Source organism: Haliotis asinina, chromosome 1, assembly GCF_037392515.1.
Source record: "Haliotis asinina isolate JCU_RB_2024 chromosome 1, JCU_Hal_asi_v2, whole genome shotgun sequence".
Lineage (NCBI taxonomy): Eukaryota > Metazoa > Mollusca > Gastropoda > Lepetellida > Haliotidae > Haliotis > Haliotis asinina.
In genome coordinates, this window is record NC_090280.1 from 22,615,968 (window position 1) to 22,676,915 (window position 60,948).

Sequence of the window (60,948 nt, forward strand, 5' to 3'; positions counted from 1 at the left end):
ACAATCAGCTGTCCTGAGACACAAAATTTTGCAAAAGGACAAAATAGTTGTTACAGTTATATGCATGAATGTGTTCACAAAATGGGTAAGCAAGTTATCAGTATTTGAAGCTCTTCTAACGTTTGCCTGAAAGAACGAACTCTTTTTGACACCAACAGCTCATTAGCGATGTGCCATTAATTCTGCTTGGGCTTATGCCTCACATATACTGCTACTGATAAGTGAAATAGAGCTAATCAAATCACTGTATTTGTGATTAAGTGTTTCCACAATAGCAGCTACTACATAATTTTAAGTCAGCTGTTTACACATTTGGCCTTACTCACCGATTATATGTGCATCCTCTACCTGAAACAAATAATTTTGTGTAAATAATGACATATCCACAATGTTAGATGCAAAATAGAAGATAAACGAATTTCCGGTATAATTATACATCTTTGAAGTGGAAATAACTATCTTGCTATTTGTAGAACGACATGTTTATAGAACGACATGTTTGTACAACGACATGTTTGTAGAACAAACGCAACCTGAGTAACACCAGTGTCTTGAGGCATGAATGTCGATTAAAACTAGTGTCCTGGAGCCAATGTAAACATAAACTTGGAAACTGAAGTCCATTAAACATGTAAATTTGTGCACACTGTTGATATATATCCTCTTCAAGCATCATCTTGAAGGTTCCATACAGAATTACTTTAGAAACGCGAGTATCATATTATCATTCATTATGGAGGATGCAAAACGAACAGAAACTGTGCTCAAATTAATCTGACTTTCACAGATGAACTTGACGCATACCAAGAAATGCCCACGTGACCCACCATTTGCTGGAAATCAACATTTCACCTGCAAAATCCGTGAAAATGCATAAACGTGGCGTTTTCACAACACATTGTCAGATCAGTCAACTGTGTACCAAAATCACACCGAAATTTTGAACTGCACCAAATTGTTGACTTGGGCACAACATGCGATCGAGCACATCCTTGCCAACCATGTGTCTAGCCCGAGATCGCCGCATACAAGTTCAAGCCAGCCTCCAGAACAGATATTACCATTCATGGAAGAAGGGATATCGTCAGTCTCCAGACGGTACGATAGCGATTACGTCAGCAAGGGCTGCGTGCGCATAAGTATTCTATTCACTGACGAGTCCTCATTTCATCTCAGTCATGCGTATACAAGGATCAGAGTGACGTGGACAGCGTAACGCTGATTGTTGAGTTCAGCAGCGTTGAGGGAAGCGTATTACTAATGATTTGTTGAGAGACTGATAGTCATGACAGGACACGTGTGGACGTCTGCCGTAGTCGAGTTACAGCTCAAAATGATACTTACTGAGAACAAGAGTCGTTCCTGCTCCCAGCATGGCGCCAGATCAACGTCTTCACATTTTGCAGGAGGATTATGCAAATGACGGTCATAACCGTTACTGACATTGGCTCTGTGAAAGTTTTGAGCGCGTTTGGAAATAAATTTGATCCCTTCAACGTTATCGTTAATTCAACTTTGCACTGACTACTTTTGTTTTTTCTTGTGTTTCAACCCTGATTGACAATTTCAGTGTCAAGAGGGACAAGTTCTTTTCTTCGTTTAAAACGGAGATTCAACGTCTTATCCCAATGGTGCGTTTCTAAAGTAGTTCAGTATACTTCACAGTCTCCTCTCACAATCTGTCCTCTTTCAAACTCTTCCTTAAAGTCGGTCTCAGATTCCATTTCCCCACAACAGACATGGCCTTCTTCCTTGATGAATATTCACCATCAAGGACACTTTTACATTTAATCAAGATACACCACAGACACGTCACAAATCACACCTAGAGAGAATCAGTTAATATAGGTAGGACAAAAATCATCATTTCCTTGAAAATGTATCACATGTCAGTATGAAGTGAAATAATTATCAGCCAGCTTTCTACTGAGTATGGGTGGAAATAGACATCAGACGCTACATACCAAAGTATTGTTACATGTTTTGCAGACAAAGAAGAGGCATCAAATCAATACTTCATTAGTACTGCTTAACATTTCTATAGGAGTATATATGTATATGAGTTGTGGGGTAAAACTGTTTAAAGTACTACTCTGGTAACTATCTGATCCCCCATCCCCACCTTCCTAACCAGCGCGTCGTTTTCCCAGACTGTCATACATTATTCACTACATATAAGAAAGTGCAAAGGGATAACTTACTGACGATGCACTGAACACATACACACGCACACACGCACACACGCACACACGCACTCACGCACACGCACACGCACACGCACAAGCATCCACTCAACACGCTATTAAGTGAGATCGGTATATGTAATTACTGAACCAAAGTGTTTGTGAGTTCTAGTCATTCACTGTCACATCACACCGTTTTACCTCCACGTCTCTGTTTTCTACAAACAACAACCATGACGACGACAGTGATGATCACGATCAGGATGGAGCAGACAGCAGTCACTGGGACGATGGAAACGACACCGGATTCATTAAGCTCACGTGCTGAAACATTTAATATGGACAATATTCAGTTTAGTATTGTATAATCCTGTTTACTTTTCAGAAACAAACAACATCCAAGATATGTTGCTTTATTTAAGGTACATGATGTGAGTGAGTAAATGAGTGGAGTTTTATATCACTTATAACCCAGAAACATCACCCCTCTCAAGAAGATTTTATTTAGGTTCATGGCATGTCAACCGGGTTGACCCTTCCGATGTTCATCTAAAATGACACTTTCCAACTGCAATACAACCAGTTGCGTTCTCAATACAACACCCATCGATCCATCTTCATAGAGGGATCCAATAATAATGGTCAAGTTGCCAGTGCTACTGTCATTGCATCCATTTGAAGGGAGTAAAAACTTTATTACATATCTCATGCAAACATAATCTTGAATTTTACATATTCTGTCACAAAGCATGTTTCCGGAATCTGTGGAGGCCTTACTGAAGACCTCTAGTGTCAGGTTGCGTGATGCACTCCCATGGCTGTTGTTGACGTGACACGTGTACTGTCCAGACACAGACACATATATAGCTGGTATAGACAACACAGCCTTCCTGTGTCCTGTAATCACCATCTGTCTGGATGTGTCCCACCAGGTTACAGTGCAGGCAGGGTTACAGTCAGCAGAACATCTCACTGTTACAGGTTTCCCTTCTTCTACCTCCAGATTGTCCCTTGTGCCGTGAAACTGTATCTGGTCAGGTCCATCTGCAAAGCATGTGATATAATCAGAAATAATAATTTGATAACTTGATATTTTCTTCTATCATACCAATACCACTGTATATCAATTTCACTTGAATTAATTTTTCATCAACTTTCGGTTTAGACTTTTGAAGTTGGTTAGGTTTTATTTTTTACTCAATGCCTATTCTACTTTTAGTGTTGATCACATCTACATCTGCTAGCCTTGTCGAGTCTAGGCTCACCAATATAAGACTCCCAGTTTCAAAGATCTTACTGTTGTCACGAAAATATTACATTCAAATGCAAACGACGACACATTACGCACATTCTGTTTTTGTTCCTCTAAGTCATACGTGTACGTATCAGTCAGGTATTCCGACTGGATGGTCGAACGCGACCGCAGCAGGGGAAACGTCCAATGTTTTCTTTGTACGAGCTGGATAGCCGCTCAACTGTGATTTTGTTAACAGTGAGAATCTACAGTCAACTGTATTTTGTATGTACACGTCCGATATTGTCATTTGTATGCTCCGCCTGACCAACGTTGACAGTTCGATTCATGTATTATCTTGACGTTCCTGTATATCTCATCTGATGCCCTTACGATTATATCTCTAATGCTCAGTGCCTGTACCAGATATTGTCAACGTTTCATGCATTTTACCGTATTCTTAATTGTAAACCCAATATTGTCACGATTTTAAAAAGAAGCGTTTTTGAGGACAAAAGCCCCTTGAGTGAGTGAGTGAGTGAGTAGGTTGAGTTTTACGCCGCACTCAGCAATATTCCAGCCATATAGCAGCGGCCTATAAAAAAATCGAGTCTGGACCAGACAATCCAGTGATCAATAACATGACCATCGATCTGCGCAAATGGGAACCGATGACATGTGTCAACCAAGTCAGCGAGCCTGACCACCCCATTCCGCTAGTCGCGTCCTACGACAAGCAGAGTCGCTTTTTATGGCAAGCATAGGTTGCTGAAGGCCTATTCTACCCCGGGACCTTTACGGGTACTCGTCGATAAATCACGGTAGATTATTTTTCCGATAATTTTCTTGCATCTGTGCATGGTCAGAGTTTTCAGGGTCAAATCACACACTCCTGACTGAAAATTGTAAACATGAAATTTTCATGCCATACTTTCAATCGCTTTGATCTGATTCAGTACATATTATGTATTGTTAGTTTTGTGTTGATCTTGTGTATTTCAGCTGAGTGGTCCGTGCCCGTTTTTTTTCCTCATTTAAAATATATGTCCAGGTGAGAAACAATGACATGACATAATTTTAAAGTGTTCGTGTATATTGGACATAACACCTGACACCGCTTGCCTTTGAAGCTGAAAGCCTTCACCACAGATTCTGGCTGTGTTCTCTTCCGAAAGTTCTATATCAACGGACACCAGTAATGCCCTTTTGTTAGCGCTATGAGTATACCTGGTGTGGAGTTTGGAGCTATATAAATGGACACAATATTATGTAGCCGTCATTAACTCCTATCAGAACCACAAAAGTACTATCATAATAATGATTCAGGACATAAAGGTTCCATGTAAGTTGCATACTAAGTTGCATAGATATGCGAGGTTCCTGTACCGTAAACAAAGGTACGTTCTTACTCACAGAGGACATCCAGTATATGTCCGTGACTCCAGTCAGACACCAGACCCTCCTCCACAGCCTGGCAACTGTAGGTGTCTCCCTGGTTCTCTCTGCTGACGTGGGTTATTGTCAGGTCATCTCCACTTGTAGGAGACTCATCACCAGATTCTAGCAGGGTCATGCCCCTCCTCCAGATGTAGGTCATGGTCAGTGGGGGATGGTCCGGGGATAGACTCCTGGAGGAGGAGGAACATGTGAGGGTAACATTCTCACCTGATACAGGTGAGGCAGGTCCGGTGATAGTAGGTGTGGCTGGCTTCTCTGTGAAAAATGTAACAGATGATCCGAGACTTTAACACCAATGCCAATAAACATGGTTTTACTAAATGTGTGGTTGGCCTCTCTGTAAAAAATGTTTTACAATATGAATCCACTGAGACATAATAAACTGAATAAAGTAAATGCTCTGACACTTTTATTTATTAAGTATTTGCCTTTATTGTCAATTAAATAAGCGCCAGCGACTCGCTAATACTCCTAACCGGTTTGTTGATTAAAAGTACATGTACGACACAACTACATTCCCCTTGGTCAAATGAATAAATCTTTTGCCCGGAGAGAGGGGGTTGGCTGGATTGATCCCAAGGTGCGTCGCAAAAAAAGACGTTAGATATGCTGGATGTTGTTACAGACAGATAGTTTATTTGACATATCACAGGATCTGAAAGTATAAAACTAGCACGCTCCTGGCGTTCACAGAAGTTGTCTAGTGCATCACAGCGTTCCATTAGCTCACGTCTGATATCATCATATAGCGGACATCTTAAAAGGACATGACATTCGTCTTCGACTTCGTCTTCATCTGTACAAATAGAGCATGTTACACTTTCGGGATTAATAAAATTCGGATATACTGCGAGTAAGTTCTTGGTTGGACTGTTGTTTTAACACCGCACTTAACAACCTTCCATATATATGGGGGCGATCTGTAAATAATCGAGTCTGGACCAGACAACCCGGTGATCAACATCATGAGCATACATCTATGCAATTGGGATACGATGACATGTGTCAACCAAGTCAGCGGATCTGACTACCCGATCCCGTTAGTCGCCTCTTACGACAAGCAAGGGGTAATGAAGACCAATTCTACCCCGGATCTGTGAGTAGGCTTGCAAGCGCACGCATGCACACGTCTTTATATATCCTTAATTACGTTTTAATGTAGGCGCATTCTTTTACTTATCTACCGTTCTGTTAACTCCACTCAGTACTTACGCACTACAACGAGGACCTGTCTACATCCAGTAACTTCCTCTCCATTGGTTCCCTGACAGTAGTAAGTACCAGCGTCCTGTACAGTAACATTGTAGATGGTAAACCTCAACAGTCCGGTCTGTGATGGTGAGTCCTCCCCGGTGTATCTGATCCTGGTCCTGTGACCGGTGTGACTGTTGTTGAGTACCATTACACGGTGTGACTTGGGCTGGACCACTAACAGCCTCTCAACTACCGAACCATTCACCCATACACAATAGATGAAGCTGACATTGTCTGGGTTCATGGCCATGGTAACGTCTTCACCAACACGTGTAACAGTGTATTCATTTGTCATGGAGACTAGAGCTGTATACGAAAAGGTAATTAAAATCAGAACTCAGTAACACTAGATACGTTGACACGCTAGACGTTGCGAAAGATTAAACTGAAAAGCAACTTAATCAGAGATTCAATATATATTTCAGTTTTCGAAGACAGATACATACCAAACCCATATAGAGCTACAGACGCAGTGACACCCAGAAACATAGTCACTGCTGTGAGCAGAAACTGACAGATGCAGTGTCTGATATAATGCGTCGCATAATGTAGTTTCACTGGACAATATTTCCTTATAAACATTTCCCGGTGAACCTTACGTTGTGCCACGATATTGCCCTGTGAATAATATATGTTTTCTTGTGAATATGTCCTCCATCAACGCCCATATGGGTACAATGTGTGAAGCCCATTTCTGGTGATCACCCACTCATTCAGTCACTGACCTACTGGTTCACTCATTCACCCACTCACTCACCATTCATCCACTACCTCATCCACCTATTCACTCACTCAACCACTCATTTACTCAACACCCACTCACTCACTCACCCACTCATTTACTCAACACCCACTCACTCACTCATTCACTCACCCACCCAGTCACTCACCGACTTACCTATTCGCACCCTTCTTCGCTCACTGATTCAGCCTTTCAAAAATTAATTCACAAATTCACTCACTGATTCACCAATCACCTATCATTTTCACTGATTGTGCTGAAAAGTACTGTGTTTGACTCGGGCTATCGCTACAAGTGATACCTATTTAAAACATTGATAATCTGTCTACAAATCTGACATGACAAACAAATGAGTATTAAATGCTAAAATCTCAGTGCTTACAAAAACATTTTCGCCTCCTCCACAGCATGACTGCTTAATTTGAATACACCTCTCCACCCACACACCACTGCAACCCAACCACTCACACCGAGATTCACCCTCTCGTGAACTGTCAACAGTAATATTCCCTCTATCAAACATTTACTGTTTGACCAGCTACGTCTTTCTCCTCTCTCACATACACACATACAAAATATAATGCAGTACGAATATGGCAGATGGCGTTTTGATGTGAAGAATGAAACACCACTCCGAAATTTTGATAGCAAGTGTAAACCAGCGGGGGAGGGAAAATCCCAGGGATATAGAAACGAGTTCCGTACCTCCGTAAACTTTCTGCGAAGCAGATCTCCTGAACTATTTGTGATAGCTTTTTACACATGTCAAACATGATCCCAAGATGTGTGTTTTCGGGTTAGACCCAGATATGGTTCCATATGGTTTCCCCGTTTGGAAATGACTTAGCCTGTGATTAAAGGGATGTCAACTTGTTCAGAGCAGATCAGAGACACATGCCAAGCATAACTGATCCCTTTCGGGGATTAGACCCGGACATGAATCTTTTTAGGTTTCCATGTCCTTAGCAGATCACCCAAACGTTTGCTTTATCAAACGTGGTACACATGTTCGCTATGTCCACCATGATTCCTAGATGTTCCTTTCGGGTGTTGCACCAGTGTGTGAAATTTGTTTGTTATTTTTTCTTTGTTTGTTTGTTTCGTTGGTTGGGTTTTTTTTCTTTGCTTCCATGACAAGACGTTTGACATTGAAATTGGAACAGAACCTTAAAACTGTTCACCATTGTTTCTCTAAACTTTGCAAATGGATAGGCCTGGTGGTATAGTGACGCCTTCTTTTAGGTTTGGATTTCTGAATAAAAATAAAATATTTTTGGCGTTTATATGGCAACAACTTCGACCTCGGCTGACTTTGGTGATAGTGTTCTTTCTAGGAGCAAAACTGTAAAACCTTACAAGCCTTTCACTCTGCCGTATGCACACCAAAACACTGACATACAGTTGCGGGGGATATTGATGACTTTTGTCTTAATTGATCGTTCCTATTGACAGCAGGGAAATTATTTAGAGAGATATTCAATCTACACAACTGAAGGAATATACAAATGTTCCTTATAAACCTCGATGCAAAATGCCTGCGATACTTGTGATCAAATTCCGTCCTTCACTTGATGAAGGGGAAGGAAGTAGTCCAGAAAAGTCGTGTTGTAAATAATAAAGAAGTTGTAAATCTGTACACGATGGAGTGGTTTCTCAGAAAGCTTCTCCACAGTGACCGACTCTTGATAGACTTGGTGAAGGATTTCACTTGATGTACATCACTGTACTGTCGAGAAGTACATCACCATCAACAAAACCTTCTAACTTCAAACCTTGGCACACAGAGACTAGCTGTGGAATTCCTTGTTTTCGTCATGAGTCTTGACATGCATCATCAGAGGATCATCACATAAATAAATATGTCAAAAAGTATACAATAAGATTCTGCCATGAAGAGCCTCCACATTAATCAAAACCCGGCCTACCGAATTGATTGGCATACACAAAGGATTAAGAAATTTAGAAGCGTCAGAATGGAAAATTTTAAAACAGTGAATCATCATATTTGAAAGGTATTTGTGACTAATAAGAATGAAGAAAGCAGCTATTTGTGCTGCATTGCAACATGGCCGTTACAGACAATAAAATCGGTGATTTATGGATTAAGCATGAGCCAAAGTGAATCAATGTTTTGCAATATGGAAAGAACTAGATGACATTGAAAACTCTGTATCTGAAAAAGTTAATACAGCTTCTACAGGTACAGTTAAGTTCTATCTGAAGTGTTCCCAGAACGTTAGTGAAAAGACACTGAGAGAGCTTTGAAATGAAAAGTCAAGGGCTGTTTGAGTATAGGTAGGTTCGATTCTCCTTCTATGAAAACTTGCTGAAGTATGTTGCATTTTTGGCATTCATGCCAAAAATGGTACATTATGTGACTAGTTTATATGCTTTGCTTATAATAGTCGCAGTGCTGTAGCCTTTGTTAGGTTCTTCCTCCCTTTTCCCCTTCATCATACACTTTAACTCATGTCACTTGCTCGTGTCATGCACAGTCAAGCTCCCCGCATCGCTCTTTGAAACACATTCACCCATAACAGCAATACACATGATGCTAAACCGGACAAATGGACAAAATACATGTGGAACGATGGTGAAAATAGTGAATTCTTTACAAACTTTAGGTTACACTTTCACACTGGTAACACTTTTTCAGGAAGCAGCTGATCACACAAAAACATACATGATGGTACATTTGCTTTAACAAATGAGAACAGAACCGCTGTGGTGGGATTAGGAATTCAAAATATAAAGCATGAGAAATATGCGGCACTCAGAGCTCAAAGAGATCACAATGAAGAAAGACAGTTACGAACACTCTTCTAATATACTTTCAAATCCAAAACACATTCACAAGCTCCAACCCTAAATTATTTTGGGGAAACATTTTCAACTAATATCACAGTTGCTACGGTTGATAAATTGCCATTAAAATAGGTATAAGAAATATCCATCGAAATATCAAAATATTACACAGACAAGTCTAAAATACTGCGAGTGAGTAGTTGGTTGCATGGCTGTTAACACTTAACAACATTCCATATATATGGCGACGATCTGTGAGTAAATAATCGAGTCTTGACCAGACAGTCCGGTGATCAGTATCATGAGCATACATACACGTATTTGGGATACGATGACATGTGTCAACCAAGTCAGAGAGCTACCCGATCCCGGTAGTCGTCTCGTACGACCAGCAATCGGTAATGAAGACCAATTCCCGCCCTGATCTTCACATGTATACTGCCATCTTTAACTCCACAAAAGCACACGCATGAACACGCATTTATATATGATTAATTACGTTTTAGTTTAGGCGCATTCATTTACTTATCTACCGTTCTGTTAACTCCACTCACGTGCTACAACGAGGGCCTGTCTACATCCAGTAACTTCCTGTCCAATGCTTCTGTCAACGGGTGGGTGAGATCGACGTGATTACTTACATGCAATACTTTGACGAAATGAAGGCATAGTTTAGTTGTTCAAACTTCTTTAGATGGTTTCACAAGATATGACAAACAAGTATACATGAATGAGGTGAGCGGACTTCCAGCTCAACCCCAGGGCCTTTCCTGCGAGCGGCATAATCCTGCTCACTGTCGTCCCTACACAGACAGTCGGAACACCGGTCTCCACACTCACATCTCACTTCTCACGTACAGTATAGATGTGAGCATGCATATATATATAGTTTTTAACAACAATAGACAGGCAAAAATTCAACAAAGGACAGATAGAGAAACAATAGCACTTCTTTCTACAGTTGATGCGATGACAGACACAGCCAAGGGGGATGACCAATAAAGGCCATAAATGTCATATACAGTAATTAATGGAAGTGACAAAGAGGAACAAGGTAACTGACAAAACAATGTACTCTGCGGTAGTGATAAAGATCAAGATTGTAGATCGAATAATAATAACTAAATATCATATAGCCTGGCCACATTGTTTTTGGTCTGTAGAAATATTTGGGCATGACTGTCCTGAAGTAGACACTATAACATTTCTTTGACAGTAGTAAGTACCAGCGTCCTGTACAGTGACATTGTAGATGGTAAACCTCAGCTGTCTGGAGTATCTGATCCTGGTCCTGTAGCCGATATGGCTGTTGCTGAGTCCCTCTAGTCGGTGTGAGCTAGGGATGACTACTAACAGTTTCTAAGATACCGAACCATTCATAAACACGGAGTATACTGAGCTAACATTCTCCTGGTTCATGATCATGGTAACATCTTCACCAACACGTGTAACAGTGTATGGGTATCCAGTTGTCATGGAGGCAAGACCTGCACTCAAAACAAATATTACTCATGAAAACAAGGCTAACAGTTGACATGAATATTCAAACACATTATTTAAGCTCGCTCAATATATTACAACTTGACAGATACATACCACATATACAGGCACGCAAACGAAATGTAAACCAGAAATTAACGTGTCAAAATATCGAGTTTCTCTCAAAACTATTTTCTTAGACAAAACTGGTTACTTATAAAAAGTCATGTAAAGCTCATTTAATGGTTTTTTTCAGCTGACGGGTACATACCGCACACAAGTAAGCCCCAAAACAGAATGTGAGTCACAAACATGGCTACTAGCGTGGTAAATTCATACTGACACATCACGCACCTTCACAATTGTTTTCAAGAGATGAAATATTTAGTTTCACTGAATAATATTTCCCTAGAAAAAATGGGTAACTTCCCGTTGCATTTAAACACATGCCTACGAGGTCTTAGCCTTTAATAATCAGCAACTGGTTCCTTACATTCATATGGACAGACAAGTAACGTTGATGACAGACAAATCACAAACCTACCTTTGGTAGGTAATGTTGCAGTTATATCGCAGAGCTCTGTATATAATCGAGCCTGGACCAGAGAATCCAGTGATCAATAGCATGAGTCTCCCGATTCCGTTAAGACATTAACTCGCAAGGTTCCCCCGAAGAAGGAAAGAGTTCACTGACTGTAATGCGAAATTAAAGGGATTCCACAGGAGGACAGACGGGGACTACAGAGGTCTAGAGGTCATACAATAAAAGTACAGTTTTAGTTGTTCTGTCGCCTTGATTCGGCGACCGGGTTATATATCCTTAGCCCAAATCTATTCAGTTTCTAAATAGCATGTAAACTGAATACACATGGAAACCTAATATCTAGTTTCGTAAAGGATGATTGAACTGTTTTCATTATGGTTTGCCGAAAGGGATACGCATTTTAAATGGGATAAGACTGAAGTGGGTGTTTTAAAAAGTGGTGGTATTCTCTCGGGTTGATATAATTGGTAGGAAATCTTTCGAGAGCATGCCATTGTATACGTATTTGGGTATTAATTGCTTCTAATATATCATTCGTGGAATAAGCATATTATATGTGTTGTTGAAAACTGGAGAAACCTAACTGACCATGCTTCTCAATCTTAAACATGTCAAAGTTCACACTGGTAACGAGTATCCGTGTCTCTAAAGCTAATATGACCAAGGCGTTGTGCATTTTTCTGTATTGAATGTATATAACCCAGGGTCAAATCCCCTACCACATATGCCTTCGTGGAATACTTGCGACTGGCCATCGATGCTTCGTCCCAACTATATGACATAATCTCAATTTCACAACAAAACAACGTCATCGTAAGTTGGGGTTTTTTTTGTCTGTAAACGCGACTATCTGTGATAGCTAGAATAGAATAGAATATGGATTACAGTCACAAGTCAGGGAGTCTAGTAAATTCAGTCAAGTATATAACCTTACTTTCTTCTAGTCCGAGAAGTCTTTACTATTGCTATTCTATGTTAACTGTAATCTAATGGGCATCTCTTTACTGTTTGTTTCAGGTTGATGTGCAACGGTTCAGTCTTTATCTTATGGTTCATATATTCTGCAGTAATGTTAAAATTGATTATATAAGACTGTAAACACTGCGTTGTTTTGTGAAAATGTAGACTGTGTGAATGTCCACAGTGGTGACGTGTAGAGTATTATTTGAACAATTATCCTGACCATTCTAGTATCTGTAACAAATCTACGTGTAATGTTTAGGTCCTTTAATCGCTGATTGCTTTGTGAACATGTTGTAATAATTAACTGTAAACATTTCTGTTAAAGCCTAACCAACACACCGTCTCTTCAATGACCTCACTGTTAACGTCAAAATGGTGGCCAGATCTTGACTCATCTGTCAAGGACATATAATCGGTTGGAAAATTCCTTTTTACATCTCACAACAGAATCATAAGATGGACTATTTCCAGATTTCATTTCCTCTTAATTCTGTCGGGAAGTGCAACCATTGAATTGCAAAAAGTTGATGCATGACTCAGTCTTCTGGAAACATGGGGTTACTGAAATACCAGAAGAATGAATAAAGTGAAGCAGATAGTTTCTGGTCCATTAACTAGGTAAGGATTACTCATATTGCCACATCAGTTTCAACATAATTTACAATAAATTCATGGCGATAATTAGAACATTCTTATTTCCCTTTACTAATATGTTGTGTATGGGTTGGTATGGTCAGACCTCTTACCAAGCGGACTGATTCCCTCTCTCGGACTGTACTATGACAAATATTACATAGATTTATACCAATTCCGTTTGAATTATTCTTCATGATATTTGACACTAAAATTATTCCTATTTTACTGAATGAGTCTGAGGTTTGCTGAGTTAGAGAGCGTAACAAATATACAAACCATTTGAAAACTGTCTCGTGCCTTTGTCCGATCTGAAACCACGTACAGTTAAAATCGTTTTCTGTGCCACAGTACAGAAATACACGGCTGTATCGTTTTCGAAGGGTGTTATTTCACATTCCATCTGTAACTTCAGCATTTATCATCCAAAACTGTGTTCCACGGGAGATATCGCTTGTGTGAGATCAGACGACATCTCTGAGGAGATATCATTTTGATGGTAGATTTTCCACAAAGTCCTGACAATGCTATGACGTCATGAACTCGATAACGTCACAATGTTATGACATCGATGCACCGGAAGTCTGATGGCAGTGCTGTCGTCAGACATGTACAGTTTTCACTGAAAACTAATCAAGAATGATTTTGGATGATAAACAGAATCTCACTCTCGTGTTTTCTGATATCAGTTATATCAATACCCGTTGGTAAAGGTGAGAATATCCTTGCCAAGCCTCGGATATTTGTTACTTTACCAACTTGTGTTGATATATTTGATATCAGTAGACATTTCGATGAGATTCTCTATTTTTTTACACGAGTGGTTGACTGATATCTGAATGAAACGGGTTGTTAACAGTTGTTCAAATGTCAGCTGGTGTTAAGCTACAGATCACGATACGTCAGTCCTAAGACAAATACTTCCTGAGGAATACATTCTAGGCCGAGTGATACCAATACAGAAGTAGGATAGCAGTAATGTGAATTCCTGTATAATGTGGGACATCTGTTTGAAGTAATCTGTTTGGTCAAATTTGCAGCATTTAAAACTAAAGTAAAACTTTTAAAGCATTTATAGAAGACATAAAAACAACGATTTAACGATTTTTAACGATTCTTATTGAATCGTGTGTGAGAGTGTTAGTCCGTGCGTGCGTGCGTGTGTGTCCACGCGCGCGTGTGCATATATGTTGAAAATGGGTATTATATTTATGTAGAGTTTTACTTGAGGTGCTGACAATCAAAAGATCACAATCGGAAACCGATCTGTTACTGATGACTTATGGAATTAAGAAATTGTGGAGCCTTAGCCGACAAGCCCATCCATTTAGCTCATGTGCAAATTACCATGTGCAATCCTATTATGTGTGTAGTGTTTGACATACAGAGAAAACTAAACTATGTCCCATGTAATACCTTATTTATCAAACGAGTGAATGGTTTGGTATCTAAATCGCTTTCGCTCGTTAGATACCGATACAATTCACTAGCTTCATAAACATTGTGTTACAAGGGACACAGTTTCGTATTTTATTTATTACTCACCCAGCATTAGTAAAATAATATCGAGCAAAGTACTTCTTTACTAGCAATTCAACGAGCATGATGACACTAAGCTTTCCGAGAGTCAAGCAAGGTCTAATGCTATTGTGACCGAGGTATTAGCATTTTGACGTCATAACAATAGAACACTTTGACGTCATACGTACGCCATCACGTGATGTTATTACACAATGTGTAATAACTTTCTAAAATTATCTAACAGTGATATCTACAACGGATGAGTAATAAAGTATTGATCGGCGTGGTGAGAAAGCATATGAGTTAAATCTTTCTGATAAAACAGGTTAAGGCTATATTGATTGAAAAATTGTGTTTTCACATTATCGCTGTTGATGAAATATAACATAAGTTTCATGAAACGAAAATAAAAGGTTACAGCTTTATTAATTGAATAAAGAATGTTTATGCTAAATCAGTGTTGTTCATATACTTTGATATACATCAGTTAAGCTCAAAGATCGATACCAGTACAATCCTCTGTTAAAAATGGCATCGTGGAAAACATTTCCTGTTGTTGGGTGATTAGTAAATGAAGTACTCTTGTTTTGGCAGCTGAAACGTTAGCTTGTTGAGATGTTAAACTGTATAGGCTGTGTTGAAAAGTGGAGACACGTGCAGATGTGGAACTGTACCTTCAGTTTGGGTTTCACCTGGTACTGTGGTCCTCTGTTGAGGAAGATGAAGGATGGAAAGACGTGCAGATGTGGAACTGTACCGTCAGTTTAGGTTTCACCTGGTACTGTGGTCCTCTGTTGAGGAAGATGAAGGATGGAAAGACGTGTAGATGTGGAACTGTACCGTCAGTTTAGGTTTCACCTGGTACTGTGGTCCTCTGTTGAGGAAGATGAAGGATGGAAAGACGGGTAGATGTGGAACTGTACCGTCAGTTTAGGTTTCACCTGGTACTGTGGTCCTCTGTTGAGGAAGATGAAGGATGGAAAGACGGGTAGATGTGGAACTGTACCGTCAGTTTAGGTTTCACCTGGTACCGAGGTCCTCTGTTGAGGAAGATGAAGGATGGAAAGACGGGTAGATGTGGAACTGTACCGTCAGTTTTGTTTTCACCTGGTACTGTGGTCCTCTGTTGAGGAAGATGAAGGATGGAAAGACGGGTAGATGTGGAACTGTACCGTCAGTTTAGGTTTCACCTGGTACCGAGGTCCTCTGTTGAGGAAGATGAAGGATGGAAAGACGTGTAGATGTGGAACTGTACCGTCAGTTTAGGTTTCTCCTGGTACCGAGGTCATTTGTTGAGGAAGATGAAGGATGGAGAGACGTGTAGGTGTGGAACTGATCCCGCAGGAGTCGTTCGTAATCGTATAGGGGTAACACAGCGTTGTTGGAAGCACGAGGTACATCACTGAAGTCACGGGATAATCTCTCTGCCATCACAGTGAGATATTCACCAAATCTGTAATCACAACATTACACTTATGTTACACTTGCCCACTTCAACTATGGTCATAGATTTCCAACACTTTTTTAGCAAATTGTGCATCAGTTACATAGATACATTTGCTACTTTCTCTGTCATTTCCACAGGTAATCGATGCCGGCGTTTATCTAAGATTTCTAAAGGTACGTTGACTAAATGGTCTTTGACACAGAAGACAGCAACCGTTCATATGAAGATTTGTTCACTAGTTATTACGATGACTGACTCCAGCACTTAAGATAAAAACATGAAAACGTGTACCTGTTGTCCTGGTTCTCTGCAAGTAAAACAAAAGACTTGTACATTTCTAAACGGATCGATTCATCCAACACTGAGTAACAGTAAAGAATTAGTCGCTCTCAGACTAGTCCATCAACATGACCAAAACCAGAACACTATAAATATGGCTATACTCATATGGGGAATCGAACCTGCGTCTGTGGCGTGAACACCTTTTCCACTGGCCTACCAACCACTCCATTACTGAATAAAAGAATCAAAACAACTTCACAAACTAAAATGAGAACAAAATATTGCAGCACGTCAAGGTAAACCACGGATATGCCCGTATACTGTTCGACGCTGCATTCAACAATATCCCAGCTAGACTACGCTTGTCTGATACATGCCAGACTTGCCGAGAACACCCAGTGGTTGATATAAAGAGCGTCGATATACGCAACTGGGATACGTCGGAAAAACATGCATAATCAACCAGTGTTTCTCACATGTTGCAACATTGGTTGCTAAAGACAAGTTCTGACCAGGCCCTCACGTTGGGGTAATTTTTTGTTGGTTGTGGTGTGTTGGGGATTGGAGGGGTGGGGGTTGAAAGTTACATTGCATGCAAAAATATTCGTGCATTCGTTGTACCTTTCGCGTTCTTGCAGACAAGAACAGTGACTGCTGCCACCACAACTGCCACAACAGTCAGCATAATGGAGTAGATAGCTACGATGGGGACGATGTCGTCCACGTTTGCATCACCTTCTGATACAAGACAAAGATGACACATATCTGTATAAAGTATGATAATTCATGTGACAATATAGCGACGTATTTCACCAAGGTGTATTTTCTAGTTCCTGTTAAAGCACTGATTAACTTTATGACATAAATAATGTCAACTGACCAAATAGTATTTTGCTCTACAAGAACTATGACACAATAAAGTAAACAAGCGATGAGTAAGGAAGAATCATTCACCGGGATGACCATAACAGTTCTCCAGACTAGTGGATCCTTTTCCACAATACGACCCATCACCAATATCTGGTAGTGCTTTCTGAACATTGAGAAATGTCATAACTATTCGGACATCTAGAATATCCGACTCTATTTACAATATTATAGCTATTCTATTATGGCTATTTCAGACTAAATAATCGGGGGGGGGGGGGGGGGGGGGGGGGGGGGGGGGTCGGTCTCTTTGGTTGGTTTGAGACACGACAACTGTTCCAGGCTTCAGACACTAGACAGTTCGAGCTATATTTCATCATAAAATGCACGGCGCGGCAGTTCGAGTTTCACAGCCGTTCCACTGTCTGTAATCGAGTATGGATGAGACAATCCAAATACCAACAGCATGACCATCGATCTGCGCAAATGGGAACAAATGATATGTGTCAAACATGTCAGCGAGAACGACGTGCCGATCTTTTTAGTTGCCTCTTACGACAAGCATAGTCGACGTTTATGGCAAGCATGGGTTGCTGAAGACTATCTACCATGGACGTGTAAGAGTCCTTCAGACAGGAGATAATTCGAGCTACGTTTACTCGACATATCAGTACCCTATACGGCAGTTCGAGTTTCACAGTCGTTACACATCATGCTAGTTGTTAACCTTCAGACACCAACCTTCTATTTCCTGGTAGCTCCCATCGTTTTCGTCTTCCCTGTGATACGACACCAGACTGATAAAAGAGAACATTGAACGTGAGCATAATGAGAGGAAATTATTAACCTGTGACACACTCTCAGTTCATATCGCGCTCCAAGTCGTGTACAGTTTTGCCTGGTTGTTTTGTTGTTTCACGCCGCACTCAGCAATATCACAGGTATATGTCGACGGTCTGTAAATAAATGGTTCTGGACCAGATAATCCAGTGTTCAACAGCATAAGCGTCGATCCCGTTCATCAGCTTTTACGACAAGCATGGGTTGATGAAAACCAATTCTAGCCTGGATCTTCACGGGTAATTACACCAATGTGGTGATGAAATATTTATTCACTTTACATGAAGATTAATGAACATACTCACCGATGACGAGCACATCCTCTATCTGTAAGTTTAAAGTGTGTGGGAACAATTATACATAAAAACTTAAAGTATATATTTATTTCTTACACACTGATATTACCATTTTTTCTCCATTTAGAAGTTTAAGAGTTTAAGAGATACTTTACCTCATACGGTACGAGTTTCAGGAAAAGGTCAATCAGTGCTAATAGTTGTCAGAATTTTAAAATGTTGATATACCTTTAGTTTTGGATGTTGACAGCTTACCAAAAGTCCAAGACTGCTTTTCAGACATTCTACATAACACTACCCTTTTAAAAATTCGTATGACCTGTTTAATGTCATCTGAATCAACTGACATGGCGTACTAGAATGACGTCCAGCACCAACCTGCTATCTCCTCGTAGCCTCCGTCTGTGTCTGCGTCACGGGTGTATGTGACACCGCTGGGGGAAGGAAATGTAGAAAGTGGTCGGAATCAAGGATATTTAGAAAAACAATCCGCTTTCCTCAGACACAGAATCTTGCAAAGGACAAAATAGCTGTTACAGTTATATGCATGAATGTGTTCACAAAAAGGATAAGCACGTTCTGCCTTATCGGTAGTTCACGCTCTTCTAACATTTGCCTGAAAGAACGAAATCTTTGTGACAAGAACAGCTCATTAACGATGTGCCATTAATTCTGCTTGGGCTTATGCTCCACATATACTGCTACTGATAAGTGAAATATCGCTAATCAAATCACTGTATTTGTGATTAAGTGTTTCCACAATACCCTTGAAAAATAGCAGCTACTGCAAAATTTTAAGTCAGCTGTTGACACATTTTGCCATACTCACCGATTATATGTGCATCCTCTTCCTAAAACAAATAATTTTGTGTAAATAATGACATATGCACAATGTTAGATGAAAAATATAAGATAAACGATCCACCATTTGCTGGAAAACACCTTTTCACCTTCAAATCGCGTAAAAATGCATAAAACGTGGCGTTTTCACAACACATTGTCAGATCAGTCAACTGTGTACCAAAATCACACCGAAAGTTTGAACTGCACCAAATTGTTGACTTGGGCACAACACGTGATCGAGCACATCTTTGACAACCATGTGTCCCGCCCGAGATCGCCACATCGTCTTCACTCATTTAAGGAACAGGTTCTCACTCATTTAAGGAACAGGTTCAAGTCAGTCTCCAGAAGAGACATTACCATTCATGGAAGAAGAGAAATCGTCCTCCCACAGACGGTACGACAGTGATTACGTCAGCTGGGACTGCGTGCGCATAGGTATCCTATTTACTTGACGAGTCCTGATTTCATCTCAGTCATGCGTATACAAGGATCAGAGTGACGTGGACAACGTAACGCTGATTGTTGAGTTCAGCAGGGTTCGTGGAAGCGTAATGATTTGTAGCGAGATTGGTAGTGATGGCAGGACACATGTGCACGTCTGTCATGGTCGAGTTACAGCTCAAACGAATACGTACTGAGAACAGCAGTTGTTCCTGTTCCCAACATGGCGGCGGATCAACGCCTTCACATTTTGCAGCAGGATTATGCAAGTGACGGCCATACCCGTTACTGACATTGACTGTGAAACTTTTGAGGGCGTTTGGAAATGAGTTTGACCCCCTTCAACGTTATCGTTAATTCACGTTTGCACTAAAGTGAGAATGACTACTTTTGATTTTACGTGTGTTTCAATCTTGTTTGACGACTTCGGTTTCAACTGGGACAAGTTCTTTTCTTCGTTTATCACGGATATTCAACGTTTTATCCCAGTGATGCGTTTCTAAAGTAGTTCAGTATACTTTCACCGCCTTCTCTTACAATCTGTCCTCCCTCTCAAACCCTTCCTTAAAGCCGGTCTCAGATTCCATCTCTCCACGAGAGACTTGGTCTTCTTCCTTGATGAATAGTCACCATCAAGGACACTTTTACATTTAATCAAGATACACCACAGACACGTTACAAATCACACCTAGAGAGAATCAATAATATAAGTAGGACAAAATCATCATTTCCTTGAAAATGTATCACATGTCAGTAGGAAGTGAAATAATTACCAGCTAGCTTTCTACTGAGTATGGGTGGAAATAGACATCAGACGCTACATACCAAAGTATTGTAATATGTTTTGCAGACAAAGAAGAGGCATCAAATCAATACTTATTAGTATTGTTTAACATTTCTGTAGGTGTATATATGTATGTGAGTTGTGGGGTAAAACTGTTTAAAGTACTCTGGTAACTATCTGACGTTCCCTACCCTCTCCCCCACTCTAGTGACGATGCACTCAACACACACACACACGGACATACACACGGACACACACACGGACACACACACGCACGCACGCACGCACGCACGCACACACACACACGCACACAGGCCACACACGCACACACGCTATTACGTGAGATGAGTATCTGTAATGTCTGAACCAAAGTGCCAAGGAAGTGTTTGTGAGAGAGGCCACTTTACGTCCCTCTCGAGTTCTAGTCATTCACTGTCACATCACACCGTTTTACCTCCACGTCTCTGTTTTCTACAAACAACAACCATGACGACGACAGTGATGATCACGATCAGGATGGAGCAGACAGCAGCCACGGGGACGATGGAAACGACACCAGATTCATTAAGCTCACGTGCTGAAACATTTAATATGGACAATATTCAGTTTAGCATTGTATAATCCTGTTTACCTTTCAGAAAAAAATAACGTCCAAGACATGTTGCTTTATTTAAGGTACATGATGTGATTACAAAATACCACAGATATAATTTATATCAGGATTACAAATATAATCTGCGCCCCGAATCTGTGAATTTGAGTGGGTGGGTATGGGTGAGGGGGTGAGCAGGTAAATTGGTGGGTATGGGTGAGTGAGTAAATGAGTGGAGTTTTATATCACTTATAACCCAGAAACATCACCCCTCTTAAGAAGATTTTATTTAGGTTCATGACATGTCAGCTGGGTTGACCCTTCCGATGTTCATCTGAAATAACACTTTCAAACAGCAATACAACCAGTTGCGTTCTCGATGCAACACCCATCGAACCATTTTCACATACGGATCCAATAATAATGGTCAAGTTGCCAGTCAACCAGCCAGTGAGCCAGTCAGTCAGTCAGAGCCAGTCAGTCAGTCAGTCAGTCAGTTATGCGACTTTAGGAACAATACCCCAGTAACATCACTTCACTTCAGGAGACTTTAATAGTCATATTAAATGGGTTGCCCCTGCCATGTTCATCTGAAATAATCTTTCAGTGGTGCACTGCACATTCACAACAACAACAACATCACTGTCTACGTCATGGGGATCAGCTCAACAAGAGACCATGCAACGTCGGAAACATCAGCGTTCTCATTTGTGCAGGCGAAGTTGTAAAGAAACGGAAACATGCGAAAAGTGTCGAATTTTATGTCACATATCAAAAGACAACTAGGATTCCGTGTCATCTGTGCCGCTTGGTTTCTTTTTAAATTTCCGAATTAACAGAAACATTTGGAGAAACATTTTTTGGAGAATCTGACCCTCTTATCAACGTTACGGGCTCCAAGTACAAATAGTCTTGGAGTTCATTTCATATCTGCTAATAATGAAGCTAAATAAAGTTCGCAATAATAACAAAGTAAAGCTAGTAGAGATTGAAATTACCAGTCTTCGATAAATAGTCCATTAAACATTAACATCATGTATTGTGTCATAAAATGGAAACTTAGTCATAAACCCCTGATTATGGTTATCTGTTAGTGGTTGAATCTTTGGGTGCCATTACTGTTGGTGTTCCAGCGGGTGTTCCATAAGGTTAAGGTGAACAGAAAGGCAGACGTCATCCATGTTATGTTATAGATTTCATTATTGAAGTGTTGACTTACAGAAGACCTCCAGTGTCAGGTTCCGTGATGAACTTCCAAGGCTGTTGTTGACGTGACACGTGTACTGTCCAGACACAGACACATCTACAGCTGGTATGTACAACACAGCCTCCCTGTGTCCTGTCATGACCACCTGTCTGGATGTGTCCCACCAGGTTACAGTGCAGGCAGGGTTACAGTCAGCGGAACAGCTCACTGTTACAGGTTTCCCTTCTTCTACCTCCAGCTTGTCCCTTGCTCCTTCAAAGTGTACCTGGTCAGGTCCATCTGTAATGCATGTGAGATGGTCAGTTAACATCGGAAATCTATTTCTGAGATCTAAGCTAAATGTAAACAATAAATACTAGCTGCTTGGTTTGGCCTGTGGGATTCACACTAATCACAAACCTCCATGTCTCGTATCAAGTTGTGTTTTCCTCCCACAATAAGTACAAGCTACGGCTGGGACACCGTTGTGACTCACTCACCCACTGGGTTGCTATGTGTAACTCTTGACAACATATCCGGGTGACCTTACAGTGACGTCATACCACGACCCCGTTCCTCAAAGCGATCTTAGCGCTACGACGATTGTTACTCCCATATTTTAACATAGACGATTGTTACTCTCACACTTTACCATAGACGATTGTTACTTACATACGTTAACATAGACGATTGTTACTCCCATACTTTAACATAGACGATTGTTACTCCCACACTTTACCATAGACGATTGTTACTCGCATACTTTACCATAGACGATTGTTACTCCCATACTTTCACATAGACGATTGCTACTCCCATACTTTACCATAGACGACTGTTACTCCCATACTTTACCATAGACGACTGTTACTCCCATACTTTAACATAGACGATTGTTACTCACATACGTTAACATAGACGATTGTTACTCCCATACTTTCACACAGACGATTGTTACACCCATATTTTAACATAGACGATTGTTACTCACATACGTTAACATAGACGATTGTTACTCCCATACATTACCATAGAAGTACGACAGGTCGCTTTGAGGAACGGGGCCCAGCTGCAGTTTTCTGACACTTTCAACGGATCATTGCCACTAATTCCTATCCGAACGTACACAATATTAATTTCTGTTCTGTTTACACAACTTCAACAAAGACAAGTTGTCACAAAACTGTAACTTAAAAACAGAGTTTCAAGGAGAAGTAATGTTTCTGTTACCTAAAACAAGGTAGGTTCCTACTCACAGAGGACATCCAGTACATGTCCGTCACTCCAGTCAGACACCAGCCCCTCCTCCACAGCCTGGCAGCTGTAGGTGTCTCCCTGGTTCTCTCTGCTGACGTGGGTTATTGCCAGGTCATCTCCACCTGGAGGAGACTCATCACCAGATTCTAGCAGGGCCCCATCCCTCCTCCAGATGTAGGTCATGATCAGTGAGGGGTGGTCCGGAGGTAGACTCCTGGAGGAGGAGAAACATGTGAGGGTGACATTCTCACCTGATACAGGTGAGGCAGGTCTGGTGATGGTAGGTGTGACTGGCTTCTCTGTGTAAAATGTAACAGCTGTGCTGTAACCTTAACACGGGTCTTATTGTACAAGATTTCCCTAACCCCTTTATACTTGTATTTATATGCTATTCATCATTATTATCCATCAAATGTTAAACAGTTAAAGTGTTCACTCGTCACGCCAAAGATCCTCCTTCTCCCTCCCTTCCTCACTCACTCACTCACTCACTCACTCACTCAGTGTTCCACAGTTACAGCAGGGAATACGTGTTGGCTGGATCGTAAAACTCCAAACCGTTTTGTTGATTAAATATGATAATTACCACACAACAACTGGCTGAATCGAGTTAAACGTATTTTCGAGAGACAGGCGTTAAACGATTGTGAGACTGATGGACACGGATACACTTATCCATGTTAACCTGCGATAAAGCTTCTTGTCGGTAAGTATAGAAGAACCAGCATTTCTTTGGAATAGTTGACATACACACCATACACACAATACACACAGGCACACACGCACATTAACACGCAATACACATAAGCACACACAAAATACACACATGCAGTCACACAATACACACACGCACAAACAGTACACATAAGCACACGCACAATACACACATGCACACACACGCGCACGCGCACGCGCACGCGCACGCGCACGCGCACGCGCACGCGCACGCGCACACTAACACACACACATCTGGATCTATGTCGCCATGTACCAGGCCAGTGTCCAATAATGTCCAATGTCCAGTTATTCATTCATGTTGGCGATGCATTACAACAGTCAACCTTTATTCTTCATATACTACTCACGTGCTACAACGAGGACCTGTCTACATCCAGCAATATTTTCTCCATTGCTTCCCTGACAGTAGTAAGTACCAGCGTCCTGTACTGTAACATTGTAGATGGTAAACCTCAACAGTCCGGTCTGTGATGGTGAGTCCTCCCCGGTGTATCTGATCCTGGTCCTGTGACCGGTGTGACTGCTGTTGAGTACCACTACACGGTGTGACTTGGGCTGGACCACTAACAGCCTCTCAACTACCGAACCATTCACCCATACACAATATATGAAGCTGACATTGTCTGGGTTCACGGTCATGGTCACATCTTCCCCAACACGTGTAACAGTGTAAGGGTATCCTGTTGTCATGGAGGCAAGAGCTGTATACGAAATGGTGATTAGAATCAGAACTCAATAACACGTTAGACGTTGCGAAAGATTAAATTGAAATGCAACTTAATAAGAGATTCAATATAGTACCCATGGGTACCACTACATGGGGTGACATTTGCTTGACCAGTAACAGTCTCTCAGCAACCGAACCATTCACCCATACAAAATATAGAAAGCTGACATTGTCGGGGTTCAAGGTTATATTAACATCCTCGCCAACACGTTTAACAGTGTATGGGTATCCAGTTGTCATGGAGACTAGAACTGCACTCAAAACAAATATTACTCATGAAAACAAGGCTAACAGTTGACATATGTATTCAACACAGTATTTAAGCTCGTTCAATATAATACAAGTTCACAGATACATGCCACATATACAGGCACGCAAACGAAATGTAAACCAGAAATTAACGCGTCAAAATATCTAGTTTCGCTCAAAACTATTTTCTTAGACAACACTGGTTACTTATAAAAAGTCATGTAAAGCTCAGTTAATGGGTTTTTATTCAGATGACAGGTACATACCACACACATGTAAGCCCCAAAACAGAATGTGAGTCACAGACATGGCTACTAGCGTGGTAAATTCATACTGACACATCACGCACTTTCACAATTGCTTTCAAGCGTTGAAATATTTAGTTTCGCAGGATAATATTTCCCTAGAAAAAGTGAATAACTTCCCGTTGAATTTTAACATATGTTTACGTGCACGTAACCTTTAATAGTTACTAATTAGCAGTTTACATTCACATCGACAGAAAAGTAACGTTGATGACTGATGACTCACAAATCTGGTTTTGGTGGATAATATTACAGTTATATGGCAGAGGTCTGTATGTAACAGAGTCTGGACCAGACAATCTAGTGATTAATAGCCTGAGCATCAGTCTGCTCAGTCGGGATACCATATATTTATCAACTAAATCAGCGAGTCACCTACTCCCGTTATTCAGACAGATAGTAACACAGTTTACAAATCATCTAACTCTGGTCAAAATATCAGTATACGAAAACTGATCTCAGTTTGAAGATCTTGTGAAGGAATAATGCTGTTTTATGTTATTTTCTGACAAATGTGAAAAATAGAGTTTTCAAAATCAGTTTGTCGACCATCACAGTGTGGATGGTGCAATTCTGTTATTGGTGTATCATCGTTATTCCTATATATGTTGACTTTGAAATGGTTGTAGGATACCAGATATTTACAAAATGTCTGGATCAAATGATGCCTGAACGTAATAATGTTCATTCATTAACAACAACTTGAAACAGAACTTAATCACTTTTATTTGGGTACGTACATACATGGGATACATATATAGTTCACCGAGGGAGGCTTTGTTTGATTCATATCTCCCAATTTTTATAGAAATGTTTTAAAAAACTTCTCATAGATAATCTCTATTTCCTTTGAATAAGTCTCCAAATTCCGGACCCATAGTGCAATCTAGGTGCTAATTGCTTTTCGATGATGATCCAGGCGATTGTATAAGAGAATTCCTTGTTCTTGTTGAAAAGTCTAAATACAACCAAGTAGGCTCAAAACGCCTTTGTGCAAACCAGTCTCGATGAAAATACTATACTATGGTGTTTATAGTATGTCTTTTCCGTTAGCGGTTGAATGAAGAAAACCCGCCTCTCACAATGATGACGCCCCTATGGAACACAACAATACTTGATTTGTTGAGATTCGGTTCCAGATCCGATTTGAAGAAAAGCGATTCCAGAAAGTTCTATTCTCTTGACGCAGCTACAGAATAGAACAATATCGTCTGCATACATTAGCAATAGTAGATCTTGGATGTCTTGTGTAACGAACATTCCAGTATTACACAATTTATTAAGCTCATATGCATGCACATTAATGAAGAGCATAGGACTGAGGATGCATCCTTGTCTCACTTACAGGGAAATGTCGGACGTCTTTTAGCGTTAATTGTTTACTTTAACACTTGCCTTTATAGATGCGTACATGTGCTTTGTAATGATTAACTTTCCATGGTATCCATATTTAATCACTATGTAAAGCAATTTGTTCTGGCAACAATTTGAACAATTTTTTGCAGTCTGAGAATCCATAGTAAAATCGACCCTTTGTCTTTCACGGGTACTTGAAAAGTAAGGCCTGTAACGTGAATATGTGGCTTGCTTGACTTTCATTCATATCAAGCCTTTTCTCACATGTCTATCCAAAAGAGGAGTGAAGATTTTACCCACAATGTTAAACAGAGAGATTCCGCGGTAGTTGCCAGGGTCCAGCTTGTCATATGTTTTATATCGGGAAGAATTAATATAATAATATTCCACTGACTCGGGGTCTTTCTCGTTGGTTGCCTTTTACTACAAGTAAAGCCGTCAGAGACTTTGGTAATTACACGCATTCCATTTCTTCTTGTGAGTCGAAGCGTCAGTATAAGAACCTCTGTTGTGTCAGCAACTTATGGCGACAGTCGAGGCATCTCAGTCGAGGCATTGGGCATACTAACGTAGGACTTCACATTTGAGACGAGTAACTGTTCATCGAACCTCACAGGCGTTAGGCTAGCAAATGATATTATCCTTGTGAAATCCAGATAGCTCAGAAATCCACTCCATCGTAGCACTATTCTCTGCGTTTTCTCTGCAGCCTGTATTTTATTTTCCCAAACCTTCCTGGATCTAGAGGTGAATCTAGAGGTCAGATGATGAAAGTACAGTTTTAGTTCTGTGGTCACAAATGCACCCCATACCATGACGCCTCTTCCCTTAAACGAATGAACCTCCGCTACGTCGAAATACTGCCGTCGTCTCTGAACAGACTGATCCAAACATTCATCTATAAAGAGCACCCAATCACGTCCCTACCACCGACGTACAGTTGCAGACTAAAAGGAGCGCTAAGTTTATTTACCAGCCATACCAAGTCGTCGAAAGACTGTCCGCCCATGGCGTGTCCTAGTGTTCTCGTCCCGGTCGATATCACTATCACGAATCTGTTCTGAGGGTGGATCTTCAGTCAATGTTGTGAATCGTGGTCTTTCCAATCTTATAATTTCAAGTATCTTTCGTAAAATATATGTGTCTATTTTGAAAAGACGTCTTACGTTTTGGACTAACACCTACGATAAACCCGTGGAATTACAGGCCGGATGATCGTGAGAGATGCTCCACAAAATATATTTATTTCCGTGATTCAACGCTATTTTTCAGAGAAAATTGTGCAAGTTTTTTTTATGGTATTTGTAGATTTTTTTTGAAAACGTTTGATCTAGTTAAAAGGACGGTTTTGAGAAGGAGAGGGGCTTCTCCAAAAATGTTTAATGGAGTACAAGCTGGAGAACATTCATGTGTTAAGCCGTGAGTGGACGACAGGGTTGTGTCCTTAGCCCATATCTATTCCGTATCTTTATCAATGAATTAGCACATGAATTGAATCCACATGTAAACCTACTATCCAGTTTCATCCAGGTATGATTGAGCTGTGTAAATTATGGTCTGCATTACTGTTTAAGGATGTTTCTCTAAAATTGATTAACACTTCGCTGTTTCGTGAGAATGTAGATTGTGGAAACGCCCATGTGGTGATGTGTAGAATATTAACTGAACAACTGCATTACCTGTATACTTTTGAATGTTATGGTAACCGATGTAGTGTATGACATGTGATGTTTACGTTCTTTGTTAGCTTATTGCTTTGTGAAGATATTGTATTAATTGTAAACCATTCTATTATTGCCTGATTGTGTATCATATCATTCAGCTGCTGTGTATTATAAACTGGTCGTTTCTGTAGTGTTGTGTGTGGGTTGGTATAGTCAGTCCTCTTGCGAGCAGATTCCCTAACTCTCGTGTTTTAATATCAAGGATGTTACACAGATTTATGCCAATTCTTCAAGATACTTGACCACTAAAATTATTCATATTTCATGCATGGGTCTGCGGTTTGCTGCGTTAGATAGCGTAACAAATATACAAAACATTCACATGTTTGCACGTATATGCTTTCATGGAGACGTCGACACCAACCTGCAAAGTACTGGGGAATTGTGGCAGAAATCCATTATATATTTTTACATTTAAATGTGCAATGAAATATTGAATTAGATTATTATGTATGTCAAACGTAAGAAAACCAAAGGAATGTTTTAGCATGTTTTTACAAGAAGGTAATAATGGCAAAAACTATTGGATGTAAAGGCCGAATTTGTTATTTCGTCTTGGATTCGACTATTATGGGATTCACAAACCATGAGTAAAGAATCCTTCATGGCGGGACACATGGCAGGATTAAAATGTTCGCATGAACAGGACTGACGCTTCTCTCTCTTCAACAGTTCTAAAACTAGAAATTATGCCTCCTAAAAGGTGCCTTTGGAATTATGCCTCAAACGATTAACAACTGCAAAAATCCGCAAGGCCATGGCATAGTTTCGTTGCAGTTCCCATGGTCTCAAAATAGCAACAGGAAGATACAAATAAGAGTAAATGCATTATTTCGGACAACAAGGATATGACTCATTTGACTGGGAATATTGTCAACTGACAGGATCGAGTGACGCAGGAATCGCAAAGCAGTCAGCATCAGTCCATCAAGCCTGTGACCATGTTTCTCATATACGTTGTTACCGGAGGGCTATATGTGGGTGGTAAGTATCTTGTAGTTGGCATTTTACGTTATGTCCTTTCGTTTATTAGTACTCATTAGTAGTCACTCCGGCTACAGGATCAGGTACGGAGTGACGGACTCACTGTCACGGCTGAGGTTTACCATCTGCAATGTTACTGTGCAAGACGCTGGTACCTACAACTGTCAAGGAACCGACGGACAGAATGTTGCAGGATGTACACAGCTCCTCGTAGTAGCACGTATGCAGTAACGTGGAATTAACAGAATAATATTTCAGGGGTTCAACCCTTTAACTGATTGACATTTGATGGATAATAGTGATAAATAGTATAATATTATACATTTATACAAGTATGAAGGATTTATGAAAATCTTGACACTCGTGTTAAGGTCTGTGTGCATTTGTTACATTTTACACAGAGAAGCCAGCCACACCTACCATCACCGAACCTGCCCCACCTGTATCAGGTGAGAATGTCACCCTCACATGCTCCTCCTCCTCTCGGAGTCTACCCCAGGACCATCACCCACTGACCATGACCTACATCTGGAGGAGGGACATGACCCTGCTAGAATCTGGTGATGAGTTTCCTACAGGTGGAGATGACCTGATAATAACCCACGTCAGCAGAGAGAACCAGGGAGACACCTACAGCTGCCAGGCTGTGGAGGAGGGGCTGGTGTCTGACTGGAGTCACGGACATGTACTGGATGTCCTCTGTGAGTAAGAACCTACCTTGTTTCGATATAGTTGAGATGAGCTGCACTTTGCGCTACATTGGCAGCTATATAGGAACCTTCTGTATGTAATGTGCAACTGTGCGACAGTTTTGTAAGAACTGTTTCTGGTTTTGTTTGAAAAACAACATTTCTCTCCTAAAAATGAAAGCCTTTTTGTTGGAATAAATCTACATCTACAACTACATAGAAATTTTAGTTTTAGAAGCCAAGTCTGAATACATGCATGGTCACTAGTCACTAAAAACAGTTCCATGACGCTGTAGCTCACGTGGACATGTTTTACAGGGGATGAGTGAGTGAGTTACGGGAGCTTTTAGCGTTGTTCCATATCAGTTGCCAGTATAATATTTCTTAGCAATAAATACGAAGGATCATACTCTCACACTAATGATAATGGTATATGACGTCATAATAACAAGTACTTCCCTAGATTTATATTCCTCGGTTGAAGGTGGTGTACCCTGGTGGATAAAGCGTTCGCTCGTGGCACCAAACATCTGGGTTCCGGTTTCCACACGGCCACAACGTGTGAAGCCCATTTCTGGTGCTCCCGTCGTGATATTGATGGAATATTGCTAAAGGTTGTAAGGTCTTCAGGCCCACATAACACAACACAGATATAACACAAGACGTTTACTGAACGAAGTCAAAGACAAGACTGACAACAATCGAAACACGATCTCGCATCACAGTTTATGAGTCCACGTGCAGGCGCACGCTACTGTTGATCATTGTTGCGTTTGGGCGATGCTGTCCAATTACCGGGAGCAACCTCACGTCGTGGCGTAAAACCCAGCTAACTCACTCATATTCCCCAGACTTGATATTTTGGAGAATACCATTGAGCAGAATTACCATTTTGTACATCTGGGTATTCTGGGTATTCGCGTGTATACGTCACAGACACAAACTGCACATATATATCTCGGTACTCATACATATACGTCACAGATATGATCTGTACATACACCTCGGTATACACACATACACATCTCCAAACAATCTGTACATACATCTTCAAATACACACACATATGTCCTAGAAACAAACTTCATACATATATATCACAAAACAATCTGTAAATACACCGCGGTATTCACACATATACATCACAAAACAATCTGTACATACACCTCGGTATTCACATTCGGATCATTATATCAAACCTTATACGCCACGACTTATCAAAAACAGCTACTTGACAATTTCACGCCCAAATCATGGATCACCTGAGACAGCGAAACGTAAATTCGTTAATTAATTTCAGTCAAGGCCATCTATGGCCGACAAGTTGGTACGATTTTGGAAATGATATATATGATGTTGCAAAACTTTTTAGACCCGTGGAATACTGCTGTCGATCGATTCTAACCCTACACAGGTGCTGTCAACGTGGCTTGTATTAATAAACGACTTTGAAAGGTGAATTTTCGCTGTCTTGGGAGATCCAAGACCACTATAGAATAATTGCTCATATTGTGACCAGTCATCTACCTCCAGTTGCTCGAGATCTATAGCATATCCCTATGTTCTAATGTCCTACTTGGTATACAATTTTCAGCTACATGATAGTTTTTAATACCTTACTATGATATACTAGTTGTGTTCTTGCCGTTTGGCTACAGTTTTTAATTAAATAAATTTATATAGCATTAACTGTTTTAGTCACGAGATTGTTGAAATATTGCCAAAGTGGCTTTAAATTTTAACTCACTCTATCACTATAATCACTCTATCACTTTCTTCTGACTTCCAGCACATTCTGACTACAGGTACTTTTGACATGAGATAACAGTCACTTCTGTCATCACAACGTTTACTTTTTACCAACGCGTTTAGTAGACGGGTGCTTCGGACATAACATAACTGATACACAAATGTATTGATCTTCACCTGTAACATATTTTCTTCACCTGTAACATGATGTACATTTTAAAAACATGCCCAATGTGGACCATAAAGACGGCAGTGGGTTCAACATTTTGCAAACCGATTAATGAAGTCCACACTCAGTTTTAGGTTCTTGTATCTCTACAGTCCATGTGTCTGTAATAGTGTCTCCCGTCCTTCTGTGCTGTAGCGACATTCATCCTAATCCTGGGCAGAATTATTCAGACCCTTTGAAATAATACATATTGGAAGACAAACGTTATTTCCCTGTCACAGAATATTGACTTCTGACTTTAAATGTCTTACAGAAACAAGGTTGCACGCAGACATCCGCAGTGTTGATGTAGCAATACCTGGACACCACCTACCATTCGGGAAATATAAGCAAACTCGTGGTGGTGTTTTGGCGATCTAATAGTATTTCAACAAGGTTTACTCCTTCTATGACCACCTTTTTTATATACGCTGTGGCAGTGTTATAACAACATATCAACCTATCTGGAAACACCAGTTCATGAGAGACGCAATCAAGGTATTGCGGAACAGAATTTCTTCCATGGTGGAGAACATCCTTCAGAGTTAGGAAATTTACTGTTTACGTCTCAATACCTCTTCATTGATGGACACAGCTTGCCGTAGTTCTGCAGATGAAGGATGGTTGCCGTTCTTATTTAAGTCATTCATCCATAGTCGCTCGGCAGTCTTTGACACAGCATCTCCAGTAGTCTATTATTCTTTCTGTTCTTAATCCTAAACTTACAGCTGCCATATATCAGATTTTGTCCACCGCGTGCGTAGCTACAATAATATAGAAGCTCACAGATATGCTGTATTTTTTTAAAATGTGCCAAAAGAGGTGAGACTCTAACAAATAATTGTCTGTCCAGAATAAAAATCCCCGGGCTTACAATTGCTTGTTACTAAAAAGGCTGTACAAGCCTTCAATACCATCTAAAAATGAAGTTTTGTAACCTATCGGGCTAACATGAAAAAGAAATGGCTTGCAACACGTCTGTCCACCTTGTGGATTTATGACGTACAGGACGCCTACTTGAGCATTAGCCATGATGGTGAATGATGAACTGGGGGATCGTTTTATCATTCATATTCATGGTTGTGACATTTGTTAGTGTTCACAGAGAGAAAAGAGAGAAAATATGTATATATGTGTCACATGTTATAAATACATAAAATATACATACATAATTTAAATCACTGATAAAATGTAACATCCGGCCATATGGCCTACGAGACACAAGACACTACAGAACGTATAGTAGTGCATGAAGTGAATAATCTATCACAGTATATAAGCACCAACGATGAAAAAAACAGTTATAGTGAATAATGTATCGACAGTTCCATATTCACCAATAAAGTGTTGTATGTGTAGTTACAGGGCTACAATATGCGTTTACGTCTATTAAACATTTTAGTAACCATTACAGCTAGAGGTTTAATTACCTTAGCATTACAAAGTATGAATGCGGCGTGGTCGGTAGGCGACAGGAGAGGGGGAAAGGATTAGTGTTTAGTACATATTCCTATAAGTCATATCGTAAGTCCGAATATAACGGACATTTGTTCTGAAATGTGCTCGCCAAATTATTGAGACTTGTGGTCACGGTGTCACCAGACATACCTTGAAACAGACTATGTAACTAATCCCCCTGTTGTTCTATGGGTGACTGCATTTTGTTGTTTTAAGAAATTTGGGCATAGTGGGGATACACTATTCAATTACTAGTATTTATACTTTATCCCGATTAAAAAACTCGATATTAAAACCAAATAACTCCCTATGTTTGACCTAAACTGGGGAGTAAGAAGCTTCAGTTGTAGTGATTTGAATGCTGATAGGTTTGATAGACACATCGTCGACAGTACCTCGTGCTCATGTTGTCATCCAGTCAAAATGCTGTGCCTTCTCTCTTCACATGCAATAAATACACGGAAATAAGACGAAAATCGTATTTTCAATTAAAGACGTTTAATATCAACTTGGCACTATGGAGATGTGCATCCCTCACAAGCACCAATGTACATGTGTATGTCATGTGTATGAACCAAGAGAATCAAAATACTTGCCAACTCATTAAGATATTACATTGTTGTATGGTTTCTCCATGTACTGTATCGTTATAACCATGCGTTGTAAACTCAACCATCTGTATACAATGCTTTGTATACATGTGTAAATGTATGTACATTTTGTATATGTATGTTATACGGGCCTGTGGCCAATAGACGATAACAAACTTGACTTGAAACTAAAATATTTCATCTTTAATTACCTTAATTGTTTGAACTTTGTTAGATATATCGACGGAGCCGTCGATCGAGGTGATCGATTGGGTTTTAATGCGTGGATTTAAAAGGTCATGGAAGCACTGGTTTCTGGTTGGCGAAGAAGTTCATTGTTTTCTGAACTGATTTAGTCGACAGTAATATACGAACTTCTCTTGACATAGCAAGGCGTAGTCAGTTAGAACATACATGATGGCGATTCAACATTGGTGCTAACTTTTACCACACCAATTATTTGACCGGCATTCGAAACGCTGAGGAATCAATAACGAACCAAGTTAGATTGTACCCTTGGTTTGAACGAAGCCTATGCAGATGGTCCCAGAGTTCTTTTGTCAGAAGTCGACCCAGACATCACCTAGGTGAGTGGTACAATGGGCCCGGGTCTATCAACCGGTTGGTCATACAAGGTTCTGTGCTATTACGATGTTACACAAAAGTGATAACGAATGACAACAGGAATTTTTCAGTATTGACCAAATGATTTGTATCTAGGAATGTCAAAAGCATAATGTCAGTTTTAATATTTGCCAAGACGGCTTGGTTCATGGGCAATCGTGATAAAATAATAATCTTTCAGTTTTTCTGCTGGAGTATATCATCTGAGTACCCTTGCAATTGGTACCCTTTAGTTTCTAGCATCTTCTTTGTGATACTCTGTGGTGGGCGGGCAGCTCGGATGATGAAACGTAAACACTGAAACTGGCTTTAAAAACGAAACCCTAAAGAAGACACACCATTCACATGACAATGATCCTGATGATAATCAACATGGTTGCCTGGATGTTCAACGTCACACTCAGCAATAGTGCAGCTGTATGGCGGTGGTGTATAAATAATCGAGTCTGGACTAGATAAACCAGTGCGCAACAGCATGACCATCAATCTACGCAATTAGGATTCGATGACGTGTCAGCCAAATCAGTGAGCCTGGTCCACCCGATCTCATTAGTCGGCTTGATTGCCAGTATATACAAGGACGCACAAGGGCGTGCAACAACGTATGAGTAATGCAACAGGTCCTCCTGTGTTTCTCACTGGTTACAACACGGTGTCTGTATGCACTTTTCGCTCCCCATTTCCTCCACATATTAAAACGTTTTAATAGCGCCACGATGACCCTTAATAACACGGAAATACTTCATCACAGTCCTGACTAACAAATAGTTATATGAATCATCTGAAGTGTTTTGTGGTAGTCAACACACTGGAAGCAAACACACCTATTATGTTTTTTCATTTTTTTTTTCTGAAAACTGTGATCTTCTTTGGAGGCATACTGGAATTTGCTGGTAAGCGTTTATCTTTACGTTTTATCATTCCAGTTAGGTATAAGGTGTGTTCTAAGTTTGTCATATTTTGGCAGAAACGTTTCAACTTATTTGGTGTTTTGTTTTTCGAAACATTCGACAGAACTCTAACTGAAGTAATCATCAAAGAGTGATTAATACGATGTGCAAGGTCGGTGTTGCTGGGCAACAAGCCATTGTCTGTTCACTTCATCCATATTACTCGCCTCCTTCCACAATATCAGGTAAAATGAGTAGTATAGGGAATGATAGTTCTGGACCACTTTCAAGAAATGCCTCTACAAAGCCTTATTTATTAAATAAGGCTTTGGTTGGGCCATTAGCTCTTGCTACTATTACCCCTACTACAAAAAAGTTGGCGGTAATTACTGTGCCTTGGTAGGAGGTAACACTGTGCCGTACGGTACGATCAATAATTCTTCTCTTACAAATCCCCTACCCGGCCTATGTCACGTTTACCTCGATGAAACAGTTTAACGTGAACCGCCTATGATCTCTTTGGTGTTCGTAATAAAGGCTTGTTGGGCTTTTTGTATCCCCTGTGCTATGTACTTTTTTTTCTCATCCTCGCTGATAGCAGACTTACGAGACTTGGACCGAATATCTTGTTTCATTCCGTTATATTTTGTGAGTTCAGAGAGGATTGAACGAAACTCCTCTTCTGAGATCTTACTGTCAGAGAGTGCCGTGGAAATACGCTCACTCACTGTGTTGAGCTTTGCTTCGGCCAGAACCCTGATCTCGTCGTGTTTCAATGCCTTACGATGCAGTCTGCGTGATACTAACTTAAGCGCCAATCCTGCCAACCCTGCCACCCCTGCCGTTATTTCAAAACCTAGCACTATAGGTGCAGCCACGATGGTGGTTAACAACCCAACGCCTGCCGCCCCTAGTCCCATGCTGGTTGTCATAAGGGCAGTGTCAGCCCAGTCCACGATATTGAAAGCTCTATTGTACTTTTTACATAATGCTTTTCGCGTGTCACGGTCTTGTTCTAGTTGACGTTTCACATCACATAACTGCCTCAAGCGGAACCCATCTATGGTTTCCAACGTCTTCGCTACTTCCTCTACGACTGGGTACAGACCCATCCTATAATATATATTTTGAAAAATATTTTAATTGGGTTTCAGTTAATAGTCTATCAATGTATTTGAAGCCTATAATTAATAGATTATTATCAATGATAATAGGTGTTAAGCCAATAGACTTTTCTGTTGTAATAAAAACCCCAGGGAGGCTTATTAAGCGGTTTATAGGACCCGTGGGGGTATCCCGTTGTATAACAATACGGCAATATTGATCTAAGTGTTCGGTATACCAGTGTACTACCACCCCGGGTAAAAATTGACGTCCTTTCGAGGAGTTTTCCTGGTCAAAATACGTAAAGAGGACTTCTATGATGATTGTGTAGGGGGAGAATATCTCAAGCTGCCTTTCGTGTAAATAACTACTGTTAAATGTTAATTTACTTTCTATTCCAGAAATTAATCCAATTTTTCCTTCATAAAAATATACCGAGGCTGTTGCTTCATTCCCCGTAATGAAATCCCCGGGCCAGATACCGTTTTTCCTAATCTTAGAGATAAACTTCCACCCTTCTTTTGTTGTGATATAAGGTGAGGCGAGTGTTAAGTTGATCAGCCATTTGGGTTCTTTTAAATCTGATAACGACACCCGTCTGTACACGTTGTCTTTGAAGTGCAGGATGTATAATTCATCTTCCTCACCAGGCTGATCAAATCCCTCCGTATCTCCCAGGTCGTTAAGTGTAGTGTTGGGATGATGACTGGTCATTATTATACTATTACGATATAATTTCCAACTGGTTTTCTGATAATAATTCAGGGGTGAACTTCATACCCATGAAGTGTATGTTGTCAGGCAGGAAGATATTGATTAGTGATATCTTGTTTTCCACGATCACGTTGACCCCCTGTAGACTGGTGTTGGAGCCGACACCCACCCGCACGTAAACGTTGCAAACTTGATACTGGTGTCGTTTCACCCACCCGAGTTTGATCCCCTTCACGATCTCGACCTCATTCACCGATGGTTCCCCTAGGTAGACTTTGATGATCAATGTTGAGTTTGCCGGTAGACTCTCTAGTATCTTGACCACGCCTTCGAATTCAGACATCAACTGCAATTTCACGTTTTGTATGGCTGGTTTACTCGATAGCATGTGGGCTGCTATAGTGTTGACTGGGCTGACGACTATGCTACGTCTCTGAGTTGGGACGTAAGCCACGAGCAGGGTTCCATTGTTCACGACTTTGTTTAGGTGGTTGTCTTTGTTATCAGTGAACACGTAGGGGGAGACGAGTCTAATATTGATAAACCAGTCGTTCTCGGGTAACAACACCCACTTATCATCTTCGGTGAAGACGAGCATATATGGTTTGTTTTTGACGACGGTAGTGCTCTCAACATCGTCTAAGTCGAACAGTTTACCACCGAACGATGGGTATATTACCCAATTATTATCACCGGTGTTGACAAGGGTGTACTTAGTGTTTACTGTTGCTCTTGTGGTATCTACTATATCACTTAGGGCTCCACCGGAGGGGATTTCAACGCGTTTGTAAATGTTGTTTTTCAGTTGCAAGGCGTACGATTTACCATCTACTCCGGGGGCGTCGAAACCGCGTGTGTCTCCGAGGTCGGAGATCCCGATATTAACGCATTTTTTCACTGCGGGCCCTTGTGCGCTGGTCATGTTACATGAAGTGTTAAGCTGAGGTATCCTATATTTACAGGATTATGATTTATATCTAACACCGATATTGTCAGCTCAGGTATGTTGCCCTGGGTTAATCTCTTATACTGCCGTGGTGAAAACGACTCGGTTCTACCGTCGTTGAATTTCTCAGTTTTCACCGGCACTGCTCTCAGTATAGTGGAAGGGTGACCTCCTTGAATGTTGTACGTTGTGCTCACCTGATCGAGATGAATGTACAGCTCTCGGTACGGTACTAGATCGGGTAACTTCGTGCCTGTGACGGTTGTTGTTGGTTTTATCTCGTCAGGAGACATACCGAGTATCCTCGCTAATGGTCGGCCTAGCCTCAATGAGGTTCTTCCGTTGTTGATTAACACCACTGTACCGTTTGAGTCGTTCATCTTGAGTTCGGCTCCCAGGGGTTTGAAGACCTCGTCGTTTAGAGAGCACACGCTGTAGTAGCCGTCAGTTATCTGGCTGCGAGTTCCACTAACGAACAGCTTATTGTTGCTGATATTAATGTTAGTCCATTGCGGTAGGTAGGTGATATCGCAGAGTGCGACTTCGAGTTGACCTGACGTGTTATCGATCGCGTGCGTCAGCTGAACGGCCTCACCGCTCGTTATTCCTGGAAGTGTTATGTACATTTTAGAGTATATATACTCATTATATAATAGTTTTAAAATGTATTCCCCTAGTGTGTTTTACCCTAAACTGGATGTAGATTTCTCCCCCATGAAGATCGTGGTTGCTCCTGGGTTGTATTTCAATGCCCAGCTTTTAGATGTGTTCGATAAGTATAAGCTTTCGGTGACTAATATTGAGGCAGTCCACGCTTGGTTCAACAACCCTATGCAGTTCTGGCAGAATCAATTCAACTTTGCCGTGTGGTGCGCTACAACGGGGTGTGGTGTGGTATTGGCCGACACTCAGCGTGGACCGCTGAGTCAGTCTGTGTTCAAGTTCCACGTGTACTACCAGGTCAGACGTATCCTTAAAGAGATCAGTGCCCCCATCCCACAGGACAAAGCGTGGGATGTAACAAACAACCCGTACGATAGACGGGCCTACGAACGTATTTGCAATGAATTCGAAATAAACCCGAAGACGGATTGGCGTTTGCCGGGGCCGAACTACGGGTTGGGTATTCCTTATGATGGCGCGCGACCAGTGAAAGAAGTCAGTGATGATTTAATGAAACGAGGTATACTTAGGCAGGACTTTGCTTTGTCGAGTAATGAATGGAGGGATGATCGTATGGACTTTAAAGGTGGTGCTGCTTTCACAATCCAGAAAGTGGAGCAGTCAACCGCAGACTGGACTAAAATGATCTCAAAAACATCGAAAGAATTCACTCGTGCTGGTACAATACGCTTGAACGACTCGATTCGAACGTACGTGTGGGCGCTGTTGGGTGCGCAGTCGCAAACGCGTTCCAACATCATCGGTAAGGGAACTGCTTACGAAGCTCAGAAACAGTTCGTTTCTAATGTTGAGGATGCTATCAATTCTCCAGTTGATCTCCCGGGGGCCATCGACCGTTACCAAAAAATGTTAGAACACGCCAGATCGAAAGTCAATTACGTGTTCGGCGTGGGGTTGTACATGGCTCCGAGTGATATGCAACTGAGAGTAAAAAAAGTGGTGGGTTATAACAACAAAATAGTCATAGCCACGAAGGATCAAAAATTGGGTATCAACCCCGATATTAACACCACCGATACCCCACACACCCAACCACGTGAAAAGGGTATAGTGGCGCCACCCCCGGAGCCTAAAGTTCATGTGTCCACCACACACCCCCACATGTATATGGGGGTACCCCCCTATCAGCAGCATATTGATAATAAAACGGCCCTGGTGGTTGGTGGGGTAGCTTTGGGACTTATTTGGTTAAAGATTTCTTAGCCGCTACGTACACCAGACCCGCCACGGCGACGATGGCTGCCCACATGTTTTGACTGAGCCACATGGCAGTTTTAGACAGAGCGCTCAACAACCACGAGACGATGCTACCCAGGATGCCGGGAAGGGCTTCGGCGGCTTTACCAGCCAGTTTAGCTAGGCCTTCACCGAGTTTTTTTATCCAGTCTTTAACACCCCCACCGCCTGTGGGAGTTCCCCCGCCGCCGGTAGGCCCCACAGGGGTTCCCCCTGTCAGTGACACCACCAGGGTTGATATGATGAAACCCAATGCAGTTAGAATGCTGACGATGGTGATCCCTTGCTCCCGGAACAATATCCGAATCCTGTTGGCTAAAGTTGTATCCTCGTTCAGTGTTCTATCGATTGTTTCCCGAACGCGACTGATCTGGGATCGAAGCTGTTCACGATTCGAGGAAGCGGATTCCAATCGTGTACGTCTCTCGTCTTCTAAATCGCGTAGTCGTTTATTGATACGACGCTTCATATCATCGTTTTCAGTTTCGTTGAGTTTGGTTTTTTCCCTAGCGATGTGCTCGTCGATTTCGTTCAGTTTCCCCATGTTGTTCACGAGTTCTCCACGCACGCGTTTCACAGCTTCATCTAAGCCGCGCAGTTCCCTTACCGGAAAGTCAAACCCCGGTAACGGTTTGTCCCAGTAGGTGCTCAACAGTTTTTCTATGCTGTCTGAGGCTTCTGTAGCACGCTGTGGTGTCATTTCATCTCTAGTGGTGAGGTGGGATCTGGTAGCTTGCAGATCTTCTTTAACGACCTTAGGTATTGCACCACCGTAATCATTCATGTTTAGATTTGTACGGATAAATTCGACACCATGGCGGCTGGCTAGAGTTGACAAGGCCAGTGGTTTTTTATTGCTCTTGTTAAAGAGGTCAACCCCTGGGTCAGACTTAAGACGTAGAACACCCTTTGTATCAATAAAAAAATTCTTATGGTATCGACCCTGTGGTTCAACGTAGTTTTTATCTCTTCTTAAACTTTCGTAATAATCATTTACCGTTGTTTCCAAGAGTTCTTGGTTCAATGGCGAACTAGTAAATGAGGTCTCCTGCTCATCATCGAATGCCTGGGCACTAGCGCCCGGCATCTCCGTCATATCTATATCTTCATCCATTAGTATTAAAAATATATTTCTTTTATATAACAATGTACGGCAGAAAATTAGATCCTTTCAGAAAATTGAGAGAGCCATTAGGTGCCAGAGCCGTGCGCCAGTCGGTGACCATCACCAACAATCCCAGCAAGATAGACCAGAATCAAACTCTGCTGGTTAGATTTCCAAACCTTGGTGAGAATGACCTCATTGTACCAGGCACTGTTCGACTGGCGTTCAGTATCACGTTGACCTCCGACAACGACAAACGCGAGCTAGTGCGGAACGTGGGTCGAGCTATCATCAAGAAAACGACCGTCAAGATAAGCGGTAACGAGGTGCTGAGCATCGACGACAGCGACGTGTTTCACTGCTACAAGGATCTCTGGAAAAGCGAGGGAGAACGAGTCAATGATGTGTACCAGGGCATCAGCAAATCAACCCGGGCGCGCATAGGATACGTCTTCACGACAGACCAGCAAGACAAGCTATCGGACGGTGAAAAGGCCATCGCTCTAGCATACGGGAATCGATTCTGTGTGCCGCTCGACTTCGAGTTGCTCACGGGACACGCGCCGTTTTACCAGGCCGCGCTGGGTGATAGGCTCGAATACGAGCTCACGTTTAACGACTATAGCAAAGTAGTGCGTACGCCGAACGGTGATGAGGCCAGTTATACCATAGACAACATCTCTCTGGAGTTCGACATGGTCACTAGCCCGGAGCTGGCCAGGCAGGTTCGAAGCCAGTACTCTGGGAAGATGGCTATCCTGTACGATCGCGTACTAAGGCATAGATCAGTCGTGCGAGATAAGAGTGACACTGTGTGGAATATCAACCTGAACGTGCCGGCGCGATCGATGAAAGGTATCCTGGTCGTCCCCGTGGAGGATTACGAGCCATTCCGGAGGGACAGCGAGAAGTTTTTCAACCCCGAGATTGAAAAGGTGGAAGTTACCATCGAGGGCGTGCCCAACCAGCTGTTCAGTCATGGTATGAGGCCACACCAGCAGTGGGATGAGATAAAAAAGCTACCAGTGGGGGACTACATAACAAAGGACCTGGACCTCGACTCCGTGCAGATCGGTGAATACCTGACCACTAAGTACGCCCTATGGTTGGACATGCGATCCACGGATGATGATAAACTGCACGGTAGCGGGCGCCGTATAGATAACGGCAGCGAAGGGATAACCATCCAGATTACTAAGAAGGCTCAAACCGCTGGTAAGTTGAAATTATATCTGTACGTTATTATGGACGCGCAACTTAATATAGACAATGGGAGATTCGTGCAAGCCATCTACTGATGGGGGGTACCCCCCCACACCCCCCAACAATAAACTACCCACTGACCCACACTGCGCCATAGTGTGCGGGCAGACTGGCTGTGGGAAGACCGTTTTCGTGTTGGATATGTTGGAGGGTTACTACAAGGGTGTGTTCGATAACATCGTTATCATGTGCCCTACTCTGAGCATGAATAAAACGTACGCGCGACCTTGGGTGATGACGGACCCGGACGTACACAAAATCGACCCTGGAACACGCCTGCAGGACTGGTTGAAAGCTCTTCACGAGAAATTTAAAGGGGAACCGACGCTGTTCATACTGGACGACTGCAGCGCTAATCGCGAGATAACAAAAAAGAGAGACATGCTATCGTACCTGGCCTTCTCCGGCCGGCATGCAAATCACAGCGTCTGGGTGCTAACGCAGAAGTTCAACTCGGTGTTGAAAGACCTCAGGGAGCAGACGCGATGGGTGGCCTTATTTCACTGCAAGGACAGGGATTCGTTTGAGGAGTGTTTGAGAGAGAACGATGTGATGAGTAAATTAGAACGGGAACGGGTGAAGAAACAGCTCGCTGAAACTAAACACGCTAAGCTCGTTCTAAAAACCGACCAACCAGTAGCATATATAGTATGCTAAAGCTAAGCAAAGCTAAGCTAAAGCTAAGCAAAGCTAAGCAAAAGCTAAGCAAAGCTATGATATTTGAAGTATTTGTCGTGTGCAACTTAACCTTCATTTCTCTGTGTTTTGCCTGTATCGGGTATTATATAGTTAAAACTAAATCTTACTTGTTATATTATAAGATGGAGTGTGAGGAATTGCTCGAATAATTGACGTTGGAGGGTTCCCCCACGCCGCCCGCAGGCCCCACTGATGACAAGCGAGAGAAACTGGTGGCGTTGGCTGTTGGCGGCAAAGCCAAACATTACTTTGGAGACTACACTCCGGATAAAATTAACAAAATGTCAGCCGAAGAAATCGATAAGCTGTACGCTAGATACGAGTCCCGGCTCGGAGCAGAAATGACAAAGACAATAGGATCGGCTATGACCCAGATATACACCGGTATTGTGTCATACTTCTTTCCCATTCCACCAGAGCGCCGACTTTACCTGTGGGAGGACCTCGAGAAAGACCCTTTTATCGAACACGCCGTGAGCTCTATCAGCTGCGGGCTGTACCACAAATATGGTATGTTGTTGGCTCCAGTGACGGCGGCGATTATCACGGCAAAACATTGTCAATTTGAGAGAAAGAATAATAATAATAGTATAGATGGATGCTGCACAGGAAACCCCAGTGGACACAGTGATGGAGGAGACCCCACCCCCAACAGTGAGTCCCGAGGTGACGGTGGAGACCCCTTCAGTGGGGGTACCCCCAACAGTAACCAGGCAGAAGAATCCTAAGAGAGTAGCTGCCGGTAAAAAACGGTGGTGTAACCAACATAAAGTGACCAACCCAACCCGACTGTTGTTGGCTGTAGGCGTAACTGCTGCCGTGGTTATAACATGGTTATACGTGGGGGTACCCTCCCACAGTGAGCCACCACCCAACAGTGAGCCCCCCACGCCGCCGGCAGGCCCCACTATTGACCCGCATATCATGTTATAATTTTAATATTTTATATCATATACATAATGTCTGAGGGGAAAACGTTCGTCAACGACGCATACCACGCCACAGTGGTCGCCAGTCTAGCAGTAGGGTACGCTCGGTTGACTAAAATGGTGCTTAAACAACCAACTATCAAGCTAGATTTCAACCTGCAGGATATGGGTATGCTCATAATGAACCTTGGTATGGCGATGGCCACAAAAGACATCCTAGTAAAACAAGGGATCATACCTGATAATATAATGAAATAAATATAGGGATGGCCACGATAGCTATGATGGTCGGTGGGGCGTTAGTGAATGCCCTGGCATTTTCCGGGAGTAATTTCCTCTTCTCGAAACTACGAGATGATCACGCGGCTGAAATACAGGAAGAAAGGAAGCGGCACGATCTCGCTACTGAGAAATTACAAAGAGCACAGGCTGAGTACGCTAAAAAACGTCTCCAGAGGATCGATTTTATTAACGAACAACTACAGCCGTTCAAACATTCAACGATGTCGATGAAGCAATGAAAGAATACTATCTACTAACTGGTAAACAATTGGAACCGCTCAATAAACCCACACTCGCTCAGTACTACACACCATCCAAGGGACAAATGAATCGTGAACTGGGCTTCATAGTGTTGGGTATAGCAGCTACTGCGTTGGTTGCGAAGCAATTAAACTAAAATACCCATATAAGTAAACATGAGACCCGCTCCATACCGATGCGAATATATACTTATGGGGAAGACTGAGGCCTGTGGTAGGAAATGCAGGAATCAGGGGTTCTGTTGTTTCCATATGGGAAGTCCTAACTACACGTGTTCTGTGTGTGGTATCGGGGTTAAAGGACACTACTGTCTATGTAAAGCTCACGGAGCGAACGTAGTCAGACATCAACTCATCTACGAGAATAAAAAAGGCTACATAAAAGAACGTAGGCGACTGCTCAAGATAGCCACTTAAGGGTTACCTCCCCTTACTGTGAACCAATTAGACATTAGTTCTCTTAGGTGTAAACACGATGTCTACTGTAAGCGAGCTCAAGCGGGTCGCAAAACAGAGAGGTGTCATCGGGTATTCTCGAATGCGGAAGTCAGCATTGTTGAGATTACTAGGTTTAGAAGCCCCTCCTACAGTAAAACAATTAAAAGCTCAAGCAAAACAGCTTGGACACACGGGTTATTCAAACCTGGGGAGAGCCGGGTTAACCGCATTGTTATCACATGCCCCCGTAGCACGTCCCACTGTAAAACAACTGAAAGCCGAGGCACACGATTTGGGTTTAGGCGGGTATTCCCGTATGAGAAAACCACAGCTTGTAGAATTATTACGACAGAATAGAGCTATTGACCTACAGTTCGTGCGCACTAAGCACGCCGTAGGCAACTATTTGGGAGGTTGGCGCATGCACGTTGATAGAAACATAGACATTACAGATATCAAGCCTCTGATAGCTGATAAAGTCAACCAGGAACTAAATAATCTAGGAAGTATCAAGTTTCAGATCACAGTGAAAATGTCGCTCGATAAGCAGGTTGGGAGTACCACTGAGTATGTTCAGCCTTACTTCCGAGGTCAACAAGAGGTCGTCACACATGCAGAGACCATTGACGCATCAATCGATACCAGTTTTCAGCAGATACGAGAATACCTAGAACGCTATACACACTTGGGGTCCGGGTGGGCTGTAGATAAAATCGATAATGTCTATCTAGACATAGCTAACTACGTGCCGTTCAGAGGCGGGTCATACCTAGCCTTGCCTCCCTACTATAGGAACAAACATGCCATAGTAAACGTTAAGAATAGAGGAAACGATTGCCTGAGGTTAGCTATCAGGTCAGCCTTATTTCCAGCTGGCACTCATTCAGATAGGCTTTCTAGCTATCCCCAAGATGATGGGCTTAATTGGGATGGTATAGATGAACCCACCCCCATATCCCAGATCACTAAAGTAGAAAAACAGAATAATCTGGCTATAAATGTCTTTGGGTATGAAGGTAACACAACAATAGTACACAGGGTCAGCACGGTGAAGGATTGCCAAGTTATCAATATATTCATGATCCAGCGAGGTGAAAAGTATCACTACACGTGGATAAAACATCTCAGCCGGTTGTTGCACGACCAGTCGAAACACGTTGGGGAAAAACACTTTTGTGTACGATGCCTACACGGTTTCAGTCGAGCTGATTTATTAGAATCCCACCGGGATGATTGCCAAGGTGTGGGGCAGACGGCCATACGAGTCGACATGCCTAAGGAAGGTGAAAATATCCTAAAATTCAGTAACCACAAGAACCAAATGTCTGTACCTTATATCATATACGCCGACTTCGAAGCCTTAGTTGTGGGTGGGGATTCCCCCACACCCCCTAGTGGGGGTAGCTTCACCCACAAGACACAAGAGCATAAAGCCTGTTCGTTTGGATACATTGTCGTCCGTTGTGACGGGGAAACGAAAGCTCCGGTAGTGTATAGGGGCCCTGACGCGGCTGAAAGGTTTCTAAAGTGTTTGCAGGAGGAAGAAAAAATTATTAGGAATGCATTGTATAGAATCGCTCCCATGCGTATGACCCGAGCCGACAGGCTAGCTCACGCTAGTAGCACTAACTGTCACGTGTGCGACTCACCACTTAACGGTGATTCGGTGATAGATCACTGCCACATAACTGGTAAGTATAGAGGCGCCGCTCACAACGCGTGCAACCTCAAGCTTAAAATCAACCCTAAGACAATAAACATCCCCGTTGTCTTTCACAACTTGAGAGGGTACGACTCACACTTGATCATGCAGGCCATCGCGAAAATCGATGGTAATATAACGTGCATCCCCAACAACATGGAGAGATACATCTCCTTCAGCTTAAACGGACTTAGGTTCATTGACTCGTTTCAGTTCCTCCTGTCGTCACTCGACAGTCTGGTCAAGGCCAACAATACCTTCCCTATCACCGATCGATACACAGACGCTGAGACTAGACCCCTGCTTATGAGGAAGGGTGTGTACCCCTATGAGTACATGGATAGTTGGGCCAAGTTCACCGAGACCAGACTACCCCCTATTGACTGCTTTTATAGCAAGCTGAATGAGGCGTCCGTCTCACGAGATGATTACTCGCACGCGACTAACGTATGGAATAAACTGGGTTGTAAGAACCTGGGTGATTATCACGACCTGTACTTGAGGACAGATGTACTGCTGTTAGCCGACGTGTTTGAAACGTTTCGACAGACATGTTTAAAGCAGTATAAACTCGACCCCGCATGGTATTACACCAGCCCAGGTCTGTCGTGGGACGCCTTGCTTAAAAAGACCGGAGTTAATTTGGAATTGCTCACAGATTACGACATGCACCTATTCATTGAGAAAGGCTTGCGAGGTGGGATTTCCATGGCATCCAAACGATACGCGAAAGCAAATAATCAATACGTGAAAGGTTACGATCCTAACAAACCAACCAATCACATTCTCTACCTCGACGCAAACAACCTGTACGGCTGGGCCATGAGTCAGTATCTACCTACAGGGGGATTCGAATGGGTACCCCACGTTGATGTTATGGAGGTTGCACCAGATTCGAACAAAGGTTATATCCTCGAGGTTGACTTAGAGTATCCCAAGGAATTACACACATCACACAACAGCTACCCCCTGGCCCCCGAACGTATGAGGGTTAACCCAGACTGGATGTCTGAGTACCAACATAACTTGTCAGGTGGGCGTGTGACAGACGTTGAAAAACTCGTGCCTAACTTAATGAAAAAGACCAAGTACATCGTTCACTATCGCAACCTACAGCTGTACCTGTCGTTGGGTATGAGGCTGACCAAAATACACAGGGTGCTCATGTTCGACCAGAGCCCATGGATGGAGCCCTACATCAGAATGAACACAGACCTACGAAAAAAAGCAACCAGTGATTTTGAGAAAAATCTCTACAAGCTCATGAATAACTCGGTGTTTGGTAAGACTATGGAGAACCTGAGGAAACGCGTGACCGTGAAGCTGGTTAGATCTAGTGAGGAAGACAAACTCAGGAAATTGATAGCCAGTCCGGCATTCAACCGTAGTAAGATATTCACAGACAACCTGGTTGCCCTACACATGAAGAAAAGCCACATAAAATTCAACCGGCCTGTTTACGTGGGGATGAGCATCCTCGATTTATCCAAACACCTGATGTACGACTTTTACTACAACGAGCTCAAGAAACAGTACAGCGACAGGTGTGAAGTGCTGTACACTGACACGGATTCCCTGCTGATGGAGATTCAAACCGAGGACGTGTACGAGGACATGAAAAAACACCTCGATTTATACGACACCAGCGATTATCCTAAGACCCATACCCTACACAGTATGGTAAATAAAAAGGTCCTAGGTAAGATGAAGGACGAGTGTGCTGGCACGCCCATAGCCGAGTACATAGGTTTGAGACCTAAGATGTACTCCATACTGAAAGCCGACAATAGTGAGATCCGGAAGGCTAAGGGGGTTAAGAAGTATGTGGTGAAACAACACATCAAACACGCCAGATTCAAGGAAGCCCTGTTCAAGACCCGTACCTTTAGACATAAAATGAACACACTTAGAAGTGATGGACATAAGATATACGGACTGACTATAAACAAGACGTCCCTGTCGCCTATGGACACGAAACGTTGGATAGCTATTGATGGTATAAACACATACGCGTATGGACATGAAAAAATTTGAGGCTATTTACTACAGCCCGCGTGGGTACTGGAAAGGAGCTAGCGCAGTAGATAAGCTAGCTAAAATAGCGCGAGTACCCCCGGAGGAAGCCAAAGCGTGGCTTGAAAAACAAGCCCTGTGGCAGATCTATTTGCCGGCACCACGCTACGTGCCTAGAAGGAGGTTCGGTATTAACATACCTAATAGCGTTCACCAGGCAGACCTACTGTTCCTACCCCACGACAAGAGGTACAAGTATGCCTTAACCGTAGTGGATGTAGCCAGTCGTTACAAGGAAGCCGAACCCTTGACCACGAAAGATTCGGCCCAGGTAGCCAGAGGATTTGAACGCATATACAAACGCAGCCCACTGACGTGGCCAACAGAGCTGCAAGTTGACCCCGGACGGGAGTTCATGGGTGCCGTGTCACAACTGCTAGCCAAACACGATACAAAGGTCAGGCGTGGCATGGCCGGAGCCCATCGCAGCCAAGCCATAGCTGAGAGATTTAATAGGACTTTGGCTGAGCGCTTGTTCGGCTATCAGTATGCTAGGGAGATGGCCACCCCTGGAAAACGATCAACTGAATGGGTCACGAGGTTACCCAAGGTGGTGTCGGCAATCAACCATGAAGTCACCCGTCTCACCGGTAAGAAACCGGCAGACGCTATCAAACTAAAATCAATAGTTGCAGAGTCGGCCGCTCCATTGCGTGGGAAGGAGAAACAGATACCAGATAGGGCCCTAGTGAGGTATCTATACCAGCCGGGGGAACACGAGGGCGATAGCCGTAAGCGAGCCACCGATCCTATATGGTCAGTCAAAACTTACAACATAGATAAAGTGGATATGAAAGCCGACGAACCTAACTTATACTACTTGAGGGATGGGCCGGGTAGGGGATTTGTAAGAGAAGAATTATTGATCGTACCGTACGGCACAGTGTTACCTCCTACCAAGGCACAGTAATTACCGCCAACTTTTTTGTAGTAGGGGTAATAGTAGCAAGAGCTAATGGCCCAACCAAAGCCTTATTTAATAAATAAGGCTTTGTAGAGGCATTTCTTGAAAGTGGTCCAGAACTATCATTCCCTATACTACTAAATGTGTTATATCTTACACGAGGCCCAGGGAAGCTGGGTCAGAATGCGGTCCTTTTGTGAACATAACTGTTATCATAACTATTTTCTAGTAATTCATTCACACATGCTCTTGGCCGAAATCTGAAACCGGGACACCGAGCACCCAACTGAGAACCATACTTTTATATCATGATAAGTGTTGAGTGAGTTTGGTTTTACGATACTAGAATTGGCAATATTCCACCAATATCACAGCAAGGGAGACGGAAAATGAACTTCACACAATGAACCCATGTGGAAAATCGAACCCGAGTGTTCGGTGGGGCCAGTGAAAGTTTTAGCCACTAGGCTGCCCCGTCGCCATTTCTGTATGATAAAGAAGTCTTGTGAGGACATGTAACTAGATAAAGACTTATCAGATCACAAAATCTTTAAAACGTCCTAAAGGACATGATAGCGGTTGGTTTTATGATGTATATTCGTCTAGAATGGAAGATAATGAGATCTCAAAATACGATAGTCAGGCGTTCGTAAATTCAAAAGAATGTTTTAAACGTTCGTGGCATGTTTACGGTACTTCAGAAAACTGCCATTAAAATTAGAAGCGGTGCGACTTGCGGCAATCATGTGCTGCTACAAATATCAATGATAACGAAAGTCAACTTCTGTTATACATTTGTTGACTTCATGAAATTGGTGAAAAGACGAAATAGATGCCAATCGCAACATTCCATCACGAAGTCTCGAAGCTGGAACGTACCAGACCGGTTTTGCAAATCACATCAACGTACACAAGAACACCATATCTCGTTAAATTAACCACCTCAAAGCAATCATGAATGTGGGGTAGCCTTGTGGGTAAGGCCTTCCATGTGGGTTCGATTCCCAACATGGGTACAATGAGTGAAGCCAATTTCAAATTTTCTCAGCTATTGCTGGAATATTGCGAAAAGAGGCGCAAAACTAAAATACTCACTCACTCACTCACTCACTCATTCGTCTCTAGTATTGTGATCAACCTTCAGCTGTCGGTGTATAGCCCATCTATAGCTGCTGGTGATCTTGAGCCCATTTCTTCATTCTTCTGCTGTCTGTAGTGATTGTCCTTATGACAGCGTACAAGTTTCAAACTAAAAGCAGTGATAATCTAATATTTCTACTGTCCTGTGATGACAGCTTTACGTTATAAATCTATTGATTTTAATATTGATATAAATGAAATAGTTCTCGTCACGATATTGGTGCAATATTCGTGACGTGAGGTTAAATGTTAATGCAAGCACTCACGCACTCACGCACGCACTTCAACCCGAGAAGTGGTAGTGAAGAGTCACCAATCTCGCAAAACATATACCAGCACCGATACTGCTGGACAAGCGTATACCATGTGCTGTTGATCGACCAAACAACATGAAATTAGACACCAAAGTATTTGTTCCTTTGTTGAGTGGGGAGTGAGTGAGTAAGTGAGTGAGTTGAGTTTTACGCCGAACTCAGCAATATTCCAGCTACATGGTGGCGGTCTGTAAATAATCGAGTCTGGGCCAGACAATCCAGTGACCAACACCATGAGCATCGGTCTATGCAACTGGGAACATATGACATGTGTCAACCAAGTCAGCGAGACTGACCACCCGATCACGCCTTTGTTGAGAAGTCTGCACCGACGACGCCGACGTGCAGCATGGAGCAACACCTTGCATGTGTGGAGAAAATGGCGTTGTGTCTGGAGCAATGATGATTCGTGAATTCTCCCTCAATGCTGAAATTGTTCGTAGCCTGTCGTCTGACGTCAAATGAAGGTATTGAGCACTTTACGACAGGTCGACAGGTTTGGTGTCGAAAGTGTGATAGTGTGGGGAATCATACCCTGCTTGGGAAGATCTACAGGGTGGCGGTTCAGGGAACTGGTGCAGGGACCATATTTTTCAAACGGCAGACATCGTAGGATCTTAATCCGATACAGCATCTTAGTGTTTGCATTGAGGTCAACATAAGACTGAAACACGTTTACAATGCATTGCGGGAAGAATGGCAGAGAAATCCACATAACATAGTACAGAGAAGTGATGATCGACAGCTCACTGAGCGGGCATCTTACGACAGGGCAATTAGCCTTGCCATTATGTGATTAGCACCATGATGTCATCTTTGTATCAATCAAAATGGATCAAATATGCAATTACGCGTATCTATTTTTCAAAGTTGGCCTTTATGTTTCTTTTCTGTATCGTGTACTAATTATGCTGACATGTTTCAGCTTCTTATACCAAAACTGTGGCCCGTGTCGGACAAAGTGTCAACATGACCTGGAGTGTCAGTCAGTCAGTTACGGATTTTAAGATAAAATCTACCACATACAAACAACAGACACCCAACAGAACTGGTTCCACTATCCTGTTCATTGTGGATGAAAATAACCTTCTGCCTGCTACTGTCAACACACACACACAGAACGGGACGAGGATTCAGCTGAGTGTCAGTACATCCCTGGAGGGGAGGAAGCAAGTCATTCTCACATTCCACAGTGTTGACGTACAAGACGCCAGAGTCTACAACTTAACCACCCATAACAGTCACATGTCTCTTAGGACTCGACTTCTTATTGTACTGCGTAAGTGTGAAGACAATCTGAGTACCAAATATAAATATAAATTCCGCATCAAAAGCGTGTGTTTTTGAGACACATTGATAGAAATATGGCGGTCACAGGCAGATAATCTGCGAAATAATCATCCATACTTACACAGGAAGTTTTGTCATTATAGCATTATAGCTTAATGTCGTTTACACAGACGTCATTGCAAGAACTAATTATGTTAGCGATGAAGCTATACAGATTCAGCCTGTAAAAGAATCCAGATGAAATATATCTTATTATTGTTGAAGGGTACACTATCACACTGGCCAATCTTCTTCCATGGCACGTCCATGAAGGTGTTGCTTGTGTTTTATGACACCTGACCTTTCTTTCTTCTTACAGACGTTTTATAACACCTGACTTTCCCCTCTCACAACAGACGCTTTATAACACCTGACCTTCTCTCCGTGCAGACGCTTTATAAGACCTGACCATCCTTTCTCCGTGCAGACGTTTTATGAACAGTATCACGGATGTGGTCAGCCATTCTGCCTCACTACATTCATTATCCATCTGTTATTGCTTCCTTGGGAATGGATAGAACATATGTCGGGAATGACGTTCACTAAGATCGATTCAAATATACTCTCCGTTCAAACGACATTCTGGCATGTGGTGACTTAATGTCACTGAATACATAGTACATATTCATATATGTTATTAATAATTAATAAGACTAAGGACAAGATTACAACCACTTTCATTCATCTTTTCACAGGGAAACCATCAGAACCGAACATCATCACGACAGTCGCTGACCCTGTATCTGGTGATCCTGTCAACCTGACCTGCTCCACAACCTTCCGGAGTCTTCCTACAGACCAGTCTCTGTACCCCTATACTCTGAACACGTCCTACACCTGGAGGAGAAACAACAGGAGTGTAGACAGCAGGGTAGACAACAGAGTGCACATGGACGGACAATTCCTGACGATAGACTACGTCACCAAGGAGGACAAGGGCGTGTACACTTGTCAATCAGGAGAAGAAGGACTACTGTCAGACTGGAGTCAGGGATACACACTCAGTGTTTCATGTGAGTTCAGGTTGATTAATATTGAAACAATAACTAGAAGCTAGATGTTTCTTCATATACAATCCTCACAAAAATCTGACTCTACTCCATGTGTTGTCACTATCAACGTTTGATGCCTAAATGCAAGTGAACGTGAAGCTTGCTTGCCCATTATAAACAGAAACTACAAACTTCCTGAAATGGATTTTTTTATGGAAAGACCAGAGCTATTGTGTCTCGAGATATTGCCACAGAATTCCGATCCGATTCATCATCACGCCGTGTCCTCTGTTGCAATTGCTCAGCCATTCTGCACGTATACGCATAAATACAGACTATCACCCTCGCCTCTACTGATATCAGTTATATAAACACGAATTGATAGAGTTACAAAGGCTTTCCCAGGATATCTTTATTTTTATCAACGTGTGTGATATCAGTAGACACGAGGTTGGGATTCTAGTTATAATGAAACATCATTCTTCAATCTGGAATCCCTTTGGAAGACAGTCACACTAGATATATGGTGGCATGGGTACGATAGAAGACAATTTCAAATTATTATTTCTGACCATTTCACATGCATTCCAGATGGACCTGACCAGATACAGTTTGACGGCACAAGGGACAAGCTGCAGGTAGAAGAAGGGAAACCTGTAACAGTGAGATGTTCTGCTGACTGTAACCCTGCCTGTTCTGTAACCTGGATGGAGATATCCAGACAGGTGGTGATTACAGGACACAGAGAGGCTGTGTTGTCTATAGCAGCTGTAGATGTGTCTCTGTCTGGACAGTACACGTGTCACGTCAACAACAGCCATGGGAGTGCATCACGCAACCTGATCCTGGAGGTCATCAGTAAGACCTGCACACATTCTTTAGTAACAGAATATGCAATATTTAAAGTTGTATTTGGACAAAACTTGGAATGACACTATTCAAAATCAGTAATCATTTCAACTCGTAGTATTCATTAAGAATTCAATTTTGACCATAATGCAATAGAAACATTCCGCCAAGGTTTTCATTTATCAGCTACAATCACAGAGGCGGTGGGGTAGCCTAGTGGTTAAAGCGTTGACTCGTCACGCCGAAAACCTTGGCTCGAATCTTCACATGGGTACAATATATGAAGCCCATTTTTGGTGGACCCCTTTGTGATGTTGCCAGAATATTGCTGAAAGCGGCGTGAAACAAAAAGAAGTCAGACATTCAGTCCAACAATCTCAAATGTTTCTGTTTGTCCTATAAACTGAAAATATACTCTGAAAAAAAACGTGCAACGTGACAAAATGAAATATTATATTAGATGTCGTTTGGAAGTGCCACCGTATACCCTTTGTAATATTACGTATTGTGAATTACTGAGAGACATCCAATGAAAGAAAGTGCCATGCACACGTACAGAAAGTGGATACGGTATTGCCGATATAGTAGATAAGGCATTGCATATTTGGATTCAAAACAGGACTAGACATATACTAAAGTGCATGGTACATATTAAATGTTTCAGCACGTGCGGTTACTGTATCTGGTGTCGTTTCCGTCGTCCCCGTGGCTGCTGTCTGCTTGGTCCTGATCGTGGTCATCGCCGTTGTCGTCATAGTGGTTGTTTGTAGAAAACACAGACTCGGGGGTAATACGGTGTGATGTGAGAGTCAATGAAAAAGTGTTCCACCGCGGTATTTTAGAATCCTGCGTTCGTGTTTGTCTGTACGTGGTATTATTAAATTTATGCTATGCCATGATTCAGTTTGACCTTATAACCATGGAAGCACTTCTTTCGCACTTTCAATTGCAAGTAGGGGCGGTGGGGTAGCCTAGTGGTTACAGTGTTTGCTCATCACGCCAAACACCTGGGTTCGATTTCCGACATAGCCACATAGGAAAAATATGTGAAACGCATTACTGTTGTCCTGTCCTATTGCTGAAATGTTGCTAAAACTAAACTCACTCACTCAGTTGCAAAATTTAGTACTTTAAGGTGTGTTGCGATTATTCCCTGCAATCTTATCAGCACGGTGATCATGCATTGATGTTAACAAGAAAGGAAGAAAGTCGCCTCTTTGTGAAGAAAAGGAGCCTGAGTCCAGCCTTTAATGCAGTGTTTATACCCTTTAAGAGGCACTATTATTGAGTGACATAAACTCATCCGAGAAATCATAACATAAAGAATAACAGGCACCTGTGTTGTATCTACTTGATATTTTGTTCTCTTTCTTCACCTAAAAATTCTGAAAAGAGTCTAGTATTGTTCTGCAAAATTAAATTTTGTATTTATGATTCACCTGTGTGCAACTTTACCAATAATTCGTTGATCGTATATTTGTCATCTAACATTTTGCACGTGTAATTGTCTACTCCCTTTCAGAGAGGGGATACATTCTTAATCGGTGAGTATAATGGCTTTGAACTTTCTAACACAATCTTAATTGATAGTATACCACAGATCAGGCTTCTGGTGGTTGGGAATAAATACGTACCCTTGTAAGCTAAAATCTTGAGACTCATCACCATCACCACCATCACCACCATCACCACTATATCATACCTTTGGAGTTTTCATCTCTCTTGACGTTTATGTATGCACAATTGTATTAATCTAGTACCACCGCTTTTTTATGACAAGTACGAAACACGACCAATCCGGTCTACACACACAAACGTGAACATCAACATGGACTGGAAGTATGGTTCCCATCAGTGCGTCACCCACTGGGTTGTGACGCATTTCTCAAATCATGGTTGTGGTTACTAGACGAATCACCACTAGCGACCACAGGTGACTTGAAACGCTTCACAGTACATTAAGTCTAGATATAATGTACTGTGAAGAGTTTCAAGTCGGGGATCATCTCAAAATTTTCATATTTAAACAAATCTTTAATCCTCGCAATGGTAGCGACCACATTAGTACCTAGATGTCGGTCTCATGACTCACATCCCTCAGTCTTCTTATAATGGGAATCAAGCCTCGAATCATCTGCCATTCATTTTGTAGAACTACGTCAATTCCTGCAGAAGGATCTCCAGTTCAAATTTGTCATAACAAATAATCGAAAGACTTTCGATTTGGTTCATATCGTCAAATGATGGCTTCCAAAATGGGGCACGACAACGGTATCTAATACATCCTGTTGTTAAAGTCGATCGGTGGCTGTTCCTCAGAACCGCAGCTACAATCTCATTCTAATGGTACTGGATAGGAACCCGTGAAATCCGGGTGAGTCAACCCATGTTTGTTAGAGGCGACTAGCGGGATCGGGTGGACAGGCTCGCTTATTTGGTCAACACATGCTATTACATCTCACATGTATAGGTCGATGCTTTCGGTGTTCATCACTTGATTGTGTGGTCCAGACTCGATTATTTACATCCCGTCACCATATAACTGAAATATTGATGTGTGCAACATTGAAAAAAACAAGCAAACAAACAAAACTAGTGGAGAGTTGGACTCGCCAGTCTTCATTACTGACAGAGTTCTTCTGTCTGTGTCATGGTATTACATGTTTCCAGACGAATTAAGACTCGATCATCAAGGCCATCGGTCTTTCTTCGTCTTTACTTTCCCAGTGGCCACTTGCTTCCTCACTAGGCGACTAAAACAGGTTTGGTGACTATACAAGTTAGCATCGAGTCAACAACAGGACATTTCATGCTTGTCAATAACTTGTCATCGTGGATTTTCTGAAAGTCTGTCTTGCCGGTGTAAAAACATTTCCAGTTATATCACTTTCGTTAGGAAACTCCAATTATGAAAATCCCAGCACGTGTACATGTATGTAACAGATTTTGTGAAGCAATTACGTTCCAGTGTGTTTGACTGTCTGTTTGGACAAACTTTAACCTTTGTAAAATTCTGTCCTCAGCATTGTCACATATACCCGGGACCCAGGAGCAGACGGGGGCTACCAGGAGATAGAAGGTTGGCGTCATAAGACATTTCTAACATTTTAAATGAAATCTGTAACACATCAGAAGACGTTTCTTTAAAGGTTAAAAGGGTACCCATGAATCATTAAATACTTAATGCATCACTTTTGGGAAACACTTCCTGCTTTTCTTTTTTCATTTAAGAAAACTGTCTCAGCATTCTGAACATTTGAAAATTCACGACAAATGGTGGTTACTTATTTCAGCGCAGTTTCTTTTACACTTGTAATTTCTGAAACGTGTCTAAAGAGTACCAACGTCGCATATCGGCGTGCAGTAATAAAATCATTAAGGGTGGACAAAGAACCATCTCTTTGCGTTCATCATTACAACAGAATATTGTAACTTTCAGAGACAGGATACGCTCATTATCGGTGAGTTTCAGATGAAATGAATAAACAGTTCATCGCCTCGAATAGCTGCCAAATTAATGCGACATGAAGCAATACTCACTCATTTATTCCCCACAAAACGGTGTGACCTTGAACGACTTCAGAGTGAAACTACACAAAATCCACATCATAATGTAATATTTTGTGTCAGTGACTTTGTGTGGACCTAATTATCATCACGTTTAATATTCATTTCCTCACATTTTCCTCGTGTTCAATAATCACTTTCATCAGTCTGGTATTGTATCACAGGGAAGATGAAAATGACGGCAGCTACCAGGAAATAGAAGGTTGGTGTCTCAAGGTTAACTACGAGCATGCTGTGAAAGGACTGTGAACTGTGTCAATTCGGAGCCAAGAAATGTTGCCATATAAGTCTTATTAATTATTACGATTTTATTATTCATGATTCCTGTTATAAATTAAATCCGATAAAAACATGAAATCCCTTAGTCACATTCTTATGTGTTCTGATGTCATGACACGTCTATATGACACTTCTTAATTTCCACGAAACGTAACCAGGGTACAGTGATAAAAGATCCACTAGCCTGGATAGATGTAACGGTCATGTTTCCGGTCTCACGGATAATTCTTCCTCCTTCAGTAATTGCTTGCTTCCTTTTCCTTTTTATGTGATGCAGACAGGACTGTCTTGGTTTATAAAGAATCGTAGTTTCTTTGACAAGTTGGTCATAGAACAAATACAATTTTGCTTAGTTTTAGTTGGCTCTTAGTTGGCGATTATTGATGTCAGGAGTATATTCAGTGTTTAGTAGGAATGAGATAATATTTCATACCTCACGAATGATTCTTTTCCCATTGTCCATCTATCGCTTCAGTTGATGTTTTGTGATGAAGACAGGGATCTGTTACTTTGTTATGAATTGCAGTATCTTCGAAAAAAATACAAAAAGTATTTCTTCCAAATGTACTACTATCAGTATCTATGATTTGAAAGGAATAAGGAATATTAACGACGGATCTCATATGTGTCCAATACTAAATACATGTGTTATATTAGGAGGTGATGTCAACGTAGACGACATCGTCCCCATCGTAGCTGTCTACTCCGTTATGTTGACTGCTGTGGCAGTTGTGGTGGCGGCAGTCACTGTTCTTGTCTGCAAGGACGTGAAAGGTACAAAGAATGCATGAATATTTTTCATCAAATGAATCAAATGCATAAAGTCATCAGTTCACTCCCCTCCATAAACCAACAACCCTCAAGCAGCACGCCCTTATCCTTTGCCCCAAAGTGAATTGGTCTTCAGCAACCCACTGGTATGCTCGTCATAACAGGCGAATAACGCTAGCTGATTTCTTCAGCGATTTCAGTATAATTTACCAATCAATGAAGGGGTACCCGGTAGGATGAGATGATAATGACTGTAAACCATATTCTGTCTTACAATACACCTTGGAGATCCGTTTTAGAATTGATCCTGTGCAACCTATGCTTGTCACAGATGCAAATGTCTCTTTTATTCGTTGTTGTTTGGATTCAGTAAAGGTCAGTGCAGTAGCCTAATGTTTAAAGCGATCATTCGCCACGCTGAAGACCCCTCATAATGTGTGAAGCCCATTTATGGTGTTGTTGCAGTATAGGTAAAGGTGACATGAAACTACAAGCGGTCTGTCACCCTCGCGTTCCAATCGGTGATATTTTATGAATATTGTCACAAGCAGAGAAAAAAACAATATTAACTCACCTACTCGTGTTCAGTAAGTGGCAATGTAGACGATTAATTCATTTTAAGTGTTCCCTTTGTTTCGTTTTCAGATTACCAGGCAAGACGGTACATATATTTACTTTTGTATCTTAAATGCTGGAGTAGTATGGAGTAGAATCTTTTTTTCTTGCCCAGCTGCTGTCTCATGTCTATGTAAAGACTATTTGCTCGACGTATATCAGAAGACTAACATCATATTTAAAGAAACAACGACATTTGCTTGACCGATGCTTATGCTGTTGATAATTGGATTGTCTGGTCCAGACGCCATTATTTACAGACAGCTGCCATATAGCTGAAATATTACTGAGTGTGGCGTTAAACAACAAACAACCAAACAACAACCATCAGGATCATCTATAGAAATATAAGTGTAATGTTGTAATTACAGATGTGGTGACTACCTTACTGTGATGGCAGAGAGATTATCCCATGACTTCAGTGATGTACCTCGTGCTTCCAACAACGATATCTTACCTCTACACGATTACGAGCGACTCCTGAGGGAACAATTCCACATCTACACGTCTCTCCACCCTTCATCTTCCTCAACAGAGGACCACAGTACCTGGCGAAACCCAAACTGACGGTACAGGTCCACTTCTACAAGTGTCTTCGCCCTTCCTAGCCCTAAACAGTGGACCACAGTAACAGGTGAAGTCTAAACTGACGGTACAGTTCCATATCTGGACATCTCTTCACTCTTCATCTTCCACAACAGAGGACCACAGTACCAGGTGAAACCTAAACCGACGGTACAGTTCCACATGTACACGTCTCTCCACCCTTCACTTCTTCAACAGAGGATCAAAGTATCAGGCGAAGCCT

At 41.9% G+C, this 60,948-nt stretch overlaps 3 protein-coding genes across 3 annotated transcripts in view; 1 reads left to right on the forward strand and 2 right to left on the reverse strand.

Annotated features, from left to right (window-relative positions):
• Positions 1–6,373, reverse strand: part of LOC137259685 (cell adhesion molecule 4-like) — a 9,126-nt gene extending 2,753 nt beyond the window's left edge. Inside the window, exons 1-5 of the mRNA XM_067797314.1 lie at positions 6,088–6,373; positions 4,831–5,130; positions 2,961–3,227; positions 2,385–2,507; positions 327–348 (exon numbers count right to left, since the gene is read on the reverse strand). Of these exons, the coding sequence (XP_067653415.1) occupies positions 327–348; positions 2,385–2,507; positions 2,961–3,227; positions 4,831–5,130; positions 6,088–6,373 (998 nt within the window). The remainder of the gene's footprint in view (positions 1–326; positions 349–2,384; positions 2,508–2,960; positions 3,228–4,830; positions 5,131–6,087) is intronic.
• A 9,700-nt stretch (positions 6,374–16,073) lies between these two features.
• Positions 16,074–25,677, reverse strand: LOC137259774 (cell adhesion molecule 4-like). Its single transcript, XM_067797422.1, has 12 exons — positions 25,635–25,677; positions 24,740–25,093; positions 23,654–23,953; positions 22,431–22,697; positions 21,066–21,196; positions 20,373–20,449; positions 18,927–18,982; positions 18,558–18,579; positions 18,154–18,209; positions 17,167–17,283; positions 16,555–16,570; positions 16,074–16,269 (listed from the first exon to the last, which is right to left on the reverse strand). The coding sequence occupies exons 1-12, from the start codon at positions 25,675–25,677 to the stop codon at positions 16,074–16,076; spliced, it is 1,635 nt and encodes a 544-aa protein (XP_067653523.1).
• Positions 25,678–29,263: 3,586 nt separating this feature from the next.
• Positions 29,264–60,707, forward strand: LOC137259865 (vascular cell adhesion protein 1-like). Its single transcript, XM_067797536.1, is given in 13 exon segments — positions 29,264–29,282; positions 29,787–29,957; positions 30,139–30,438; positions 52,664–53,017; positions 53,763–54,080; positions 54,651–54,917; positions 55,573–55,695; positions 56,431–56,452; positions 57,932–57,987; positions 58,348–58,369; positions 58,622–58,677; positions 59,412–59,528; positions 60,484–60,707. Coding segments are annotated over 13 exon segments (2,049 nt in total).
• Positions 60,708–60,948: the final 241 nt, after the last annotated feature.

Excerpts from the sequence above, each read along its gene's own strand:
- LOC137259774 (XM_067797422.1), bottom strand. The coding sequence starts at position 25,677 with ATGTCTGTGACTCACATTCTGTTTTGGGGCTTACATGTGTGTG. Across the intron at positions 21,197-22,430 it reads CCTGACACTGGAGGTCTTCT|CACGTGAGCTTAATGAATCT; the intron begins GTAAGTCAACAC and ends TAAATGTTTCAG. Across the intron at positions 20,450-21,065 it reads AGAGACGTGGAGGTAAAACG|GAAGAAGACCAAGTCTCTCG; the intron begins GTGTGATGTGAC and ends CTATTCATCAAG.